Source organism: Curcuma longa, chromosome 17, assembly GCF_044706935.1.
Source record: "Curcuma longa cultivar G26 ecotype Majalengka, Jawa Barat chromosome 17, ITB_CL_G26_1.1, whole genome shotgun sequence".
Classification (NCBI taxonomy): Eukaryota; Viridiplantae; Streptophyta; class Magnoliopsida; order Zingiberales; family Zingiberaceae; genus Curcuma; species Curcuma longa.
Window position 1 is genome coordinate 2,120,231 of NC_133877.1, and position 60,948 is coordinate 2,181,178.

The following is a 60,948-nucleotide window of genomic DNA, read 5'->3' on the forward strand; positions in this document are numbered from 1 at the left end:
TGTATTTGATTATTAAATTTGATAATACAAATTTATTTATTTATTTTATTTTTTTTTTATTTATTTAATACGTTGATAAATAAACTAAACTCATATTATTTATAAATGTAATTTACAAGTATTAATGAACTAAACTCACGTGCATTCAAACTTATTCATTTTATTTAACAAGTTATGCATTTAATTGATATTGTATGTATTGAACGAATATAAATAAATTTTTATTAACTTAAACATCAAATTTATTCACGAACATTCGATTCAATCCTAATAATAAATAATTTATAAAGCAAGGGACTCAAAGGTGAAAAAAATAAAAGTACGAGCATTTTCATGGCAATTATCCAAAATATTAAGAGGCATTTTTATAGCATTTTCTGTTAACTATAATTCTTATTTGGTTCAAATTATGATGAATTTTCAAGTAATATAGTATTATCGTCACATTAGCAAATAGATTATAACTGGGGAATGTAATTACATTGGTAGTTTAAGATTTTTTATAATTCCAGAGGTTAATTAAAAATTTGTATATGATTATCCTTCGATTTTAAAATTGAATTAATTGAAATGTAGTAAGAAAGTTAATTGAAATCGAGTTAATTAATTTAATAAATTTTAATTTAAATATTTAAAAGAAATAATTTAATTTGTTTAAAAAATTAATAAATTATATTTAATAATTTAATAAATTAGTTTATTAAAATAATTATTTAATGAAGTATTTTATTATAATATATAAAAATTCATTTTAAAATTTAAAAAATAAAATTAATGAATTATATTTATTAATTTAATAAATTATTTTTATTAAAATAATTTTAATGAATTATTTTATTAAAATATATATGAATTTATTTTAAATTTTTAAAAATAAAATTAATTAATTATATTTATTAATTTAATGGATTATATTATTAAATAATTATTTTAATAAATTATTTTATTAATATATATATATATTAAATTTAAAAAAATAAAATCAATGAATTATATGTTGGATATATTTTATATGGACTAGCATAATTAACATATTGTTATTGGGCTTAGCTATAATGGGTAGGCTTGACCCATTAAATCATAGCAGAGGCCCCTTCTCCTAACCTTAAAATGTGGTTGTCGCCCCATTGAGACAGACACGAACATTATGGAATTGGGCGATAAACATTATGGAATTGGGCGATAGGAGAAGTTTCTCTGCGTTTTACTCTATTGCTGTTTTGGGTTTTTTTTCTTACAGGAAAACAAGATTAACTCCTCGACATCTTCCGTTTTAACATCTAATTCTTTTATAGATTATTCATCGTATCTTGAATTAGATGTATAGTTTTTCCTTCAAATGGTATCAGAGCCAAGTTTCTGAGCCTCGATTTTGATTCTTGGTCGAATCCTTTGATTTTGTATTTTTCCTTGCCATCAACGCTGTTGAAGCCCTAAAATCCCTTAAAATCCCGATCAGGTTTACTGTTCCGCTTCCGTTCGATTTTTCCCTGATCACTTCTCCTATAATTTGGAATTTTTCCGTTCGATTTTTTGCCGAAATGCCGGTGGCAGATCCAACAGAGTAGTAGATTAGGGTTCGCTGATCGTTGAACCCTTCTCCTGCAACTCCACCCCATTCCTTCCTCGCACAAAGAAGGGTGTTTCAGGGTGCCGGACTTCCTGCCTACCATCTCCGGCAGCGGCAAACCCTTAGTGCTGCTCCTCTTTCCCCGTGTAAACGGTAGTCCCCGTCGCCCTCCTTGCTTGCTCGAGAAGCAGCGCTGTAGCTCGAGTTCACGAGGTTCGACGACTGCGACGTGAGCAATTTTGGGATTTTCTTGTGAGTCACCAGTGTAAGGAACGTTGCTGCTTCTGGTGATCTTGTGTTTCCTACAGACTGGCGTCGTCGTGGGCGTCGTGGGCAGATTGAAGAAAAAAAAAAATCGGCGTCGTGCGGTTTGGAAACCGCGTGAAGAAAAAATATATATATATATATGGGAGTCCGCGTAAGCCCTACGGAGGCCACGTCAATCTCCTCTTCGTCTGCGTCTTTGTTCACTTTGTCGATCATGGCAGTGGCGGCGGCGTCCGAAGCTCTACACAGATCTCGCTTATAGGTTCCTGGATCGCGTCTTCTCTAGTCCTCGCGTCTCATCTATCCCTTCCTCTTCTGGTTGCGTGATTCGCTCCCGAATCCCCTTTCTGTTATCCCTACCTTTGCCCCTGTTGAAGACTTCGGGAATCCAGTTCTATGATGCCAGCTCCTCCCTTCTCTGCGCATTTCTAACTCACCAGGTATGACCATCATTTCTCTTCGAGCTCATGTTTCTACTATGTCGAACCTGAAAGTTGTTGGAGCCCACACGAACAGAGAGGAACCATTTTCTTTGTGCTACCAAGAAATGAATGCTGAAGGAGGAAATTACAAAGTTGGAACTTGTGGACGTATAGAATAATAGATGACTTCGATGCCTTGTTCAAACTGTTTTGGAAGTAGAGTCTGTGTGCATTCGAAAATTGATTCAAATGATTAATTTTTTCCCACGGACAAATAGGATATTAATGGTTTTGGAACGTTCAATTCTGCTTAGGGAATCCCTTCTTCCTACTTTTCTTATTTAGAGCAACTTAGCGGTTTTCTATCAAGAAGCTCAATTTGTTATAACTCTTCATTTGATGAATGTGCTTCTGCGACCTAGGAAGTGTCTGTAGTACATTTTCTTGAAGGTGCAATGGAATGCTATGCTATTTCTTGATGTTTAGATTCATTTTTGTTTAATATATATATATACTTCATATATATAACATTTCCGAAAGGATCGACCATGAGCTCCACTGTGCTATTGATAACCCCATTAAAAATCATATCAGCCTGAGGCTTCCTTCATCAAGCATCTGCTGCAAGTACCGGCAGCCATGCTGGTCTTTTGCAAGTAGTATAGGTGCTCTTTGACACCCATCAAATTTTCATATTTGAGAAAATTTTCAAATTTTCATATTTTATAAAGACCACAGTGCTAACTAAGAGCTGAAGCTTTAGGATGCACTTGCCATCTTTCTTGATGCTTAATTCATGGGGTTTCACACTTGCAAGTAATTCATACAATCACTTATTACTTGAAGTCTTCTGTTTTTGGATATTGTCCTTTTGGAAAAGTCAGACCGTCATTACATTAAAATAGTAATTAATGTGAAATAGTAATTAATGTGGCCTCTTAATGTTAAATATTAATTAATGTGCCCATGGGAATGTGGGAATGTAAACCACATCCTGTTAACCCACTTGTAGGGCCAAGTGAATTACTGTAAGGGTACGGTCATGATTAATTCCATAATCTGATCCAAGGGCTCCATGTGTGTCTCTGCCCCTCTCACAAATGGGATAACCAATCAAATTTAATGGATAGTAATTACGCGTCTGCATCTCTACGGCAGTCGACCCGGGGATTTATTGTTGATATTTTTTCATAGTTGTGAGCTCGCCTTCGCGAGACGGATTATGATAAAATATTATTGTTGGAAAATTATGATTAATGTGACATTAGGAATTATTTTAATAATGCACTTACCCTATCGGTTTGTCTTTATTAATATAGTTCCTAATGATTGGTAATTATATTTTAAAGTTTTCAGTATCCTTTCGATATTAGCTTTAAAATATAATTATTTTATGTGATGTGAGAATTAATTTATGCATTGTAATTCGGGACCCTTCGGCGGGATTGCATTTGCATGAGATAACTTTATTGTGGTCATAAGCTCTATTTCTTTTGTTGGATATGCTCGATAATAATCTCCCATTAATGTTTATATTCCAGCTTTACCTATGAGTATGAACTCTTTACCAAAGCTGAATGGCAAATATGCCATTTCTAATGTTGAGCCCTTATTGAGAATGAGTCTAATTCCCATAACTGAATCTTCTGCTGCTGTTATAACAAAACATGGCAGCAGCGTTATGTATGCTCAAGTTTGTACACGTTCTGATATTGTTTTTGTTGTGGGTGTACTTGGGAGATACTTGAGTAAACCTGGTGTGGCACATTGGTAGGCTGTAAAATGTGTTTTGAGGTTTTTGAAAGGTACCAAACACTATATGATCACATATAGGAGATCAAATCATCTTGAGGTAACAGGTTATTTTATTCTGATTCTGATTATGATGGAAAAGTGTTAAACAAACTCTTACAGCTACATCAACCATGGAAGTAGAGTACATAGCTTGTTATGAGGCCACATGTCAAGGATATATTTTATTGCTGAATTTGTTTTGTGGAGAGTATCTCTAGGCTCTCTAGGCCTCTCACTATATATATATTGTGATAACTCTGTCGTGGTGAGTTTTTCTCTCAAAATTAAAAGCTCAAAGTGGACCAAACACTTTGACACAAAATTCATGTTTGTGAGAGAGAAGGTTCAAGAGTTTAAAACTCGTGTCGAGCATATCCCTATAGAGCTTAATATTGCTGATCCCCTAATCAAAGGCATAACTGTTAAAGCTTTTGTTGATCATGTAACCCGTATGGGTGTAATATAAGGCCTTTTGATATTTTGGGTTAGTGGGAGTTTATGCTTATGTTTTGTTATGACCTCACATTTATAATATTTGAGACATTGAACAATATTGAGATATTGCTCAAATAATAACTACTGTTGTATATATATTATATGACATCTTGGGCAATATTGTATATTATGGAGACATTTCGGACCCAGTCTCAATTTTGTTGTTATTATATGACATCTTGGGCAATATTGTATATTGTGGAGACATTTCGGACCCAGTCTCAATTTTGTTGTTATTACATGACATCTTAGGCAGATGTTTGGGTCATTTTACTGGGAAATAACATTTTGTTCAAATTTTGGCATGTCATTTTGTTGGGTTTTCCCATTTATCCATATTCCATTTTGTTGTTGGGTCACAGGATATAAGTATCTTATAATGCATGATATCATTATTCTTTCGAATGTGATTTTCTGTATTATTAAGATGCTTATAGTTCCATTTTGGACCTTTTTCGTGTTATGTGTTGACTTATTTTGACATCTTATTATGGTCACACATTGTTGATTAATCTGATGTATTAATTATGCTGTCCAAGTGGGAGAATGTTGGATATATTTTATATGGACTAGCATAATTAACATATTGTTATTGGGCTTAGCTATAATGGGTAGGCTTGACCCATTAAATCATAGCAGAGGCCCCTTCTCCTAACCTTAAAATGTGGTTGTCGCCCCATTGAGACAGACACGAACATTATGGAATTGGGCGATAGGAGAAGTTTCTCTGCGTTTTACTCTATTGCTGTTTTGAGTTTTTTTTCTTACAGGAAAACAAGATTAACTCCTCGACATCTTCCGCTTCAGGTATCTTGAATTAGATGTATAGTTTTTCCTTCATTATATTTATTAATTTAATAAATTATTTTATTAAAATAATTGTAGTAACAAATTATTTTATTAAAAATATATACATTTATTTTAAATTTACATAATTATAAATAAATTATATTTATTTTTTATATATTATCAAATTTGTATCCTCATTAATATTTTTAATATTAATATTATTAATTTAATTTAAAAATAAAATAAATTAAAAATAATATAGTAAATATTAAATCGATTATATTTTAATTCTTCCTTTTCAAAAATAAGCTGGAAGATTGAGGAAACCACTCGATCCTTAGCCAAACTTACTTCACTGAACTAACAGCCGATCGGATTTCCAGCTCGATAAAGGCGACTGGATACGACACGTGGGACCCACTGGCCAGCGTGTCGAGCGGGTGGATCGGGAAAGTCCGCTGTCGCTGCCTCTTCCATGATTGCGGATCCCCTTCAAGTGTCATTGCAAGTGTCATTCGGCATTCGGGGGAACCGTAAGCGTAACATCCGTCAATCTGGACGGCAGTGATGCGGCGTTGTTCGTCTCGACTTGCAAAGAAGATTGGAGGGATCCTAGTGAGATTAAGAAACTAGTTCTTCGGACGAGTACAAGAACGGCGGCGAGAAGTGCTCCGGCGCGGAGGCGGTGGGAAGAAGAGTCAAGAGAGGAAGGATTAATAAGTCAGGGAGAGGAGTTCGATTTCTTCTCCCTGCTCTCTCTCTCTCCTTCCGTCTGCCAGGCGGCACAAAAAAGTTCCAATCATTGTTGGGTCGAACTGTTTTATCTCGATTATTGATAAAAAAATTGTGTTTTTCGCAATCGTTTGCGAACTTGTGATGGAATTCAGCGAGGGGGCAGCGGAGAAGAGATCAGGCGCCGGGGTGGGGTTCCGCTTCCTGACGAGGCGGAAGCAGGTAGACTCTAATCGGACTGGCGGAGGGCACCAGCTCGCCAAGGCGTTGTCGGTTCCGCAGCTTGTGGTCATAGGTAAGAACGTCCATTCTTTTTGTCCTTCCTGTGCTTCTTATTGTTTTGTGCTTGTAGTCTAAGGCCGTTTTTTGCAGCTGGATTTCTACGTTCCCCTCCATCGCGAGTAATATGTTACTCTGCTTCGTTTTTGCCCTAAAAATAATAGTTTTGATGTTTTTAGTCGTTTAGTTATTGATTTCGTTGGAAGGTTACAAAAATGGTCATATTTCCTGCAGTTGCTAAATTCGTCGACGGATGCAGTGCCCTCCTTATCTAGCATATACTTATCATGGTCGCGTTTCCTTTTTAGTGTAGTTGATGTCTGACACACAATTATAAATTCTGTTTGTTTTCTAGCGTGAATTTTGTTCTCCATGTTATGCAAGTAATAAGGGGTTTTGTATTGCTTTTTTTGCTCAACTTCTATTTAGTTTCACACCTTAGATTTTGAAGCTAATTTGACATATTACTGTTTTCCCCCTGTTATCAATATTCATCTTGTTGGTTCCCTGTTGACTAGAGTTTTGATCAACTTGGTATACTACCCATGCCATTATTTTGAAGTTCATAACAAAGATTCTTAGATTTTGATGCCATAATTGTTCTTCTTCCTATATATACAGGTGTTGGCACAACTATAGGTGCTGGAGTCTATGTTCTTGTTGGCACTGCTGCCAGAGAGCATTCAGGACCAGCTCTCACCATCTCCTTTCTGATAGCTGGGATAGCAGCTGCCCTTTCAGCTTTCTGCTATGCGGAGCTTTCAAGTCGTTGCCCTTCTGCAGGAAGCGCCTACCATTATTCATACATTTGTGTTGGAGAAGGGTAATTATTTAATTCTTTACAATAGCAAAATCAAATTTGTATTATTACTGAAGGAATTGCTGTGAGATATTTTAGTTAAACTTGTTCTGGTATTATTCGAGCTTCAAAATTGAGGGAATGTGCTAAGAAAATAAAGTATCACTAGATTATGATTGTAGAATGATGTTGATTAATTAATTTGTCAGACATAAGCTACTTGGTAATTCATGTTTGTTATCTTTCTTGTCAGGGTTGCTTGGATTGTTGGCTGGGCTTTAATTCTTGAGTATACAATTGGTGGAGCAGCTGTTGCACGTGGCATATCTCCAAACTTGGTTAGTGAGTTTCCATTACCTTGAGCTTTTTATCTAAGTTGATTGGTACTACTCATTTACAATGACAGATGTGCCATTTGTAAAATATAACAATGTCCCTCTCAAATCATACTTGAGTTCGTACTTGTCAATTCTTTTACTCTCATATCTTAGAACATTATGCTACACTTTATTACTCATCCATTTAGATGCAAAGATGTTTTGATGCTCTGATGACCAACAAGTGCTTACATAGCTAATATATATACTAATACTGTCCAGCAAATCCCGATGCTTGTTAAGATTTCACATTTTGTATTTGGAGGTGACTTCTTGACTTATTCTGTGCTTCCAATTCTGTAAGCCCAATTGTTTTGTTACTTAACTGTTACTTTTTTAAAAAATAAAATAAAATCGATTAGCCATCTTATAGCCAATATCTCATTTTTGAATCAGTAAAGAAAGCATGGTTCTTTGAACTCCAGTAAGTCTTGATGATGATGTATATTATTGCCACTATCATTAGACCATATTAGCCCAAATTCTTTGGGTCCAACCACATATATCTATCCAATTACTGCATCAAAACATACGTGGGATTATTTTATTATTAGTCTTCAATTTTCTTAAAGCATTTTAATTACATTAATTTAGTGTTTTACTTGATTTTCTTCTACTGCTTACCAATTCTGATTATGCGACTCTAACTCATGAAAGATTTTGGTCAATATTGAACATGGCATGCCATCTTAATCTATTTTCTCTCATGTTATTATTTTAGATATATTAATTATTCTTGGATAGCTATGGTATTGTTTTTATCTGTTCTAGTAATCTCACATAACTATTTTAACAATTTGATCGTTGCTATATCAACTTTTTATACATGCTATTCTGTATCTGCCCAACATTTCTATCCATAAAGTATGACCAATTAACAACAATCCATAATTTTTCTTTTAAATTAAGGAGCACATAGCGATCACACAAAACTATAATAGCTCCCTCCATTTCGACTAACTATCCTTTATCCTCTTAATGATATCTTCATCAGCATATCCTAATCTCTACATCTCCTTGTTGAACAATAGGTCCTAGATATCTAGAACTGAACACTAATTTTATTGTCATCCATCCTTACTACTCTCAATTCTTATTATTGAAAGAATCTTATATAATGAGGTTTAATTTACTTAAAAACTGTAGTTTCTAAAGGTTTTCTCTATAACTCAAGCATCCGTGATTAACTTTGAGTTTCAATCTATTTAGCCCTCTCAACGTTCATTGATACCATGGAAGTTGATCTTGAATGTGGTTGGTAGAATCATCTATGCTAATGTAAAACAACTAGAATTTGATGAGAAGTTAATATTATTGGGAATTCTTTTGTTACATTCCAAGTAACTCTATCACTTGCGACTTATATCCACATTATGACATTGTCCTTCGTCATACTGATATTTTTTCAACATCATATGCAAATTGTTTGTCTCGTCTCTATATTCTTTTGTTAGTTGTCTTACTCGGTAAATAACATGTAAAGTTCAACAAATAACATTTAAAGTTCAGCTTTTGTTTATGAAGCCAAATTGATTCTTGGAATCACTAGGTCATCATCATTATGGAAAATTATTAGCAGGACTTTCTGTGTATTTTTTCTCAACTTTGCTGAATGCATTCTTTTAACAAATATAAACAATGCATTAATATATTTAACGGCTGAAATTCTTGGAGAAATGATGATAATGTCAAAAATATATCTTGACTGTCAGTTCTCCTTACAATATTGATTTCAGGCATTAGTTTTTGGAGGAAAAGATAGTCTGCCTTCATTTTTGGCACGTGTTCAGATACCAGGCACTGATATTGTGGTTGACCCCTTTGCCGCTTCTCTAGTGCTGATTGTGACTATATTACTATGCATGGGAATAAAGGAGGTATGCCCCTAACAGCAAGGCTTTTGATGCTAATCTTATGCAGTTTGCTAGCTAGGTTCTTAACTTTTGATGCTTTATCATGCAGAGCACATTTGTACAAGGAATCGTCACTACTCTAAATGCCTGTGTCCTGTTATTTGTCATCATTGCTGGTGGGTATGTCGGCTTCCAGACTGGATGGGTTGGATATACTGTAACTGGCGGGTAATTTATGACTAAAGATTCCATTCAAAGATTTTAATTAATTCTTGTTCTCATTGTGTATTGTAAAGTTTCAGATATTTCCCTTTTGGTGTAAATGGAGTGTTTGCTGGTTCAGCGACTGTCTTCTTTGCATTCATAGGATTTGATTCTGTTGTGAGCACTGCTGAGGAGGTTAGATTTATTTATTTTACTTTTTGTGATCCTGATGCACATGATGCTTAATTGTTCATCGTGTTTATGAGGATATTGTAAATGAGTATAATTTTTGTTTTCTTCTGTTGTTGTGCAGGTTAAGAATCCTCAAAGAGACTTGCCTTTAGGTATAGCAACTGCTTTGACCATATGTTGTTCCTTGTACATGATGGTCTCCATGGTTGTAGTTGGCTTGGTTCCATATTTTGCTTTGGACCCTGACACTCCAATATCATCTGCATTTGCGAGGAATGATGTTCACTGGGCAGTGTAAGTTGCTTGCCCATGCATCTCCCTTATAGGCATTCTGTAATATTCTTCCCCTTCCTTCATGATTTCTTTTTTTTTTACTTCTTGATAACCAGGTACATAATCACATCGGGTGCTTGTCTTGCGCTTTGCTCAGCTTTGATGGGTTCAATGCTCCCGCAGGTGAGAATTGATGAGAATGGAAACAAAAATGATCAAACAACATCGTATAAATATATACTTTAATTTTCTAGCAAGATAAGTAGGTTCCTTTTACGACAGGTGAAGAATTGGCTTTGAGTGGGTTATGCAATTGCATTTTCTTAGCTTCCAATACTTGGAAACCTTATTGTCACTTGTAGCATATAATAATGGTGATCCACATTGTCGCCAACTTTTAGATGAGGTCTTGGAATAGACTGCACTAAACCGGACTAGTTTAGTTTCATTGGTACTTCAGCGATCGTCAACACTGTTTGTCATACCAAATATATTTGTTTGAACTCTGTAACTAGTCATGGTTTTTGATGTACTAATATTCTGAATTCTGTATGTGTTTTTTTGCCAGCCTAGAGTACTAATGGCAATGGCTAGAGATGGATTGTTGCCATCATTTTTCTCTGATGTTAATGAGCACACAAAAGTTCCAGTGAAGAGCACGATCGTAACGGGCGTCTTCGCAGCATCCCTAACATTCTTTATGGACGTTTCGCAATTAGCTGGAATGGTAAATAACTTTAGGCTCTCCTATGTTCTTTACATAGTTGTGCAAACTTTTTTACCCTCCTTTAACCACCCTGCATTTTGTATACTCTGTAATGCATAGGTCAGTGTCGGCACACTTCTTGCATTCACCATAGTTGCAATTTCAATCTTGATACTGAGATATGCCCCTCCAAGTGAGGTTCCTCTGCCATCAACTCTCCAGGAATCAATCGATTCAGTTTCATTTCGCCATAATTCTCAAAATAATGGGGAAAAGGCAGGTTCTTCTGAAATTATCTGCAGTAAACATGACCAAGATGATGACATATCTGAAACCATTTCTAAGGAATCATTGGATTATCCTCTGATCGTGAAGGAAACTAGTAAAGGTAATTATGACTCAAAATCTATAAAATCTCTGAACTATATATATTTATACCCTCATGATTATGCAACTTATGTTTAGTAAACAGCATTTGCATTTCTTGTCATTGCTTCCTTGTCATCAATATATAAGTTAATAGTTAGGTGAGTGTTTGTTCCTCATCGACGATCTAGCAAGTCGTTACATGGGAGTACTATGTATAGGTATAATGATTTATATCTTTCATCTCAGTTGATATTTTGCAGAGAATTTGAACGAACAAGCTCGGCGGCAGAAAGCAGCTTGGAGCATAGCATTTGTCTGTGCTGGAGTGCTTATCCTCACTATATCAGCTTCCTACTCATTCTTGCCTGAGTAAGTGATTCAGATACTAGTGAAGTAGTCTTGGTGAAAATCATGTGTGACCCGTGAGTTCTTTCGCTTTGGGATGAACTATTTACGACTATTAACGACCACGAAATGACCGAATTTGAAACCTGCCAATATGAACTATACAATGCATATACATAAGCTTATATTGCTCAGTTATATTCTTTCTCTAGCAGCTGCTAACGACCTTCCAATTATGTATCTTAGTAGTTTTCTACGCTACACCGCATGCTCAGCCGGCGGCTTGTTTCTTCTTGCTGGTCTGTTTGTGCTTTACTGGATTGGCCAAGACGATGCTCGGCACAGCTTTGGGCACGCCGGAGGTACACTACCTATGACAATGTCCTCTGCATTCCGATAAGTTACACAATTTTGGTGGTCTCTGCAGGTTTCATTTGCCCCTTTGTGCCATTTCTTCCCGTTTGTTGCATCCTCGTTAACGCGTATCTGCTGGTGAATCTCAGGTGAGGCTATACTTGCCTACTCTCTTCATATATTTGATTCAAGGTGGCTCATCACCGACGACATTGATTGTGTGTTTGATGCTAGTGCTGGCACATGGCTTCGTGTTTCGCTGTGGCTGCTGCTGGGGATCATCGTGTACTTGTTCTACGGGCGAACCCGGAGCTCTCTGACCGGCGTAGTGTATGTGCCGGGGGTTCATGTGGATGAAATATACAAAGCTTGCAGAAGAAAAGAGGAGCTGTAACATACATAGCTGCTGCTACCTCCTAAACCAGTGCAAATGGTTTGTTAAAAAACAGAGAAGGAAGATAATTTTTATATACATTTTTAAATTGACTTTATCTATTTTTTTGATATTTAATCAAAACTTCAGCCTAGTTGTATGGATCAAGCTGTGAGCTACAGTCACCTTTGCCGTTGACCTTCCCAGAATCTAATGAACAGAGCCTCATGTTACTTGGGATCTTTGCCAAAATGCCTTTTGACTTGCACTCACATTAAATATTCAGATATCCTATTCCCTCTGCCTAATTTTAGGGTCCCCTCAGCTCATGTCTGCAAGTCCCCCAACCAGATCTGCTATCTTCATCTTCGTACCTTTTCCAGTTCCCAGTTACCAAGAAAAAGCTCAAGAAAACTATCCACCAAATCATCAACTGCTAATTCTTTATGACAGTGGCAATGAAACTGCTCAGAACTGACCACCTTTCTTCAGCCTATTCAACAGAAAGAACCTCTGCCTACAATGAATTGTCTACATATTCCTGCACTCTTTCTCAAACATCAATGCTTAAACTATACTGACACACCCACTTGGCGGTTCTTGGGAAAGGCACCAGTGGTTGCTTTTATTGGGGCATCTTCCTTGATCGACTCAATGGAACTGCCAAGTGACCTGCCTGTGAGCATCCTTGCCTTTTGCAAAAAGAAACAAGTCTGGTTACTTTGTGCTGTCGATGGCCAGCAAAATTCTGTAGTGGAAGTCTGGAACTGGCCTCTTGTATCTTTCCTGGCAGTCAGCAAGCAGAAATGAGCTCGGTTGTGGATACTGCTTTAATTTGCCAGTTTTATGGAACAAGATCAAGTGGAGAGGACAGAGCCTTTACCCACATTGTAGTTGGTAAGAAATGGTTTGAATCCCTTGCTGCTTTCATGAAAAAGGAGCAACATTCAGTTGAGCAATTTGAAGAAAAACATGCCAACAAATTTGACAAACAGATAATAAGCACCTGCTTTCTTTGTTTGAGTTTGGGTCCACAATGATTTTAGAAGCTCTTTGTCGAGGCCGATAAGTTTAGCGCGGTAAAGTGATCATTATACCGAGTGGTTCTTGTATGATTTGTGCATAAGGGATGTTTTTGGGACCTTGATTTGTAGCTTGTGCCAAAGAATTAGTAGTAAGTTTCTGCAAAACCATGAGAGAATGGCAATAGTTCTTCCACCTCAACCCGAGAGCTAGAGCTCGTGCTTTTGATTCTAGTACAGTTGACTATTTCAACCTCGGCGGTGAAAATGCTATGTACCAGTCTATGGTCGGAAAATCTTGACTCGCCATGTGAATAAGCTAGCTGAGTAAGACCTCGTCCATGCCATAAAATCCGATCACACCTATATTCGCAACAGAATAGGAAAAAGATTTTGATTAGCTAAGAGACTAGACCAACTTGAGGATAGCACATTGTGGCAAAGTTATGCCAAAGAAGAATTATAACTCTACCATGCTGGTGTTCGCCTTTTCTCTTTACGGTGTATGTCTTCACCGGCATATCGGTCGGAGTTGTTTGAATATTTGTACGTCGGAGGAAAGGATATCCTTCCTTCTTTCCATCCTTGGAAAACACGGCCGCATCGTTGCTCTATTCGAAGCTGTTTTTATACGAAAAAGGATTGAGTTTCGGAACACATAAAGCATAGAAGATTCACGGCTTTTAACTAGTCCACAAGGAGTCATTTTGCCCTCTTGGGGAGAATCTACAAAAGCATTGCATTTGTAATACCGAAAAAGCTATTTCCATACTTTCGAAAGATTGAATTTGTTCAAAGCAACACTAAGAAAGTAAAGCAAAGCTACAAACTTAAACAACACTTATGAAAGGATTGGCCAACTACCTGATCCCTTTCCAACAATGCTCTCCAATTGTGCATCTCAACTAGAGCTTTCGCTGACTGATACGAAAGAGCAATACGGTAGTTCAAGTCGCCGAGCCATATGATGCGACTGAAATAAGAAATATAACAAGAGCAAACTATCACCAATTCATTCCTTTCTGGTCACAAGTGAATAATAGCAGAGTGTGAAGATTAGTCCTACTCATGATCAAGAATTGTTTCAGGAGACTTGTCATCGAACACTTTGTGCACTCGAGGAAACTTTGTTTTCCTTAATATCTCAATCACATCTGAGTTCCTCCGCAACTCATCCCCTTCTTTCTCGCCGGAAGTTAGATGACTACAAACGAAACAAAAGCTTGTTTGATGCAAACACATGCTGATTGCTATCGAACCCTACACACGAAAATGAACAATTTGCTTCACAATAAGACTATGGACAATTGCAAACAAACTAGTCAGTGTAATGCAAGAAGCAAGATGCTAACCTTGTTTCCGAGATAACCCATTAGTCCCCTTCCGACACAAGAGACCTTCAAGTTCGTTATCTCACTTCGAATTTCACTTCGAACCCAAATTGTCAAGAATATGCCAACCATCTGCTTGCTTGCAACTAAGCAGTATCTAGAACTGTAACATAGGAATTAAGAACTTTTATGAGAGAAAGATTTCTACCACTGAAGAAGCAAATCAATGGAAGGAACTATCGAAACAAACACCTAGAGTGAACCGATGAGGATGTATCGGTTTCTTCCAAATACTGTGGAGCTCCATAAGCATATGGCATTGGTGAGAAAAGACCAGCATAAGGTGATTCTCCCCTGCCAATCTCATCATAGGGTGAGCCTCCATAACTGCAATTGGGATCAAAGTTGCTCGGCCTGCTCTCGATGCTTATCCGGTCACAAACACTATACCTTCGATCCAACCATGGCTGCATTACCGCGACATCGTCACCCATTCTCAAACTATGACTCGTGTAGAGGAACGACGGTCGATGGAAGAATGATGATGAATTCATGTTCCTTGTGGAGGATCCCTCAAAATCAGCATCTAGCTCAACCAGTGGATTGGGGATCGGAGACGGTAAACGGTAGCTGCCACAATTACCTGCTCCTGGAAGAGTGTTCAATGTCTTTCTAATGAGTGCCAGCCATTTCTTGGCCGGAATGTTGTCTTCTGAACCAAGAACGTTGCCGGCATTGAGAGGAACAATCTCTTGAAATCTGAAAAGAAGAAGAAGAAGAAGAAAGGAACTAAGCAAAATGGTACTTCAACATCACAAAATTTAGCTGAGTGAAGTGCAGAACCAACCCCAGAACATAAATGTCTGCAGGAGGCGATGTATGAATCCATTCCTCAAGATTCAGTGTCTTTGTTGGGGACTTGCCACCAACGTTCCATGTCGATACAAAAATTCTATGAACCAAAAATCACATAACTAAGATATTAGAATCACTTGACATGCTAAAAACCAGAAAGCAAAATTTTGCAAGGAGCAAAAGAATCGATTACTTGTAATCCTGAACATCTGCAACTTGAGCTGTGTCAGCATCTGAGTTGCTCTTGAACTGTCTCTCTGAGAAATCGACAAGGAAATGACAATCTTGTTTGTGGTCAAAAGTTGAGAACAAGAGAGATCTCAACATTGAATTTACCTCTTCTGCTTTTCTTCACTGTGCTTGTCTCCATGTCTGCTGAATTGGCCCTCCATTTCCAATCACCTTCTGATGAAAACTCAGAATCGTTAATGGAGGAAAGAACAGAATAGCAACAGAAAAGGATACGATTCTGATGAGTTTTTTTCTTCTTCGATTTTCGTTTCTTGGCTCAAGAAACACTGAAGGAAAGAAAGGCCTACCTCTTCCAAACGAATCATCATCGGCATGGAAGTGCTGAGGTTTGTTCTTGGAGCTGAACCATTTTCGTACCGTCTTGGACCAAGATGACTTCTCCGATCAAAACAAGATTATATATATCAGAAAACGAGATCAGAACTCTCGAAGACCAAACACATGGGAGCGATATGAAGAACCAAACATTTCCGCAATAGAAAACCTTGTCTTTCCTCGAGCTGTCATCTCTCATTGTTCCAGAAGTCCTTCATGCACACCGCTGCTGATGCCGATGTCGAAGAAGCGCAAAAGGCCGACTTTTTCGACGAAGAAGGTGGAGTTTTCCCCTCAAATAAAGAGGGATCCGAAGCCTACGGATCCAAAGAAAGGGGAAAGCTGTGATTGTGGACGCAGATTTAGGGAAGAACAGCGAATGGGAGAGCTAGCGCACACTGCCTTCCTCCCCCCAATGCCTTGTTTTCGGACTCCGCTACAGCAAAGCGTCCAATTTGAAGAGAAGAAAAAGCGGAAGCACGGAGCTTTATTCTCCCTCGTAAACCTGCCTTCCTCTCTCCTCTCTCCTCCGCCCACTTCTTCCTCCGAGGCACTTTGCTTCCCCCAAAACCAGAGCAAAGCTGCTAAGAGCCAGAGAGAGAGAGAGAGAGAGTACGAGTAGACAACTACCCATCTGCTGCCCGCACTTCGTCAGTCCCTGTCTCCAGGCTGACTCTGCTTCTGCATCCTCAAAATCCTGCCCGCGGTCAGTTTCTGTTCTTTTCTCACTGTTCCTCTAGAGGAAAAAAAAGTAACAAACACAGCAAGAACTAATCAAATCAGTGAAGAACACAAATGCCAAAGACTCGTCTGATCCTCGAGAGATGATTATCAGCTAGATATACAGCATTGTTTGTTTTTCTGTGAACAACCAAAAAATCGAATTTTTCTACTTGCAACGGTTGATCGTCTGTAGCAACCATATGCAACATATTGATCACAAACAAGTCTCTCTACTCGTAAAAATGTGATTTTGGTTTGTCTTTTGCATTAAATGGCGAGGGGAATATCTGTCTAGAACGCCTTCGCCACTTTTCTGCACGCAGTCAAGTGTTTCTTCCTAGAACGTTGGGCTGTCTGTTCTTGTCTACTGCTGCACCAACTGCCACAACATCTCCGCCTCGAGGTTCCTCGTCGCTGTAGGGCTCCTCTGCTGCTCGAATGCTGTATTTAAGGGGCATAGGTCCTTGCGAATGTGGGAAATGAACAGGTCATGAGTCCTTCGAATTCAGGCTCCTGCCTGGCCTGCACTGAGCAGATAGGAGACACTGTGTTTGATTTAGCTCCTCAAGGCCATAAATTAAGGTGAGTTGCACTGCCACTCATGATCTCGCTCGAACCATCTTGGGAACTGTCCGAGGAGAAGGTGCCTCAGAATTGCCAAAGAATTTCTAGGCACATAGCCCTTCACATCAACCTGTCCGATCGATCAGTAGGCCATAAATGCCCTGCCTTCTAATCTTCCATCAACCTCGTTCCCCTCATATTTAGTTTAAACAGTTTGATGTTTGATTTATAATCTTCACATGCATAACCATGCATCAAAACTTCATATTCAATCAATTCTTCAGCAATATGAATGATGGCTTTAATATTAAGCTTTCCTTTTCTTTTTGCTCTGCATCATAAGAAGCTCATGAAGAATGTATAGACATAAATAAATATATAAACATATAGAGAAGGAGAGAAAGAAGAGTCAAAGGAGTAAAGTTTCTTCTCCAAACACTTTTCTTTTTCAGCTTTAAGACCTTCTCATTTAGCTTTATAGACAGTAGTCTCACATAACGATTTGATAGAGATTGGCCTTTCCTTCAAGTCATTTTCTTGGAGTTCTTCACATCAAAAGGAGCAAATAATTGAGGAAAAAAGGGGGCAAAACTAAAGCAGCTTTAGCTAGATCTACACAGTAAATTAGATTCTTCATCTTAAGGGGTTGCGATAATGTAGGAGGATCCTATCAACTAGATCAAATCTACCATTTTTGATAAAAACAACTTTTAAAAAGGTATTGTTAGAATTAGAAGAAAGAATATTTGGATGAAATCTTCAAAGCAAATCATTTACTTTCAAGTAATTTAATGCAGCTGCATGATCTCAATTGAAGTTGAAGATTGAATTTGGATATTTCATATATGATCTTCTTTTTGTTCTTCAGAATAAAAAGTCATCGTATGATGTCATATGGATCTTTTCATATCAAAATTAACAACCAAATTTAGGAGATTTTTTTAAAACTTAATTAGAACTATTTTATCGGGCAGAGTTTTATTGGGCTAAAATCTGGGCTTGAAATAACACGGCCCAAGAACGATTTTATGGGCTCTTTAGTAGTCTAATATTATTGTAGAAATTTGATTTCATAAATTGACTTTTTTTTCTTAAAAAATATTATTATTTTAAATGAAATGATGATGCATGTAAAATCATCTTGAATTGTTAAATTCATTTATTTAGTTAAAGTCCAAATTTGAGGATTTATTTAGAAAAGTGTGTTATATTATTCTTCAAAATAATACATGACAATTAAATCAATAAAACTAGATTAATAATATTATTATATATACTTTATAAAATGAAATCCCACTTATATGGCTTAAGCTGATAATTTAACTTAAAAAATCAACAATAAGCTTTACATAAATATCAAAAGCATAAAAAAATCTAACTTAAACCATAATAACTGTATATTAAAATAATAGGATTTAGTTTAATCATAAGATAAAAGTCATTTTAGTGCACTGTTCTAATAGACAAAGAAATTAAGTAAAGACAAGGAGACCCTCTCAAGGATCACTATGAAATATATTGTCTTTGTTCAAGCCATTGAAACCCAAATGCAACCAAATAAAGCATGGATGGCTTCATTTCTCATCAATAATTTTAACTTTTTCATAGCACAAATATGCAACAAGACAATCACTCTCTTTTTTCTCAAACAAAACAAAAAGAAAAAAAGAAAAAAAAGAAAGAAAAACTCACAACACACATTTTTTTTGTGGTTGTGGTCAGAGAGAGTGATATGCTTGTCAAGTGACAAAGAAACATTTCATGTGTCAGTGTACTATTTCATATGTTGTAGGGCAGCAACTTTAATTTCTGAAAATTAAAAATAATAATAATTAATTTTATGATATGTGTAAGATCTGCATATGGAGAATAATTCCAAGTTTCATCACAAAAGGTCAGTTAAGATGCAACAGTTTCTGATCTTCTTTGTTCTTGTACTTCCTCAATATATATATATATATATATATATATATATATATATATATATATATATATATATATATATATATATATTTCATTTTGTTTATTTTTAGAATAACAATTTATCTATTTTTTATTTTGTTAAAACTACAAGGTTAAAATGAAGAAGAAGAAGGTGAGAATATTTTTCAAGTTAATAAATGAGTGCATGAATCAATCAGTGGTATAAAGGCTATCCAATAATTTAGAAGCCTAAAGTTTCTTTAGAATCTTGCTTCAAACTAAAATAATAATAATAATAATAATTTTTTGGACCCCAATCAATTGAGAATATTATCATTGCCAAAGAGAAAAAAAAATGTAGATCACTAACCAAAAGTGGAAGGTGCACCTCATGGAGTTCAATCCACCACTTCTTGTTCTTGGTACCTTCAAATAATTGAATAGATTATTCACCCCCAAAGATAAAATTATTATTATTATAGTAAAAAAGGGGGAAATATGTGGTAGAATGTCACAGTAAGAGTTGGTGAATCAGGGGAAATACCTTAATGGAAGAAATAAAGTAAAATAAATAGTTGTTTATTAATGAAGAGTACTGTTTTGGACTAATTTAAGTTCTTACAAGCTTAATATCAGGTTGATAATTCAATAATAAATTATGCTAAACATCACAAATTTAAATATACTCTATTCTTTCCATTGAAGTTTAAGTAAATGATCTCAACTACTTCGATTGCATATTTATTCCTATCTAATCTACCTCTGATGCTAACAACAGCATTTGAAGTAATTATGCCTTTAAGTTTGGTAGTTCATAATAGAGTTTCCATCCCCTGAAATCAAAATAAAAACAACTTATCTGACAAATTATATATAGCTACCGACAACAACAATTGCTTGACCAACTTCTTTAATTTCATCCAAATACTAGTTTAAAAAATTAAGCAAGGAAGTTCTTTTTTCCCCATGATGATCATAGAAACATGAACAGCAAGCTCTTTTCTTTTTCTCTGAAAAAAAAATAGAGAAAGGAAAGGACTTTGGTGTATTTAATTGGACAGTGGTCTAAGAGCCAACACATGCTTTATTTTCTGAGAGCAAACAAGGACAAGTGACAGCGAGGGCACAGCATTTCTCTCTCTTTTCTTCCTATTTTTTTTGTATTTCCACTATTTTAATCCATGCATCTTCTAATGCCAAGACTGCAGTGTGCGAGTGCGAAGTGTGGAGGTGGTGGTTAACAGTTAATAAATAGCATTTTATTTGAAAGAAAAGAAAAGATTGCATCTTTTCCAAGCTGTAGTGACAATTGCCACAATGAATGCCACCATCTCCTCACTCTTGTTCTTTTTCTTCACTAGGTATGCAGCTTTCAGTCATAAACAAATGGTCTATTCTAAGTGCCTCCATGGATTGGTTCTGTTGATGATTTCTTTGGTTTGTTTTCCTACCTGTGAAGAAGAAGTTGTCATTTTGATTGCTTGGCTTCCATCTACTGCAGTTTAGAGAGATCTCCAACAGCAGTTACTTCAAAGCGAGTCAAATTATTTGACAATGGCTTCCATGAAGAGCCTTGCTAGCTAGTGCACTGTCTATTGGAACACCATTTCATGGAGATCAGATGTGAAATATCTATCAGTTTGGATTCAATTCTAAGGTTTTGGTTGCTGTCTCACCAACTCAATGTGGGAGAGAAGTCCTTTTCATCCTTGTCTGTTATCTTTCTTTTTGATTCCTGGCCTTAATTGTGAATTCGTGTTGTTTTCGGATGTGATTTGCCATCGAGTGATCACTTTGTAGCTCTATTCCAGTTATGTGATCTCCTTGTGCAACTGACTGCATCAGATTTGGCTTCTTTCTTCTTCCTCGAAACTGAAGTGTAGCTAAGTCTTGGCCTTCGATCATGGCGACAGTTTCGCACTCGGGGTCGAGGCGCTTGTACTCATGGTGGTGGAACAGCCATATCAGTCCTAAGAATTCTAAGTGGCTTCAGGAGAACCTCGCAGGTGAAGAATTTCGATCCAACTTTGTTCTTGTTTGTAGTTAGCAAGTAACTTGATGCTAAGTATTGGATATCTTTTGCTAAATATGAACAGATATGGATAGCAAGATAAAAGTGATGATCAAGATCATAGAAGAGGATGCTGATTCCTTTGCAAAACGAGCAGAAATGTACTACAAGAAAAGACCTGAGCTTATGAAACTAGTGGAGGAATTCTACCGCGCTTACCGTGCTTTAGCAGAGAGATACGACAATGCCACAGGAGTTCTTCGCCAGGCTCACCGGACGATGGCTGTTGTTTTTCCAAACCAGATCCCACTTGAAGTTTCTGATGAGCTGCCGACTGGATTTCCTGCAGCCTCAGAGGTGGAGCCGATGGATTCTGAAATGTTTGAACTTTTTGACGGCGATGATATTTATGAAGCCATGAAGATCGGTGGAGCTTTTCCTGAGGAGATCGATCTGAAGAACTTGCCTGAGATGTTTACAGAAGATCGAGACTTTACAGAAATGAAGTTGCTTCAAGAAGAGATTTCCCGGTTGTCGAAGGAAAACCTGGATTTCAAGAACCAGATCGCTTCCCAGTTTGATCGTGTCGACAAGGAGAAAGCTCAGAAAGAAGATGCTCTTTTTCGGTATGGCGAATCCATGGCAAGAATAGCTTACTTAGAAACTGAGATCTCTCGCATCCAAGAAGATCTTAAGAAGGAAGCTACAAGTTCAACTCGTTCCAAGGAGCAAATCCTTCTTCTGCAGAAGGCAAATCAAGCTTTACAGTTAGAATTGGACACTTCAAAGAAGCTAAATGAAGAGGAGCAATATGTCAGTCCCAGGAAGAGATGACCAAATTGAGATTGGAGGAAGAACTTCAGAAGGTTAGGGAGGAAAACAACAGAGCCAATGAGCAAAAGCTTTTATCTACTCTCAAGATCATCGATCTGCAGGATGAGATAATTTCCCTGAGAGGACTCAAAGGAAAGCTTCAAGATGAAAAGGAGCTGCAGTACCAGGAGCTCTGTGAAATCAAACAAGACCGAAACAATTCAGAGAAGGTGCAGCAGCTGCTGAAGAAGCAAATTCAAGATGCCAGTGCTGAAACGGAGTCTCTTCGAAAGATCATCGAGAACCAGAATGAAAGAAACTGAAGAAGCTGGAGGAGGAAAACAACAGACTGAATGAACAAAGTCTTTCGTCTGCAGTAGAAATGCTGAATCTGCAGGATGAGATCATTTTCCTGAAGGATTCGATAGCAAAACTGAATGATGAACTTGAAATTTGCAGAGAGGACAGGAGAGTTCTTCATCTAGAGCTATGCAAATATAAAGAGGAATCTCTACAGGAGCATGAAGAAGTTCTCTGCATGCAGAAGTTGGAACAGTCGCGTGAGAAATTGCAAGAGATGGAACTGATCAAGTTGAGCTTAGAGGAAGAAATAATCAATCTACAGGATGAGATCGTGTTCCTCAAGAGTATACAGGAGAAACTGGGAGAAGAACTCGAACGATGCAGAGGAGAGAAGGAAGTCCTTAAGATCGAGCTATGCCAACTGAAAGACGACAGGAAAAATTCAGCACAAAGGCACAGGATCTTGCAAGAGCAAATACGAGCAGTCACGGTGGAGATGGAGGATCTTCAGGCGATGATAAAAGATTTGAAAGACGGAAACAATGACTTGAAGGAGACCATCAAGAACCATAGAAAGATTCAATCAATGTCGGAGCAGAATGCCATACTGGAAGCTTCACTTTCAGATGCGAATGAAGAACTGGAAGCATTACGAGAGAAGATTAAAATTTTAGAAAAGAGATACGAAAATCTCAGCAGAAGGATTTTTCTGGATCGAGATGAGAAGGATGTGCTCCTCTCTCATATGGATGTGGCTGCTCAGAACATCGAGAAACTCCTGGGCAGAAATACATTCTTGGAGAATTCCCTCTCTGATGTGAATGCTGAACTAAATATTCTGAAAGGAAATTTCAAAATCATAGATGAATGTTGTCGATCTCTTCATGGTCAGAAATACTCGCTTCTTCCTGAAAAGGATACTCTTCAGACAAAGGTATGTTCAGTTCTGTTTTCTTGTACAATCTTGTGCATTGCTTTAGAATACTGAAAAAATAGTCATTGGTTCAGGTCGAAAGAATCAGCTGGAGTTTGAGGAACTTGGTGAATGGCTACACTGAATTAGAAGGTAAATGCTCAAATCTGGAGATCGAAAAAGCTTCGGCACTTCAATATGTTGCTGAATTGCAAGAATTTCTGAGGCTCGAAAAGGAAAAGCATCGATCTCTCATTCATTCGAGTAAAGATCAGCTGAGTGCATTAGAAAACCAGCTCCACCTTGGGGAGCAGCAGTGTTGGAAGATGGAGGAAGAACTGGAAGTGGAACAGCAAATGGTCATCAATGGTCAGATTGAAATATTCATCTTGCAAAGATGTTTACATGAGCTCAAGCAAAAATGCATCACTAAAGAGAAGGAAAAGAAAAGTGAGAAATTAAGGGGGTGGATCCTTCAAATAACAAGCATGCTTGAGATTGATCTGAAATGTGGTTCATTGGATGATGCCAAAGAAGAATTTCTTTTACAACTTATTTTACATGAAGTCAGACGCTTGATCAATTCTATTTCAGAGGCACATGAAGAGAAGCAAATTCTGATTCTTGAAAAATCAGTGGTTGTTACTCTTCTTCAGCAGTTTGGATTGTATGTCGCGGATCTTAGAGGAGAAGTTTTGGCTTGTAATAGAGAAACTCAATCAAGGGAAAGGGACCTTACAGTGCTAATAGAAAAGAACAAACAATTGGAGGAAGAGTTGCAGAGTAGCAACCAGAGGGAGGAGCTATTGAAGGATGAAGCAGACATTCTATTTAGGCAGTTGTCACAGTTACAAGAGGCTCACCGCAAGTCGCAGAGGCAAACCACTAGAATGGTTGAAGAAAACCAGCTTCTCGCGAAGAAACTAAATGCAGTGACAATAAAGAAGGACAACTTGGAGGAGGAGACCAACTTCTTGCTTGCAGAGATCATGACCTTAGATTACCTTTGTGTGTCCCTCAAGAGTTACCTTGCTGAGACAGGATTGGAGATGAAGCTGGTGAGTGATGAAAGGGACTATCTTTGCAAGGCACAAGATGAACTGATCCAGGAGATAATGCAGGTCCACAGAAAAGTTAACATGCTTGAACTTGAGAACAAACAGCTCGAATTATCATTCACCAACTTGAACGAATGCAGAAGATGTTTGTCGAGACTTCACAATGACATGAACATGGCCAGAAATGTAATAAATGCCTGTGAAAATCTAAATCTACAGACTCGTACTGAAAATAACCTGTTACTAGATAAAGACATGGAGTTGCAGCAAGAAAAGCAGATTGTACAACAGCTGCAAGTCGCAAGGAACATAGAAGAACCTAAGATCAAGGCTGTTGAAGCTAAGGTAGTTAAACAAGAAATGGAGAAAAATGATAATTGTGGAATCGAAAAAGACTATCAGGCAGAAATTTCGTCACTGCTGAACAGCATACAGAGTGCCACAGTTAGTGTAACATTCTTTAGAGATAAAGTAATTGAACAGATACTGCAATGTGAAAGCATACAGAGAAATGCAATGCTACACAGGAAAGCTTTACATGATGAAATCATGATCAGAGATGAAACAGTCAACCAACTGAAGGAGAAAGTGAATAGCCTTGAGGTCGACAACAGAAGATTGAACAAAGAAGTCAATACGTATATGTCAATTCTAGAGACATTCTTGGATGATATCAATATCTTGGAAGAACAGACTCAATCTTTAGGGAAATACCATCCATCACCAAGCAACCAGGGAAAACAGGTTCTTTAGTTTAGCCTTGCATATATTTTGGTTTTGTGTTGAATAAAAATAAAATAATGCTAATGAACTCTTGCACTGATCATCCTAATCATCATTGAACCTAAGTATCTACACTTATGAAACTAGTTTTATCCAAACAAGCAAATGAACCAAATTGTTGTGTCAAGTAGCTACTCATCTACATTTTTCACTATAACAAATAAGTCCAGTGTTCTTTTTTTCAGGGCAACCAAGTCAGCCATATGTACAAGAAGCAAGAGATAAGCCAAGCTTATTGTGCCCGATCGCAGCTAGGAATTCTGGAATTGTGCAACTTAAAAGCGAAGATCAGGGCACTTCAGAAGATAGTGAAGGATACCAGGAGCCTCTTGGAGCTGGAAAGGTTAGACTCAAATGCTAGCTTAGAGGCTGCATGGCACGAAATAGAAGCACTGAGATCAAAAGACAACTCTGACAATGATTGCCGCAAGAAAAAATATGGAAAGATTATGAGAGATATAGAGCTTGACATTGTGTTGAATGCTTCATCACTTCCAGCACAATTGAAGGACATCCATTCTCATGAAGGAAGAAAGAGAGAAAATGTCAAGGAAACCTTTTATCAAAGGCTTGAACTGTGGGGAACAACTGAAAATGATAGCAGTAAACAAAAGCAGAAATCACCCATCTTAATTGAGGAAGTGGAGAGAATCCATGCTTCAAATGAGCTGGTATCTGAGAAAGAGTTGGGCATCGACAAATTAGAGGAACCTAAAAAATCTGAGATAGAATCCGACCATGAACGGAACCAAATGGCCATGGAGAGACTTTGTTCTAATGCTCAGAGGCTCTTGGCACTTCAAGCAAGCATACAAGAACTGCACAAGAAAATGGAAGCACTAGAAAAGATCAACAACACCACACTTGAATTCGATGCTGTCAAAATCCAACTGCAGGAGGCTGAGGCAACCATCTCTAAGCTGGTCGACCTCAACAGCAAGTTAACAAATAAAGCTGGAGACTTGTCTGAATCCAACAACGAAGTCAGGGAGATTAAGAAAGATGCAGGAAGCAGAATCAGAAGGCAAATCTCAGATCGAGCTGAGAAAGTGTCTGAAAAAATCGGAAAGCTGGAGCTGGAGCTGCAGAAAGTGCAGTTACAAGTGCTGAAAATTGAAGAAGAAAACAGCATCAGAAAGACTAAAATTGTGGAGAAATCTGGAATACTGCTGAAAGAATACATATATGGAAAGAGAGAAGTTCGTAAGAAGAAGAGAGGCTCCTGTCGATGCATGAGGCCAAAGACAAAGGGTGACTGAATCTGCATGATAATTTCTCTTTTCATATGTTGACAGTGCATTGTTCTTATTGTTGTCCCTGGAAAGTTGTTCATGTCTAGAATTGATGGCAAATTAACAACTAATCAGTTACCTCTATTGGGGAGTGCTTGTGTTGGGAATGGATTGCTGTGGTGTTCTGTATGGAATTTGGAAATAGCATTGTACCTACCACAAACTGTACAATTCAAATTCATTTAGATTTTATTTTAGCAAAATAATCATTCCAGATCAAGTGCACACTTTCATGAATTTCTCATCAAGCCAAATAGGATAAAAGGTTGGACGTATCAAAATCCAACACAACTTTAATTAACTTATTTCACATATCGCATCCTCAAGAATGCCAAAATCCTAAGGGAGGAAGAAAAGCAAAAGAGGACCTCAGTAAAATCTCTCATGCATTTCCTATCTAAAACGACGCTTCTGTCCCAAGTTTTTTTTATTGCATGTTCTGTACAGAATCCATGGGAAACCTCACTCATCTGGCCAATTTCTCAGAATAAATATTAAATGCTCTTTGATCGGATACTCGTTGATGGTTGCTAGTAGAATAGTTGGGCAGTTAAAAGAAATCCACCACTCCACTTACTGTGATCGGTGGTTTGATGTCAATTCTTGTCGCTTTACCCTGCGCAACCAAATGAGACAGGGTATTTGCCTCTTTGGGTGGTGTACCAGGTGCGGTCCAAAGAGTTGCATGAGGCCATTCATTTTTAGAGTCTATCTTTTCGCTGTCAATTGATCCCAGTTGCACTTCTAAAGCAGCCAGCTTGTCGGAGAATAGCAATGCAGTTAAATCAACAGGGACATTCTGCTTCAGGAAGACACCATAGCTAGCAACAGAAGTGACACCGTGACTTCTTTTATGGGCTAGCGTTACATGAGCTTTCATCAGGCTGTTTGACAAGTTTTTGCCTTCAATGAAAGCCTTGGCTTTTGAATCTGTGCTGGCCACCTGTTCAGACACAAGTTGATAGGTTACTGTCTGGATGCAACGGTTCCAGAGAGAGAGAGAGAGAGAGAGAGAGAGAGAGAGAGAGAGAATGAATTCAAAGAGGTACCTTGTCCAGGACGCTCTTAATTTCTTCCACGGGCAATGTGACGGCAGCAAAGACAATGTTTCCAAATTTTCTCTTCTCACTCTCAGGGGTCTTGAAGCCCCCCTTTGCCACATCTTTCAATTGCTCTAGGACTCTTTTTACAGCAAAGTCAAACGGAACCTGGAATCACAAGTTTCAATTTATATTAGTACAAATATAATGATAAGGGAGTGACGTAGCTAGAAAATTATTTGAGTGATATAAAATTTAACAAGTATAATTGAGACAATATTAAGATAAAATATAAAAATGGCATATAAAATGTAAAAATGTTTGTTGTCCATGACATGTTTTCATATTTTAAAATAGTTGCAAAATATATCTCCATCAAAAAAACTTAGGCTGATGTAAGTTTTCTTTTATACCATTCTAGTTAACTAGACAGTTTGATTTCATTTCTCTATATAGTATGAAAGATGATATTAATATTATTAATTAGAAAAACTTGTCATCTCATGCCCACCGCAGGCCATACTTATCTACCTAAGATTTGCACTTACTTTATCACCACACTTCCTACTCTAATCACCTGTTTTTGCATTCCTCACACGACTGACTTCATGATTTATTCGGCAAACTTGTGTTGACCAAGATGGTCACTAAATACCCTCTCAAAGTTGTCGAGAGCTAGGAGTAGCATTCATAAGCATGTAGTCTAGTGGATCAGCAAGGGCATCACGGACAACATTGTCCCCACTGACAATGATTCTATAGGCTTGAGGAGACAGGCTAGTAGGACAGAAGACAAGGACGGACGGGTAACTGGAGAGGTAGATTTAGTGTTGCAATTTACAAAACACAACCTACGATGAATTGAAGAGGTAAAGATTCTAATTAATAAGATCTATGTCATTACTCATGCCTTATAAACAAATGAAATTAAAATGTCAGATTAAAAATGTGTCTTGAAGGAACTGCAAATAACAATGATTGCAACAATAGATTGTTGAGCTCTTTTTTTATCAATGGATCACTCACAAGATTGTAAAAAGGTCTGTCAGAGAAAACAATAATTCCCTTGTTTCTAGAGTGAGTAGATATTGGAGAGAATGGGATATGGAAGTTAAAAATAGGAAAATGTTTTCTTAGCTATTGTAATTTGTGAAATCTGATGTATTACACAAGAGGGCTATTTAAACTAAAAACATGCTAAGGAATGAGCCCAGTTAAACATAGCCAATAGTTTGTTCAGTGAACTGAGTCAAAAACAAGAAGTTACTTACCTGAATTGCATTCAGATGATCAGCATTTCCAAATAAAATCTCTCTCAGCCTTTTTTCCCATCGCGACCACTCCTTTGCATATGAACCTTTGGCAGGTTCCAGTCTAGATTACAATATCATGCCAATCAACATTTAATAGACACACAATACAATGATACAACTAAGAAAGATTTTTGAGAAGCCAATATATAACAATTTGCAGTTGAATTGATATATTAAAGAAATCCACAAACACATGAAAATATAAGAGATAGATAAAAACAAGTGTCCCTAATACAAAAGAAAATAAAAGAGAACGGTTTAGATATTAAAAAAAGAGTGCAAAAAGGTGGATTTGATTAAAAAAGTTGTAAATTTACACGTTAGCATATTTTACATAACTTTGAATCTTCTAGTTTCCTATTTATCACTAAGTTCTAGATTATACCTCATCACCTTTTGTTTAATTTGTTTGCACGATTTAATATGACATTAGTTATCATTTGTCATCTCCAAGATCTTCTGAGCGAAATGACCGACAAGTTACTAATCATTTCTTCCTTCTCAAAAATAGGTACTTCGAACTTGAATTTTATCTGCAACATCTTTACTTCCGTTGATTGTAACTTTGAAAAGATATAATTAGTATTAGTTTCTCTTCCCGTTAAGATTTGAAATGTCATTTTTAGCAAGGATTTTGGTCCCAAACCAGACTGAGATATACCGAATGTGTTGGGTGTTGGTTTTGATGGTTGTCTCGAGCACTAACCCTAAGTCAGAGAGGAGATGTCACATACCTTGCTAAAGTATCATCAGATTGTCTTGAGAAGCTTTGTTGGAGCCTCCCAAAGACGCATCATGTTTGGACCATCTCAAGAAGCCTTGTGGAAACTTTGTTGTCGTCGAAACTACCTCATCGATGCCTAATCGCTTTAGGGCTGTCTCAAGAAGCCTCGTCGAAGCTACGTGTTCAGACTATCTTGGGAAGACTCGTGAAGCCTCGCAGAAGATTCATCATAATGAGGACTCTTGTGAATTTTCATAGAGCCCCACAAAAGTCTTGCCTTCATCCGTAGGTGGCAATGCCATAGTGTCATCATCTCAGGGTTGTTCACATGCCAATGTTAAGCAATGTAAAATGTTTTGTCTGTGCTGCTCAACATGGAACAATTCTTTAAATCATGCTTCCAATATCCACTTTTTATTAGTATCCTGCCAAAGATCATCATCTCTCCAAGTAAATATCAAATTTTACTCAGTTTCTCTTCCAATATTAATCCCTCATCTCTTCATCTCTACCATCATCAAATTTTTTTGCCTTTTTGTGAGATATTTTCTAGCTTATGTGACAAGTTGTTATGTGTCAAAGAAGTTTAGTTCCACATTGGCATTTAGTTATAGTGTTATAACTAACCATATAATAACTAAATATAGAATACAACTAATCCTATAATAACTAAAATAGTATCTATCCCTCTCAATCAAAATGAATAGAATAATAGTTTTAAGCAAGGAGAAGATGCTTTGGTACCCCTCACTTCTGCATGTTAAAGTCCAGGAATGAAAGGGATGAAACAATTACAATGTAACATATCTACCTTATATTACAAAAGGTAAGCCCAAGACTAACATACAATTATCTTTCACATTTATTCTTTTCTTCAAATTACTGTTATCTATGCTAGAAAACTTGAATGGAGAAATATTCACAAAAATTGTCATGATATATAAAATATTATTTACATGCTTCAGAAAGAATACATATGGCCTCTATGCATATAGTTTGTAAGATAAAAAGCAGATCCTCGAACAGGTGTTGGATTTTCTTTTGTGTGCAGTGCATAATAGATGAAGTTAAGTGCTGAGATAACATGGATCAGGATGTGAATTGCAAAGTTCAATGTGTGACTTGAAACTAAATTATTGATTTGCGTGTATGTTTATAAAGATTTGATAATATCAAACTAGAGCTGATGATTTAAGAAAACATCTTGTATTTGATTTTCCATTTTTTCTGACACAATGCATGTTATTAATAACTCAATTATTAAACACATCAATTATTTTAAGCTTTTGTACCAAAATTGTTGCATCAACACAATCAGAGTAATGAATTATTCAGCACAAAATATCACATTTCTAATTTCTATGTTCTAATGTACCTTCCATGTCTGTTGGTATGAAGTCTGTAAAGGTTTATGCCTTCATTCAATATATCCTTCACTGAGTCTGGTAAGGGTTTCCTGCAAAAAACAAAGTTCGTATCCAGATTGTTAGGGTATACCATACAAAGTAATCATGCAATTTGAGAAAAAATAAACAGCGCATAAGAGTGAAGAAGTGATAATTCACAAATTCCCAATTACAGAAGTATATGTTTATTGTTTGTTTCCTTTGATTTCAGGTCCTAGTTTTATGAATTTCCACTTTACAAATGTGCATCTTTACCAGATGAAATGCTTAGGAACTTCAAATTTTGCAATTTGACCACAGTAAGCAAAGCATAACAATCTATTTACCTATCTGGTTTAAGCAAAGGCATCTTCACCACTGAGCCAAATCGCTCATACAGTTCACTTTCAAATTCCCTGCGATCCTGAAGAACATGCCCACCCATTTATCAAGATAGAATGAATTGTAAAATAGTTCAACTAATTCAACATACAGTGTCAGATTAACATGCCTTGCCATCATAGAGATGATAAAACATTAACAACACATAACCTGCATTTGGAGATGCCTTGTCCAAATTTCCCTTTAAAGTAAAGCCAAAAGCAAAGCCAACAACTGTAAGTAGGCAATCATTGTTGTACCTCTTAAAAGTATAGGAAAATAAGAATTACCGGATGGTTTACTCGTTGTAGTACACGAAATATGAAGACAGCCAAAGCATCAAGAGAAAATGGATTAGAATCAGTCCCTGCAAATTAATAAAACAATTTAAATAGTGTCTTAAGGAAGAAATATTAACCGTTTCTGATGAACTAGTTTCTATAAAGAACTCATTTCTATATAGAAAATATAAGGTTGGGGAAAATACCCAAATGTACGTCTATTGGGGACAACAAAAGCATTCTTAACCAGATACAAGGATAGGATGAAGGAAAAAAATATATAAATCCTCTCTTATTTTACTTACACAGAATTATATGGAATGAAAATTGTATAGTTTGGTGATCTCAATATATATATGACAACCTAGGAACTAACAACGAGGGTATTTACCAAATTGCTACAGTGGATAAAAGCAAAGGAGTGATTTGGCACTATTAGATGTGTAAATGATGGAGATCAAAAGATTCTTGAAGGTAAAACAATTATGAAAGTATAAAAAAAATTACAAACTATTTAGCAAGCACACAGAAAAACTTCTTTGGAGAATAAACCTTCTGATTCAGGAATGACAGGAATAGCTGAGGCCTTTGTTGTTCGGCACATATCTTCAATCTGGGAATTAAATAAACAGGTTAACCAAACTTGATAAAATAAAGATGCATATGAATTACTTGGAGAAATTTTAGTTGGTAGATCATTGCCTGCCTCCACACGTCTTCATTTGGGGCATTTTTGTCTGCGAGAGTTATGGCATAGGGTCTCTTTTTTCGCTCATCAGCCACTTTTTGCCAATATCTTCCTGCGATGATAAATTATATGTAGTGAACATGGTTCTTATTTTTAAAAGGATCTGAGTTCATACTAAAATGTTATTTTGAAAGTAATTGCATAAATAACTTTTGAGAATTGAGACAATTGTCAACTGAGGAACACATTTAAAGATTACATAAACCTGATATGAACCTATTACTGGGATAGCATATCAACAAATTTTGATTGTTGAATGAACAACAGGAAAATAGCACATATCATTCCCTGTGTGGGATAGAATACAGAGCAAGCAATTGCAGTCCTAAATCACTCCTTAAATCAAATGGCACAAGAGCAGATACAAGCACAGATAGTGGGGAAGAGTCCAACATTTCCCCAAATTTTCCTAAAATGGAGATTATTATTGAATGGTGCTGACTGATTACTGAGTGGGTTGAACTGTGGTTGGATTTAGTTTGGAAAAGTGGGAGAGAACACAGAGCAAGCAATTGCAGCCCTATATCACTCCTTAAATCTAATGGCACAACGAGCAGATACAAGCACAGATAGCGGGGAAGAGTTCAACATTTCCCCAAATTTCCTCAAATGGAGATTATTATTGAATGGTGCTGACTGATTACTGAGCGGGTCGAACTGTGGTTGGATTTAGTTTGGAAAAGTGGGCCAAGATTACTAGAGTATGTTGGGCTAGGCTGGATGAAGTCTGCTGAACATTGTTGAGGCTCTACTGTATGTTGTCGTGACTAGGCTCTACTAAAGATGGATCAGCGACAGCAGAGACGGGTATGCCTGCAGCAGACAGCGATGGGCGTTGCAGGAGTGGAGGCGCTAATATTGCTCTTGCAGGGAAGAAACAAGAGGAAGTAGAGCTTCAGGGATTAACTAGGGCAGAGCAGTGCATTGAAACCGATCACCCAGGAAACGAGCGACTGGACAGGGTCGGCAACAATTATGCTGTGCTTACCTTTTGGGGAGGGAAAAGGAAAAGAAAGGAAATAGGGCAATGGAATTAAGAATTTTGAGTTTTTTAGTAATTTTTCAACGTGTAAACATATGATTAGTTATGAACAAACATTAGAATCTGTGATAAGCATTGGGATTTATATTTTTCCACTGATTTTAATTTCTTCCATCAATGTAAACACGACATTAAAGAAGGGAATGCTGGAAACAACCTCTAGTGAGTCGATGTTCACATGGACCAGAAGATGTGGGTTCTTGAAGGAAGACACGAACACCTGGGGTTCTAAGACAAGACAGGGACTTAGAAGGGTCATAAGCATGTGCATAAGAGACATCGCATGGAGGTTCAATGACGGAGATATGGCCAATTACATAATGATGAAAGAAAAGGATGACTCTAATACAATGTTAGGGTGAAATTATTTCTTTTGGAATATTTTAGGTAGTCCTCCACTACCTATATATGTGTGTGTGTGTGTGTGTGTGTGTGTGTGTGTGTGTGTGTTATTAATAAGTATGAAATATTACAAATATACCCACATAATTTACATAATTATATATAGGTTTAGAATAGCAGAGAATGAGATTGAACTTGCTACTCTTTTCAATTTAATATCTAATTTGTCAAATGTTATCAAGGTTTCATGCAAAAAACCTGCTTTGAGATGGACCAATCACCAAAGTTAGAGAAGCATTTGCAAAAGGAAGAATTCATAGTGATCAAGGATTAAATCAAGAATTTGTATTAAGCAACCTAGTAATGGTAGGAATTCACAATAGGGACATTTTTAATTTACTTATTATGTTTTCTTCTACTATTCATGTACTTGAGATTATCAAGGAGGATATGGTTGAATCCATAGCAGAGGGCTGAGGGGAAAGAATTTCTAGAATCAGTTCAAACATTTGGCTTTTATTTACACTGTATCTGATGAAAAATGTGTTGGGATAAACAAATAAATTATCACACACTTTACAAATAAAAGATAAAGAAATAATAAAGGACAGTGTACTGCTGATTATTGGTAGTGTACTAGTCTAACAGCTTATGAGAACTGTCAGAAAGAAAATTAAATATTTGCAGAAGATATTGGGAAACCCCAACTTTTACACTATCCTTTCCTAACGAACAAGAATTGTTAGATTAGGGACCAATTTCTCTGAGCATAAATACTTGGCAAATATGTGAATAGCTAGGACATGTTTGTTAAAAACAATTCAAATGTTAAAGGTACTAAGAGCCCGACCAAATAATTGGGACAAGCAGCTTTTTACTATAGAAAGTTTGTGTGCAACTGCATCCTTAAATTTAAAGCTCAGAAAGGTAGCATACCTTTGATAAGATCACCCATCAAGCTGTGCACAGGGCGTTGATCACCAAGACCATCAGGATTATTCAGTATTTCTTTGCAAAGAGCAGATTTAGCACAGCCTGGTATGCCTGAGTAGCAACAAAGTCAAGTGAATACCTCTAGATGAGACTAAGCTAAAAGTTTGCCAAAATAAACTCTGAAATAAGCAAGATAGTTATTAATGTAGGAAGCAAAAAAAGAGCACATGTATTAGCAATGCACAAGACACTTGTGAATAAGGATCATGCCCTAATTACTTCAATGACCTTGCTTGCTCTTGGGGAAACCATAAAACCATAAACTTGAGTAGGGTTCTAACCATTTAGCCTCTAACCAAGGTAATCATGTCCACCACTTCCATTTCCTTTAACATGACATTCATTTAATCAACTTATAAGATCAATCAAACAAATATTTTTCAGGCTATCTATCCACAAATATAACATGGCTAAGCGTGAAATTATGATACAACAAAATGCATATGAAATTCAAAATTATCCAGTAAAATTGGTCGAAATCTTCATAATAAGGTTGTGTCTCATCACATATTCTGATAATTCAAGCCCATTAATGTCAAATTAGCCACTGGAAGTATAAGCGACACATTTACCTGGAAAGAACACAATTAAGCCTTCATCTTTAGGAACTGAGTCCATAACTGAAGCAGTCGGTCTTGAAGGTGTTTCATCCACTTCTTGATGGAGATCACCTTCTTCATCTCTACCTGCCTCTATTATTGCCAGTAAATTCTCAGTGTTAATCAAATTTCCAGCTGCTCCAACCAATACCTGGTTTTGTGGGCTACGCCTAGCATATTGTTCCAAGAAAGGTTCTGCTTCACTGAGATAAATTGAAGAAGACAGCTGTTTGTTGCCATACTTCCTCCGAATAAAAACAGCCCTGAATATTAACATGTTTAGTTCTTGCACAAAATAATATACTATCAAGGACCTAAAGAGTTCAGAAGATGTTAGGAGAAAATACCATTCATCCAACATTTTGCTCAGCTCCCGTTGCTTACCTGCTGATGTTCCCCAAATTTTCATCTGCCTATCAAATTGAACAGAAGAAATCAAGATTACTATGATCTATTATTGTGTTTGATCAAGGTTAAGAGATTTAGCTCACAAAGAAACAGTTGACCCATATCTTTGCTAGTCAAAGTTTTTGGAAGTTCTATGCATGCTTCCTTAACCACAGTTACTAAACAAACAGTATAGTTTTTATCAAGTCGTAGCTTGTTGAAGTTTTTTTCCGACTTCCACATATCACAAGAGTTATGGCAAATTAGCTAGATGCCAAAACTTCAAAATTTGGCAAGTCCAGGTAATCTCATGTGGGCACTATTAACTGGAACAGATGACTAAATTTGGGTGGTTCTATATTACAAACATAAGGAATTGGAATTAATGAGACAAACATATCCAAAAAGACACATAATCTAAGAATAATGAGGTAAATAAAATAACCAAATGAATAAGCATTTCCATGAAAGGATAAAATAAAATAGCAAGATATCAGATCAAAGCTCATGTAGCACACACACCAAACTCGTATAGATTTTTCTCTTTTCTCAAAGTCCTAAAAATTACATAACTATAATGGCAGTTAATGTCATGGTTTAAAATCTCAATCCGTGCTGAGGTTTCGGTCCTGAACCGAAACGATACAGTTTTAGTACCGTATCGTGTCGTGCAAATATAGTTTCGATATTTTTTAAATATAAAATATATTAACTAAAAATAAAATTTTTAATATAAATATTTAAAAAATAATAACATATATATTATATTAATGGAATAATTTTATTAGGCTTTAATTAAGTCTATCTAGATTATCCCAATTATAACTAGGAGTTGATTAAAATTATTAACATAAGTCATTTAATTAAACCTAAATTAAAATCTTCTGCCCCTAGCCCCCACTTGTTCCGCGCCGCCAGTGACCGCGAGCCCATATGACGCAGATGACCCATGCAAAGCGGCTACGGTGGCCTCCGAGCCAGCGCGACATGTCGACAGGGCCTCGGGGAGCGTCGGCACCGAAGACATGCATGTGTCATTCTATGGGCAGAATGAAATATTTCGCCTATATTGGGCAAAACGGCACGAGATTTTAAACACTAGTTAATATACTACACAAATATATGGCAAACACACTAAGCTCATATAAATTTGCCTTTTCTGAAAATCTTGAAAATTAGATAATTATGAGCAGCAGTTGGCATATTAGATAATTGTTTTACAACAAAGGGAGGAAATATTCACCTTAAATAGTAAGTTTTGTAGGCAGAAGGACCATCCTTGAAAAGTATCGACAATCCATTTCGGATCAAGAATGTCCGAATCTGCACAAAATAGAGAATGCTAATACAATAAGACAAGTATAGACAAGAGAAAGCCAAACCAAAGTATTGAAGCCTACAAATCTGACTTTGCAGAAGAAACCTTTGTAAAGAATTAACAAGTAGCTTTAATTTGATAATCAACAGCAAAGCCAAAAATGTTAAATTCATTTTCTAGACAACATATAGTTACAACAAGTTGGAAACCCCACATCAGAAATATTAATGTGAGACTAAACCCAGTGCACTACTAACCAAATTGACATAAGAATACCTCTACCACTCCCTCAAGCTGGAAAGCTAGAGCATACATCCGATCTATGTTCAGCTTGTTATGTGAACCAGAAAGTGTAGGCTAAGATATGACCATAATGAAAAGAAAACATAATACTCATAGCAAGTGAAATAATGAATAAGGAGTTAAATGGAACAAGCAACCAATAATCTCTTTGAGCTATGCTGAGGGTGCAACCAACAATGTCTTTGACTTTAAATCAGCACATTGACAAAGAGTGACGATAAAGAGAGAAAGGATGATATGAAATAAGAACGATCTCAAGAAATATCCTCGAGTGGGCTTATCCTTGAAGTGACACATACAACAAGAAATAATAGACTAAGGGAAGAGAAAAGCGCTTGAGTGAATTCATGGTATACAATATCGTGCCACCTGCTGACTGGCACGGCATAGATTTGCGGCTCGCAATGGCCTCACGACAACCTCACTATCATGGAGACAGTCGCGACCCTTCGCGACCTCCGCGTGGTCGCAAAAACAATCATGACCCTTTGCGACCTCGTGGTAACCTCGCAAGATCACAGAAGCAACCACGACCTCGCAGGACACCACAAAGTCCATAGAGTTTTTTTTTTTAGTTAATTTTTTTTAACGGTAATTTTTTTCCTATCCTATTCGTTTACATTTCTTAATTTTTCCCCCTTCTGTTAATTGTTTTCCTCCTACATCGTTATTTTTTCCCTCTACATCGTTAATTTTTCCCCTCCTTCATCCATCCATGAGGATAAATAGAGAGAAAAAACCTCTTTACCTCTTCATGAGGTAAATAAAGAAAAAATCCCAAGGGAATAGATTCTTAGGAAAAATAAAAAATAAATATAATATAATTTTTAACCTTATAAAATAATACTACTATGAATAAAATTATTATATATATATATATTTGATTTAATTTTAAAAATCCAAATTAAATCCAATTTAAACCTTCCATGTCTATAATAATCAAATATTAATAAAATACTTTTTAATTAATATATTTATATTTTAAAAAGTACTAAAACCATATCGACGTGGCACAAAAGATAGCTCGAAATTTTAAACATGGCTCGAAATTTTAAACCTTAGAGTGAACTAAAGTAAAGATGAATAGTGCACCTGTCTCTTAGTTGGACATAGCAAAATATGAATTCAAAATATTCACTATTCAGGTCTTCATTGGAGGCGGATAAGAGAGCTTGACCTTTGTTGGATGCACAAAAGTGAATTCACAAGATGTTCTTCTCTATATAGGCAGATCTTTATTGGCTTTTAGGTTGCACATATGTAGCTCACAAATAAAATAGAGTTGACAAGAATTCAAAAGGAGAAGAAGATTAACACTTACAAACCGGGATGGTAGGGAGAGGAAATTAAAGGCCCAACGAAGGAACAAGGTGAGGTTAGTAATTGAAGACGAAGACAAAGCATATCCAGATCATGGGGGAAGAAACAAGAGCATTAACAAAACAAGAAATCACAGCAACAAATCAAAAATAAGGAAACAAGAACATGAATACCATAATATGGAGGCAAGCGAACCAAATGTCCATGTTCACAATGGTTTTCAAGTCACAACAAAGAGGAAGAGCATATTGGATTTTGCCAAGAAGTAGAAGTGCCTTGGAAAAGATGCCGAGATAAAGTAGAAACATAAAATCTCAGAAGAATAGATCTAGTGTCTTATGAAGAGGTCTTTCTTCATTGTGGATGGTCACTGGCATTAGGATATGGATTGGGGTTGTAGAGTTTGGAACAACATGAGAGGAGCAGGAAAGCAGTGATTCAAGACGGTGATTGCGATTGAAGAAGACTATCACCAACTTTCAAGAGACAAGTTGTACTAAAAGCATCGAAATCGACTGAGAGGTGTGGTTGATGTGGTTGGGTGGTAAGATGTTAAGACAAGAGTCGAAAGGGACACTGCACATGCCGATATCCTTTCTACCAGAACTCCATGCCATGTATGCGAGTAAAGCAGGAAAGAGTATAGAGTCAGCATAGGTGAGAGATTTAGGCATAGAATTCTCCATCCCCATGAGAATCAATCACCCAAGCTTACAGTAACACCTCCATTCGCCAGTTTTGGCTCCAAAAAACTGACAAGTTATAATGAATTTTAGAGGAAATCCTCAGGAGAGGGTTGCAGTTGAGGCTGCTACTGCCGACTAGGAGGCAAGCAGAAAAGATGTCAAGATAACAAGAATATGGAGAGGTGTTTGTGATAAAGGATGAGCATCGGCAGAAGAATTGACACTGAAGGAGTGTTCCTGGGAAGTTGTACCAAATTAGAGCCTGCTAGGAGGAGCTTGAGATGGTGTCAAAGAGGACTAATTGGATCATAAATCACATGCATTGGATGGTCCATAGTGGCTCGAAGGAAGCAACTTGCAGATGAGAACTTGCCATAGGAGGTAAAGCTTGTGGTGGCCATCCCTGGCTGTGTGAAGCAGCGCAACTGAAGCAGTGAGAAGGAAGACTCACTTGGCTTGCATGGTGCTACATTGCAGGTTTGATTGGATGGAAACTTGTGAAGTCATCCTTGAGTGGTAGCAGTGACATGGGATGGAATGACCCAAGAAATAAGAGAGAATAGAGAAAGAAAAAATGATAGCTTGAATGAGGAGAGGATGCTGGTGACAATGGTAGAAGTGGCAACCTCTCCCCAAGAGGATCACTTTTGTAAACCCTAACTCTAGAAAAGTGGCTCTGTTACCATGCTATATTTGTGGTGAAATTGATCTACTGTATTGACCATAAAAGAATAATCAGAAATAAATAGGAGGCAAAATAGAAACTCTAGACCTAAATATCAATATGGGATCAACCCCACTAGATTGATAACCATATTAATCTAATACCTTTAACATATATCAAAAACAAATCATTCATACCTTGTATGTCAGAAATTTTAACTTTATCATTAGATTTTCATCCTCATCAGCAAGACTTTCATTCATTAAAGAACTGGAGTTGGCATTGCCATTAACACTCTTAAGGAAAGAATCACCCTCTTTGGAGAGTTCAGCAGCTCTCTCCTTGGTAACCTTGAATAAGTTAACATCAACAAAGAAACCTAGAAAGAAACAAAGAAATTCAAAAGAAACATAATAATGGAAAACTGGTCAGGAGCGACTTCTAATTTCCAAGAAAACAACCAAAGAACAAATAAAAACAAGGAGAAGAATCAGGTAGCATACCCCTGTACAGTGGCCACAAGCCTCTGTTTCGCCTGGAAGGTTAAAAAAAAAAGTATTTATGACTTAAAATACATACACAAGTGCTGGCAGGCAATAACTAAGCTGCTAGTTAATTCATAATTAACAAATCAGGCAATAATATGGACCTCATTTCTTGTTGATATCTGCGGAAGACAGAATCACTGTGGATATGGATTACCATCTTATAATGTATGTTGTCACTTGCTGAGGAATCAATTTTGTGGAAGTTGCAGTAGCACTTAAAAGCAGCAGGAAAATGCCTTTGTTTGATTAAACGGATCATCTCCTGTCTCAGTTTAAAATTAATTATGAACAAAGACATAACATAAGAAGCTGTTAGGAAGAAGGCAAACAATAAACATATCCAGTGTAAGCAGACAAAAACTGAGCTGTTTCTAAAGTGAGCCAAAAATCTCCAGCAAAACTAAACAAAAATACAACAATGTGTCAAGAAAGACTAAATAGGATAAAGGAAAAAAAAATGATTTGGCCTTCTAGATGATACATCCATGATCATTGCAGTGAAACTGACATAGTTATGAAACCATGAGTTATTTATACAAGTTCTGTCACCCTCAATCATGCAACTGGCAACATTGACGGGTTTGAAGTGTTAGATATAGCAAACTCAGGTGAACATCAGTAATCGTATTAATGTTAGGAAGAACATGAGTTACCACTCTCAACAATAGCTTTAAGAGTGGAAGGGATAAACACACAGTTTCAGTCAAATGCTTTTGACTGATGCATAGCATATAGTGTTGCACCATGATATACAGATTAGTTTAGCTATACAGTTTGTTGTTTGTGTTTGCCAACTCAAAAATAGTATTAATTTTAATGTGGGTGGACATGTACAAGCAGTAATCTGATATCAGTGCATTTTCTCTCATGATTTGCAATTAGCATGCCCGTTGCAATTAGCATGCCCGTTCTCATATTGCAATGTAATATTCAATTTCTAAATTGAATGCCATCTTTTGCCTACTGGGCCATGAGAGTAGAATGCCTTGAGTCTGTCAGATTTGAGGTCTAAACAATATGCTAGAACCTGCTGTAAGGACGCAACATATATTTTGAGAATTCACACACTTGAGTTTATGTTGTTTCTATCTTACATTATGCATGATTTTAATTGGACTTTGTTATCGACATTATCACATTATTTAAGAACATTATTAATATCTATAAATGTTTGAACATTACTAGTAATCACTAGTCATGCATAAAACCCAATGAAGGGATAGACTTCATGTTGATCCCAAATAGTTGTCACAAAAACATTATCTATAAATTCACAGTTTAGTTTTCAGAATACAATACACATTTATGTATCTTTGTTTGTTTTCACATGTTGTAGATATAAATAGTATTAGTTAAAGTTTATGTGGATTTCCATATTTCTTATGTACGTTTCTAGTGGTATGTAAGAAAATTGTGTAGACAGCCAACCGGGCATTACCTAGCTCATCTGAGGTGCACTAGCAGTTGCTGACTAAACTGTCATGCGGCCGTCAGGGACATTCCAAGGTAGTAGACATGGAGACACACTTGAAGCTAGATAAATAAGCTTGAGAACCTTGAACCAGAATAATTATATAGAGTTTGAATATCTTTGGTGTCTTAGGAGACCTTGTTTGATTGTTAAAAGTGGGATTGTAGAGTTAACATGAAACAATGAGTTTCGATTATATGCAAGTGGATTGTGGAGTGATCAGGGAGATTACTAGAAACATTCTCCCACAAACCACAGTTGAACATTATGGTTGACTGATTTCGTGTTTCCAGTCTGCTAATGGTAGTAAACAGACCATACTTCACTAATCAATTTGGGGGGTTACCAGAAATACTACTCAGCTTTGACCAGTAATTAATCAACTGTCTGGCTTAGGCAAACAGCAAAAATGTAAATGGATGTCAATCTTACTCATGAGGTTTGTCCAAAACCTTAGTGCCAATCTTAGCCAAAAAAAAAAGTCAATCTGATGACATTTAAGATCAATACAGTGTCAAATAACAACCTTCAGAGAATATAACAAACTTCCAGAAATATGTAGTCTAACACACAGAAATCATTTGAAGATTCATACAGTCATGACAATTTAAAAATCTAATAGACATGTGTAGATGTATGATGTATCATCTAGCACATTATTGATAATAAAATTGAATGGTAAACAAGAGGGTCAAAAAAATCAGTATGAACTACCTGCAACTTCATTGTTGCATAGTCAGTTGGATGAGCTTGCAAAAACTTTGAAACAACAGATCGATCAGCTTGACGAGAATGGACACCAGAATCCCCAATCCCAAACCAATCAGCATAGTCAGGGCACATAGAAGTGCCAGCACTTTGAAGAAGCGCTCTAACTTGCTACACATGAAGAAGTCAAAGTAATAATTGGTTTAACTTGCTACAGGCTACAAAGGAAAAGTGATGCTAATGTATCAAAGTTGAAGTAAATCTAAGAGTAAAGAAGGTGCCATAAGATAGGGTCTGGGGCATTACCTGTTTTTCATCTGACCTATTTGCAGCACACACTTCACGCAAAGTTGGTCCCATATCAAGTCCAACTGCAGTTCAAGACAACATAGAATTTGATACATATATTCATTTATCTCCAGTATATAGAGTATTCACAAAGGAAAATTGATGAGTAATCTAGCAAATTTAAGCAGTCACTGTTTTTCTTTAAAAACCTTTCTAATAAATGATAAACAAGCTTATCAGGTACCACCAAACATTTTTCAGAAAGATCAATGAGGCCATCTATGAAATGAGGAACAAATTTAGTAAACGAAATTGATGTCCAAATTTCTAGCTGGCACACTTGCCACACCAATCAGTTACTTTTTCAAGCAGATTACACAAATGGATCCTGCCAATTTAATTTTCTGAAGCCTCCCCTCCAAAAGCTGATTAGCCTAGAAAAACTTTGAATTATTTACAAAGAAAGCTTATCTTCTGTCCAAATCTTTCCAATTGTCACCAAATATAGCAACCAGACCTAACCATCTCCCTGACACTTATTGCACATAACTGTTTTGTATTCTTTCTATAAATTCTTGGTGGAAAATGCTTCCTGTTACGCCCGAGAAGACCTATCACCAAACTCTTCAAAGTGTAATGAGTAATTATTGAGTATACATGTAAATTGTTTTTTCAGGTTTTCAAATATCCACAGCTACCCTACCCCATTCAATTGAGATCCATATGAAATCACTAAAGTATTGAAATAAGTGGTTTAAAATATATACAGATTTCTCCTCCTAAAGCTCAAGGTAGGCTGAAACCTGACCTTTTATCCAAGAAATGTTAATGTGTAAAATGAAAGTTTTCATCGTCTCATAGCCATTTCAACTCTACTATCACACCAGCAGTGCAACCTAGCATTGGACTATCCTTAATCAATAGCTAACACCTACTATTGCAACTTAATATCCTCATTAAAAGAATTTATACTAGAAAATAGAAGAATCTAAGTTTTTGTTCATAGTATTGTACTACAATCTTTTGAGTTACATCTAGAGATAATAATTTACTGGAATACAAAACCTTGATGGAATAAGATAAATGACTATAGAATTAATGAATAACAACAATCCTAATAATCCAATTAGTAGGATTCTAGCCATACATGTCACCTTAGATAAGAAAATTAACATATTCACTTGTAAGGCCCAACCACTGGCTCAAAATGTCAAAGCTCAAGTTAAGTAGTAGCTTACTCATCTAAGCTTATCTGTAGACCCACAATACACAAGTGAAAAATTAGGATGCCACAATCTTCCTCGTTTAAAGATCGGCATCCCATCAAGATCCAAAGTTCAACTCATAACACAAAGTCAGCTTTAATTAACAGTACGTGAGACTCAACAGTGGCTACACTATCACATAGCAGCCATTTCAAACTCCTCAACATGCTTAGGACTAGATCACTCTAATATCAATTGTCACAAATTAAATAAGAGAATTAAAATGTTAATTTATTAGGTCCAACTAGCCCCAAGTATTTAAATCTAAATTAATAGTTGGTCACTCATCTATGCTTATAAAGCATCTTTATTAATCAACATTGCAGCATGTGAGACTAAATAATGTCACAATGCACGATGCTAAGCACGTTGCTTATGTTGACTTAAAGGAAGAGCACCCCATTATTCAAAGTCATGATTCACATCACTAACCAAAATGCATATGGTTAGCACAGTGGCCTATGGTATTGGAGTTATTTTGTTCCAAAGAAATTATGAGAGGTTTCGTTACTCATATATGTCAAGATCGCCAAATAAAAAATAAAGCACTATCATTTTATTAACTTTAAATTTGTTTAAACAAAAATCCATAAATGATCAACAGAACAAGGAGGCATGATGTAGCAAAGAAAAAACATGCATAAAATAAGCTTGTTAAATATAACAATCAACAGAACGAGGCCTGGATACAACCAAGTTTTACCAAAAAGGATAAAACAAAAATGATAACCAAATGTAATAAATCAAAAGCATAAGTTAATAAATTGATACTAAAAAATGAAAACAAACTATTCCAAACTCCTACAAGTTTTGGCTCCTTAGATAGGGAATATAGATTCAGTGTCACATATCCAATCTTTCTGTCGAACCTCTTTTTTCTCCACTTTAATCATTCACACAGAACAAAAACCAAAAATATGACTGTTCAAAATTGGAACCAAGGTTACCTCCATCTAATGACGAGGGAGGGAAATCCTTCAAAACATTCTCCATGTGTTTCAAGCTATCACAGTTGACCATACGTGCAACCAATCCTTCGAGAATTTCACCTTGAACCTTTATATGATCTTTAGACCCTATTAAAACACCAATAGTTCATGTCTAGCAACAGATGACAACACAAGATAATAGGAAAAAGTGAGCCCTCATGGTGTTGGGAGGAATTAGGCACCATAAGAAAGAGATAACATAAGGTGTGATATATGAAGGACTAAACTGACATAGAAAAGAAACCGCTCTACTACAGCATGACACTCACCATGTTAGAGCTTATTGAATAACCAAGCAATATTATCCTAAATTACCTGGAACAGAAATGTCTGCCACTTCATCAAGAGCCTTGCACACAGGTGTTGCAGTCCCTTCTTCACACAAGGCATCATATGCAGCAAAAAAGGATGTGGCTGACTTCCTTTTAAATAAAAGTCCACAAAAGATCAATTGCTCATGAATTAGAATATAGAACGTTACATGAGTTTGAAAATTCACAACTTGAGATGTGCGAATTTTGAAGAGAAAATATTGTCTCATTTCAAAAGAAACAAGAAACCATATAAATGGAAGTCAACTAATTACAAAATATAAAATATGGACAAAAATACTTGGAAACTGCACAATCTTGTGTTAGCAAAAGCCTGCTCTACAAGCCATTAGGAACTAGTTGAAACGAGCCAATTATACAACATATCAAAGAATTATCAACAATAAAACCATCAATTCTATGGTGTTTCCTACACGTCCAAACCATCATCTATAACACAATTTCCTTAAATTAAACATAAAAAGGCAATTTAGGATTTTATTGATTTCCTATCCAATATAGTATCTGAACCTGGGCAGGAGATACCATTCAAAATTCAGATATCAATTAACTCTTGAAGTTGTAGCAAATATCAATCAGATTATGGATCCCAAAACTTTTTTCCTTCCAGTTACATAATTTAAAATTTTATTCTCTGCCAATCTATGTTACTTGGACTTGGATACAAGAACCAACATGGTGTATGTTTATCCAAGTGTTGGACACCCAATTTTTCCAAGATGAGGATACGGGGATTTATTGAAAAGGGTTTGAATTCAGAATGTCTTCTTCCTCTCCACTTCTATCAGCACAATCACAAGATTCCACCTCCCTACATGATGTTGCCAAACTCCATTCCCTTCTTGTGCACAACGTCCTCAGACTCCTATCCTTCCTCACGTGCAATGCCATCAAAATTCCCTTCTTTGCCACATGACATATGTCACCTACAAAGAAGACAAGTCCAGAAGTTTTCGCATGTAACCTACCTCTGCCTCTCTCTCGCTCTCGCAGCTGAGTGTGGCAAATGAGACTCATTTGTCATACCTATACCTATGTCATGTCAACACGCATGCAAGAACATTACCCAACGAATCTGAGTAACATAAGTGAGAGTTGGGACAGGCAAAACAATTCATTCCTCATGTCGACAGGCACACAGAACTCTCTGAGATGATGAAGCTAGTTGGGAGACTTTCTTCATAACAACAACACAACTGAAGGTTTCCTTGAGGCCCACAAGGCTTCCATAATGATGGTGACAAAAGCTTCTGCCAAGCACACACTGCTTCTGTTGACTACCCCACAGGATATCACTACAAAGGCTAGGGTTCAGTCACTACAAAGGCAACAATTGAAGAATAGTATTGTGAAGGAAGCTTCAGCATGAAAGGTCATCAGTTGTGATGAATGGGGAAGAGTAACTTCTCTAGGGAAACAACAGATGATTTGAATATAAACAACGATCACAATGGAAGGGAAAAGGCAAATGCCTTCCTCCACTTCTCTCCTTTTCTTCCTCTTCCTCTTCTTCTTCTTCTTTCTCCACTTCCTTTCCCTCCTAAACCATACCAACTAGTATCAACACAGGTATGCCTTCCAAAAGAAATTAACATTACTTATATACTTGAAGTCACATATTATTCATAATTTACAGAATATTTCTGTCATAAACTTGATTTGTGAAGATTTTTTAGATTTATCTTTTCCTATGATTTCTTCTAGCAATAATTTTCCTGAGATCATGAACTAAATGAGGCTTAACAGGTGTAGAAAAGTACTATGTTAATATGCTATTGAGTTCACACATAGTTAACATAACTCAGAAGACTTGGTCTCATTTTGAGCCCATAAAAGCCCCAATCAAACAAATAGACAATCTCACTTTATCAGGTCACAAAAGGTACCTAGTGGGAAAGTCGATAAAATTGCACTAAATGAATAGAAGCAGAAAAAAAGTTTATTTTTATCAACAGTAGCAGGCAGCACTATAGATATATGCAATGCTACCTTGTTGAGAACAACCAAACTTGATTTGTAGGTAGACGCCATTTCCGACAGAATGCAATTAAATCAGGAGTTGAGTAAAACTTAGGTTTACCATGGCCCAGTTCTGTAACAGCAGTCACCACAACTGCCAAAGACATGATAATCTATGAGGAGAACAGAACTAACATATGTTAAGAAACACCATATAGAATATTACCACAGCATATTGAAGTATTAAATTGAAGGAGCAAGGAGCAAAAGATAGAAGGATAATTAAATGTTATTTAGACTTGCAGGGATTTTCAAGTGGGCAACTAACAAATTACATGATTAAAATCAAAAGACAAAATTAACATCTGCTGAGACAGGCAATTCTCCAGTGACAACTAAATTCCAGAAATTTTTTTTAAAAAAAAGACTAATATAACCACCAAATACATCTCAACAAATTGAATTATGTGATTATTCCAAGAGAAGAACAACCCTTAAACATGCAAAAAAGAGTGTGGAATGTGACAGATAAAAACATAGAATTTTTGGTCAGACTGCTTATCTGCGGAAAGTTTCTTCAATACATGATATGCATACCACAACCATATCCCCTGAGAATAATGCCTTAGACAAGTCACAAACTTGAGTTGGTACTATCCTTGCCCTGAGTTATTCTCCCAGAGAGTTGCAACAATGATTGCTGCACATTGATAAGAACAATAGCCATTCTTTTAAGACGATTCAAGCAGCCACATCAGCATATTCTAGAGTTCATCATATCATAGATTGTGCAGTCATTATGCGATTTGACCAATAACTGGACTCCATGTATTGCTTTTTTTTCTTTTTGATATATGTTAGCTCACCGAGTCAATGCCAATCTATTAGGTTTGAAACAACTAATATTTATAGAACCCACAATTGGAAGTTAAGTCCACCTTCAAAAGCAATTGGCAGGTAGAAGGCTTCCATGCATTCCTTATTTCCTCAACTCTTATAGAAAAAAGATATACTTGAAAACTAAGATTATTGTGTCACAAAATTTTCTTGTAAAGAACAACAATTTTGCACATTAAGACAAGGTTTTTTAGAAAATCATTATGTTTTCTGTCAATCAAGGATTAAATATATTATTATACAAGGATTAAATATTTGATGATGAAGGGAAAATTTTATATTTCCAGAAACAGAAGTTTTGATTTCCAAACATTTACTGATCATGTTCAGAAACAGAAAAGAGAATAGCACCTGTCTTATTCAATAATTTCTGAACATTTACCTGAAAATTGATAGCTATGGACTTTCAGGATACTGATTGATACTGGGTTCTGGTTTCTGGATACTTAACAAAACTTTAGATGTGTGGGATTTTAGTTTTTCATGTGATGGACCGAGTATGATTGTTAATGTAAGTACTCGGTATCGATATTGGACATCCGGAAAACTTACAGTGGCATCAGATTGGTAGGATCGTATTCAGTAAAAAAAATCAAAAAGAAAAGAAAAGGCATAACAAAAAAAGGAAAAATAAATAAATTTGTGTGACCTATGATATTCTATATCACCCATGGCATTTTCATTAGAAAATAAATAATGAGATAGTAAATATATTTGATCATCAACATCATGTACTATTTTGTGGTGATGCATAAAATGTCAGCTTATGTCCAGAATAATATAAAAGATGTTGATGGTGCCAGTCATTACTACTCTGATTATTATATAATTATAATCTTAATTAATTATCTGATAATTAAGAGTAACTAATCTGATAAATTAATTAAAAATTTAAATGGAATAGATTAAAGGCCAATTTATTGAATTAAATTGGAGAGCTTGATTACAAAAATAAGAGTAATTTATACAACTGAAATTTCAGGGGGAATTAAAGTTAATTAAAAAATAATAAAAGTTCAAATTAAAATTTTGAAAAGACCAAATTAATTTTACAAGAGTTATAGAAATTAATTTGGTGAAGAAATAATTTTGGAAATTGTTTTACAAGAGTTGTATAATTTTAAAAGATTTAGACTCTTTTGAAATTAATCAATTTTCAAATTAAAAATTAAGAATTTGTTCCTAATTTAACTAATTATTATCCGCCTCTCTCTTTCTCAGGTATTATCATTGCTGCCACCAACCAGGCCTACCTATGTCACCATTGTTGCTTGTCGTCCTCTTTTCTCTCATTGGACACTAGCACTTCTATGGTACAACCAGATCTCAGGCACGGGCAAATACAGTTGGACGAATTTTTCTGCAGCTTCCACAAAGGTACGAATGAAAATCGTTTTCATTTGTTTTAGATTTTTTTATCTCACATCATAGGGAAAAGCTAGTCAGGCCAGTAGAATTCTTTTCGTTGGACGTATTCATTAAGTCAGATCTGATTTTCTATATTCTTATTTCCTTTGGATCCTACCTTTTTCCTAGCAGACATTTTGCTAAGTCAGTATTATCTTAAGATCACAGCAAAGAGTGCCATGTCATAAGTTTGATTTTTAAGATGTTGGAACTAGAGAAGAGGTAGATATATAACTTGATTTTATCATAACAATCTTTAATTGCAAACAAATTTGTTTTCACTCTTATTATGAGATTTAAAAGATTAATTTTCACATTGAACAACCTCATACACAAGATTTAAGATAATCATTGTGTAATTATATGGAACTAAATATGTTTTTCCTCTTTACTGCACAAAATTTGAGAGATCAATTACGTGTTGAACAACTCCTATAAGGCGAGTTTAATCTCAACAGGCATAAGCCTGAAATGTGGTCATCACTTCCTAGTCTGTTACACTGTTCACTTAATGACTGAACCTTAGAACCCATATAAGATAATGGAATTCAAATACATGATTGTTGAGATAACTTATGGTATTGCATTAACTTGGTTCTTTTTTAATACAAAATCAAGTTGCACTAGGCTAAAGTAATCACTGGTCAGAACAAAAATCTGTAAAAGGATCTGGAAAAGGGAATTTTGATACAGAAATGTAGTTAAATATTAAAGGTCAGCCCGGTGTACGAAGTTCCCGCCAATGCAGGATCCTAGGGAAGTGTCGAATCACATTGAATCTACTATCAGAAATGTACTTAAATATTAAAGCATCATAATATAATGCTCTAAATTTCAAAATAACAATAATAATAAGAGCTATGAAATTTATTGGTATGAAAAATAAAATGCATCAAAAGCACACTAACATAACACATACAGTATATCCTTGATCTGGATTCCAAAAAAACAAAATCTGATAATAAAAACAGATAAGGCAAAGGAAACTTCTGTACCATAGTCATCAATAGGCCGCTGTCCATGATCTCCTAAAACAGCAGTTACCAATTCCATTGATATACAGATCCGATTTTCCTTGAGTAAAAAAGGGTGAGGATCAATTTGATAAGCACCACAAGAAATGCTATAAGAGGAGCGTGTTATGCATGATTACTAAAATATTACAGACAATATCCTTGAAGGAGTGGAAATTTCTTTATTCATAAAGCCCAGCAAGATATTCATGGTAAAAAAATTTAAGAAAAGCAAATTCACTACATACACACACAAACAGCACATACTTCATAATGAAATTCAGTAAAGGACAGACAAAATGACACAGCATATTTGAAATATTTTACTGAAGATGGTTTTGTTCCAATGCACAAATGGCTACAAGTCTTTATTTAACTTTTTTTTTTTTTTTGCAACATGGATGCATGCTACCTTTTGGCACATTGGTGCACCCATATGCCATGAGACACATGGTGGCAACTTAGATTCTGTGCCAAATGCACAGGCCATCATAGTCAATAGTACAATATTTTTATCCTGATATCTTCCCACCAGGATCGCCAACTAGCAATTGTAGATAACAAATTTTGTCTAGGTAAACGATGATAAATTATAGCATACATTGTTTAAAATATCTTCAGTAAAAAAACTCTAAATTATGTAAGTTAAATCCACGCACAAAATTTTAAATTATACCTCCAGGAATTTATTAAACTGTGCTTGCATTTTTCCTGCTTCCTTACCCCATGCCTCAACAAACATCCGGCTTAGGACAAAAACACCAACTGCAGTGTATCTATATGGAGGAATATGCTTTCAGCATCATATATTTGATATCAAAATTGCAGCTACAAGTAATTAAATTTATAGTGCAGCATACTGCGTACATGTTTCCAAAACTGTTTTTTGCATAAGCTCCACCTTCATGGCCAGCGTACATAAAAAGAGATCCGGAGTGTTTGAGAGAGGCCTGCACATATATAGATCATGCATGAATAAGACAAGCATGGAATCATATAAAGAAAAGCAATAGATAAATAATTTTGCACCTCTAAGATAGCTTGCCCATGAGAGACCATCTCTATCATTCTCATTCTTATCTGCAAACAGAACAAAGAGGACACTGAATAAGAAGTGTGCAATTTACTTTGGTGAAGTATCCGATTTACTACAAGATGACAATTTTCAACAGGAAAAGGCAACAGGTACATAATGAGAGTCAGGAGTAAAGGTCATAATTATTAAATCTGGAACAATTGAAAGTGCGACTGGAAAAAAAACCAGAACCAAGTCACTCGTTCAGTCAGTTATGTTCACATTTTGGAGTTGTGAAAAAACTAACAAAAAGGCAGTTCAACTGCCAGTTCTTGCAAATGGGAAAAATCAGTTATACCATTCACCTAAAAATCATAAAAATGTCTGTTGATATATATGTCATTAAACCAGTGAACCAGAGATTATCTAGTTTGATTACTGATTTGATTTTTATAACTATGCTAAAAATGGTTTGGATTGCAAACCATGCTAAGAATGCACTAGATATTTCTAACTTAGCCTTGATAATCACTTGGATACTGACTATCATCATCAAGAGAAAGTCCTCCAATGTATTAACAACGTGCTAAACAAGTGGAACCCATACTGAGGCATATTTCATGAGACCCATTGAAGTTGCAGAAATAAATAATGTTAATTGTTTAACCTCATATTCTTAAGAACATGTTTCTAACTGGCAGCTATCTTAGTGCCAACCTTAAATCCTTAAAAAAGAAGACATTCCTAAATTATCTTGCAGAAGCTCTCAATTTGATGAATTAGACATCTGGGCCACTACTTAAAAGTAAAAAAAAAAAAAACATAAATATCGTTTATGTTGCTTGTTATTATGGCCCAATTGCAGTGCAATTAACCTGAAACAAGAGGACAACCACTTACAAACATCTAGCATTTAATCTCCCATAATTTTCAAATACAAAAGATAAATGAAAAACTCAAAGCGGGAAATACCTCTTGATCCGTTTTCTCATTCTCGAATTTTGGATAAAAAGTAGCTCTAACTTGGGCCAGAGAGAAGGAGTTATTGTCCACATTAAAATCCGCTCCCAGCGGGCCCTTGAACAACTTCGCCAAGGTGTTTCCGCTACTGGCCGTTCCCTTACATGACGCGGCCACTGAGCTCGTGACATCAACCTCATCTGGCGCAGCCAACGGAGCGCTCGCGGTCACATATGATTTTGGCTTCCACATCACCTGCGGATGGCTGCTCGCAGGTCCACGGTTCGGCATTTGCGATACGTCCAACGCCCTGGGAGGAGAACGAGCTTCAAAATTATCAGCGAGGCTCAACCCGCCAATTCCACAGGTAATCGATGACGAAGCATCTTCTGATGTGGGAGAAGCCGGCCCCGTGGCGTCCGTGACAGCTGCAACAGGCCGCTGCTTCTCCCTCCATCTTGCGGTCTGCTTTCCCTACCACAAGAAAACAATGAAACTGCATTAAATGAAGATATCTCGACCAAGAAAGAGACGCAGATCAACGAATCAAGAATTAATGGAAGGCGAATGCACGGGGGCCTTCGCATTGGTTTTCGATCAGTTGAAGATCTACTATTAGACGGATTAAGGCAACAGGAACAATTAGAGGTTACCCGGCGAGGCATCTGAGATGGCGAAGATGAGGAGGCAGCAAAGGAACGGCGGAGGGGGAAGGCGAGGATCGGAGCCGAAGGCGAGGGAAGGCGGCTACGGAGGAGGAGGGGAACGAGGAACGAGGCAGATGGGGAGCTGAGGTTGTGAGCCAGAAGTCGGAGGAGGCGACCCTGTGAAGAGGCCGACATTCAACCCTCGCCGTCGCCTTCGCCTCGCCTCACTGCGTCTGTGCCACAGCGCCACCGAGGAACCGATTTTTATAGGAAGCATACACGGACTGGACTGGACTGTGGTTACTGGGCCGCTGCACCTCAGGCCCGGCCCAAAAATACGAGGAAAACGAAAGATTTCTTTAAGAAAAACCTCGAAATTCCTATAATTCTAATAAATTACTGAACTTAATAAAAAAAGAATATCTTATTTATTATTATCTCAATCATGTAAACAAATATTATTTTATGTACACAATAATTATAATAACACATTAAACGCAAAGCTTCGATATCGTTGAATGATTTTGGGCAAACATTTCGTTGAAAACATATTTGAAAATATAGCTCAACTTTACGGCAAATCGCAGAACAACACGAACTTCATGCAAAATCCTCTTTAACATCTTTTAAATTAATTCCAAATTCTGAATCATAAACACGCAAACAAAGTAGACTCGAGGAAATGTAAACATGTGCGAATGAGGTGTTCTTAATGACAAACAAATTGGTTGCGAAACTAATATGAAGCAAAATCTTCGCTTCTCGAGCTAAAAGAGCAAATGAGGAGACTCCGCGCTTACTGTGACACGCCCAGCCACTTGGAGAAGTTATCGAATTGTGCGTAATCGCTATCCGAGATCATTGTTTTATACCATGCCCGACCAGCAGCCTTGATTGCAGCAGCTTCTTCCTGCGAGAGAAAATAAAATAAAATCACAAAAGAGTTTATCAACATCTTAGATTACAGTTGCTAACAGTTTGTTTTTACAAGAATCCAAGTTTTATGGCTATTCTGAGATAAACAAACATCACACGCCACTATGGGTCAAGAAAATAACAAAGATGTGATCAATGAAGTATAGTCAAATGCTTGGCTGCCAGAACCTTGAAATAGAACATTATTAAAATGTACGTCTTAAGAAGTATTGTAGCTAAACATTTGAAATTTCAATGTAAGTAGTGAGATAATGTTTAGATGACTCTAACCCTTTGTTTCGTTTGGATAGGGTGAGAAGAAGATTCATTAAAGGAAGAGGAAGAGAAGGGAAGGAAGGGGAAAGGAGGAAAAGCAAAGCATCTATGTTCCTCTCGTTTGGGAGGAATGAAAAGTTTTCCATGAAACATCACAAATATTATATTGTTGCAACATGTGATAGTAGATTTGAAGCGACGAATATATTCGCAATAGGAGAATAATTAACCTACAGATTTACTGAACAAAGAAAAAAAATTATAATTACCTAACAACGAACAGAGATTTCAGTGAAAAAGAAAAGAGCGAAAATATCATGCTCAACGAGAGAAATTTAAAAATTTTAAATAAATTAAATAAATTATTTAGGAATTAATATTTTAAAATAGAGATAAAATTAAAACAAACAATATTTAAAGTTGTCTTCCCATTCCTTACACCCCAAATTGGAGTGTAATAAAATCTCTCTTTTCATGAGGTAAGGAAGGTTCAAATTTACCCTTTCCTACCTCTTCCCTCACTCCTTTCCAAACATGGTTCAAAGTTTATTTACCCTTCCTTCCCTTTCCCTCACCCCCTCCCAAACAAAGCGTAAGCACCCAATGTCTTTTACAAGGTTATTTGTATTAATGATGTTCAAAGTAGTTAGTAGTATAATTACTCATTAAAAGAAGGGTTTTTTTCTATACTTGTATATCAAATGTGTGCATTTCAAATAGATCATTATACAAATACAAATAATTTAAACTCAACAGCATAGAGGATTAGAAATAATACAAGAGAAAAGGCATAAAAGTAAATTTATGTTCTGAAACTTCAATATGATCACTGAATCATTTTCTAAAAAAAAAATTGAATGACATCTAAATAAACTTCTAATTCCATCTAACCAACCAACATTAAGCATGATTGCATGTGATTTTTTATCAAATCTAAGATGGCGTGAATTGACTGTTTTTCTTCAATTGTATCAAATGTTAAACTAACATCAATACAAAAGGTTGTTTTTTAAGCTACATAAGAGAATAACAACAAAGAAAGTTAAGCAGAGTACCTTGGAAAGATTGGTCCTCTTCTTGTCAAGCTTTTCCTTCTTTGATTTCACTCGTTGAGCTTCCGCGAGCAAGGACATCCTCCTGGCAGTCTTCGCGTAAGGGTTCAACTTCAAAAGCGTGTAGAGATTCTTCAGAGGATTCTTCTTGATACGACGTCTCTTTACGTCCTTTTTGATCGGACGGACCACGGACTGCACCTCATCCGAGTTAATGATCCTTGAGAGATCAGGGTTTAGCATCTTCGCCCGTGGCAAGAGAAATCCTTTCTTGAACTCAGATGCCTTCTCAAAGGTTCCAAACACATGATCCAGCTTCTCAAAGGCAGATTTTGTCCAGATGATGAACCTGCCGATATGGCCTCCCGGTGCCAGCTTCAGAAGGTTGAGGCGCTCCACATTAGCAATGTCGATACCAGGGATGTTCCGGAAAGCTTTGACGATCTTAGATCCCTCTGTGCCGTAGACGATCAATGGACCCTTGCGCGTAACGTAGCGGCGGTTTCGCATCTTACCCTTTCCTGGGCGGATTTTCTGGCTGTCCTTAGACTTCTCGACATCCGGAAAAGCGCCGATCTGCTTGAGTACCTTGATGGCAGCTGCAGTCTTCTCTACGCCTTCAGCAGAGTCAGACACCACGAGGGGGATCTCGGGAACGGACTCGATGCGGTGTCCCCGGGCCAAGACGAGGGACGGGACTGCGGTGGCAGCAAGGGCGGAAGACACGGCGTAGCGGCGCATGCTGATGTTAACGCGACGGTGCCACCGACGCCAGATCTTGGTGGGGGCGAACATACGACCGCCACGGCACATGTTCCCGAAAGCACCCTGGCCAGCACGGTGGGTGCCTCCGCCAGGAACGCGAGGAATACGCGAAACGGCACGGCCGGTTCCCCAGGACTCGGCGGAGGTCTGGTGGCCGGCGCGCTTAGAGACGGCGTAGGGCTGACGGCTGTTCTTCGACAAATTGGCGTGGACGAACCGGACGACGTCGGGGCGGATCGGAGCCTTGAGGACGTCGGGGAGCGGGACAGCGGTAGCCGCATCGGTGGCCATATCGCCCTCGAGGGGCTGCACCGTGACCAGGGGGCGAACGGCGGCGGCGGCCATGACGGAAGAGAGAGCGATACGGCGGCTGTTAGGGTAAAAGCGAGCCCTAGAAGGGAAAATGGACGGAAGACACTGAGTTTATAAAGGGAGTGAGATGAGGAGTAGGGTTTTCATCCAACCGTTCGTTGGATTTTTAACGGTCAAATGATGGAAGCTTGAATTCTATAGTAGGCCCACTAATATAACTAGGCCGCCAAGGCCCAAGCCACAAATCATATATTGCTCCCTGTACATTTCTACCCTCTATCAAACAGTGTTTTGTCCTACAAACCAAATATAATTGTAAACATACACAAATTGCCTCCGGGATCTAATTGAGTTAGTTAGGATAAAAATTTTATTAATTTATTTTAAAGTAGATTCAAATAAGTCGATCCGCTTAGACTCGCAATCAGCATAGGTCAGCTCGTGACTCACATGGCTTGACCCGCATATTAAGAAATTTTATTTTATTTTCTTCAAAATTTAAAATTAAAAGAGGAAATTTAATGAATTAGTGAACTTGATTCGCAATATGTCTTAAATTGGGTTAGTTGAAAATTTTTGAAATCGAGATAATGCTAGCATCCTTCCTTTGTCATAGCCAATTACATAGTCGTGGGGTCATTAGAACGACAGATTTCATTTTTTGTTGAAGTAAACATGCCCAGATCAAATCAAGTTTTATAATATTTAAATTTGTTTAATAAAATAATCTAGTCAAATCTAAAATAAAATAGGTTGTTAAAATGATTATTGAAATTTCTTTTTTATAATTTGAGCTTAGTTCATTTAGGTGTTATCAAATTCGTAATTCAAACTTATTTGATTATTTAAAATTTTTACATTTTAATCCTCTTATTTAGTTGATTATTTAATAATGTAAATTTATTTATTTATTTAAAAATATATAAATAATATGTTAATAAAAATTTTATTGATAAATATAATTTACAAACGTTATTCAATGATAAATCTCAGTTAGCCCCATTGACTATATATATATGACCAGTTCGGCCCTAAATTTCCCACGGGTCATTTAATAAATTATGCAAGTTTATTTATTTAATTAATCCTACCGCAACATGTTCAAGTTTATTAATTTAATTTAACGAGTTAGTTAAGTTTGTTAATTTAATTAATTTTATATGTATACATGATCATATATAAATGATCAAGAGCGTTCAATTCATTTATAACCTTGTCCAAATGCACCAACCGATGCTTGTGGTTGATATTTTTCTCCTCCTCCATTTCACAACGAACAGTACTGTGCGTTTCCAGCATCCTTCTTCATCTCACACTTCATTAGCAGACCAACAATTAAAACTACGCCCACATTCATTCAGATTTTCAACGTCTGTGTCGCTGTGCATCTGAATAGGCCAAGCACCAATGAACTGTCGTCTGCTAGCGTGCATTTTAGGTTGATTGTCACAACAACAGCTAGCTTTTCTTTTCTTTTGCCTGGCGAATCATGGAGTTCTCAGCCAAGAAACACAAAAGTCTGAAGCTAATTTGAGGGTCGTCATCATCCCATGTGGAGATGATGGAGCTGCTGTGTGTGCACAATGAGTTATGATATCTACTGCTACCTTCCACGATGTATCCTGAAATAATGATTCACAAATGATCTGTTGTGGGATTTTCACTCTCCCTTCTTCACTTTCACAGTGATCACATGTGTTGTCGGAGCATTATCACATGTCTCCTTAAGCCTTGTGAAGAAAAGATTTAAGAAATTTCCTTTCTTTTTTTGTTGATACATTGATTGATTGGCCAAGAAAGTTCTTCGAAACTAAGCTCACCATGACTAAGAACAATATAATATGTTGTTAGATATTTAGGACTTTGATTCACTTTACAACTCCAACAATGTTAGTTAATTCCATCAACAAACTATTAATTAAGTTCCTAATTAAGAAAAGTGTTTCTATAAGTCTTTTCTTTTCTTTCCTGCATATCTTTTCTATCAAGGAATCAGACCCTTAAAGGCACAATTAAGGAACAAGAGAGATATCCCCAAAATTTGATCTTTTCTTTTCTTATACAAAATAGCAGGAAGATACAAATCTTTAGCCACAAAATTCAACTTTGACATGTTATAGTATCAAACAAACAGGCAGACAACTTCTGTACAATTGCATGGAAGGCAAGTCCTGAAGAACACTATATATAAATCTCTGACATTGATGCAAGCTTGGAAACATCTTTGTAGCATCTTGTCTTGCTACTCTTTTTTTTTTTTTCTTTGATATCTTCATTTAGCATCTTTGGTTTTCAGAAGATGCATGCTCTTTCAAGCTTTCTTTTCAGCAGAACTTGAGCAAATCCAAGCAAAATTATCTCTTTTTAATAAAGAAATACTCGGTTCCTTATTGTCTAGAGAAGTAGCTGATCTTTTATTGTCTGAATTCTAAACCTCTGGCTTCAGATTCTTTCATTATCCTTAATCTTTTGCAAGAAGATGTAAACATACTGCAAACATGAAATCAAAGAAATCCCAGTCAGCTAAGCGCCCATGAATTAGTGCCAAATCAAGCTGATTATAAGGAAATTATGATACTTACTCCCAAGGAACATCTCCAACTAGCATTAGATCCCCATCTTTATCTTCGTAAGAAATAACATATTCAGATCCATTGCATCCTTCCTTCCTTGATAATTCTCCTGTACAATAAAAAAACATAAAATACATATTAAATTGTCGCGCGACACAAAAAGATCATGATAATAATTGTTAAATCAAGCTTCCTCACCTTGGGAAAAGCACTTGAACATACTGTCCAACGCCTCTTTGAGTTCCATGTATCCTTTGTAAACTTTAAGATCGATCTTTCTCAAATAAGGAGCACCATCCATGCTAACCTTCACGTACAACCCAGAAGCCTCCGGCTCCACCGTCGTCGTCTCCGTTTTCATCGCCTGGAAGCTGTTCTTCCTGTACGTCCGGATCGGCGGCCACCCAACCACTTGCGCCCTGCATCTCAACGAACACAAACCGATCAACAAACGAAAACCACCAACAGACTCATAAAGTTCGCATCTTTGATCCCGACGACAAGACTTACTTCGCCGCCGAGGCAGATCCGCCATTCCTGCAGCAGGATTCGTCCCCCGCTTCGTCATCCTGATCCGGCAGCGATCGCTTGCTGCCCCTCGCCGCCGGCGCATCGGATCCCGGCAAGCCGAGGCGTAGCTCGGTATCCTCGACGTAGCTCGCCATGTCGCTTGGTTTCGTCTGGCCAGATGCAGCTACGAGACCTCGAGATCCGATTGTCGAAGGCGACGATGAGTCGGTTGCCGACGAGACGATCTTGTTATCGATTTATAGCGCGATGGAAAAGGGGAAGAGGCGGAGCCGTAGACGACAAGCTCTGCGTCAATGCGTGGAAACGTCTTAGGGATTTAAAATCGACAACGAGGCCGGTCGGGCCGGAGGCCAACAACGAACTGGACCATGCCGGTCCATTGCCGGGCATATGGCGGCAACCCATCATGTCGCCCGGTCGGGATCCTGCGGTCCAGATACGTCGAGCGGCGGTCCGTGGAGATCTCCGCCGTCCGATCCAGAGGCGGTTCATTGGTGATCACGTGGAGGGACACAGCCATGGTCCCACCGCGTGGAATTGTCTTCGCCGTCGTTGGCAGCCTAATTAAATTTTATTTTGCACCGTACTTTATCCATTATTTCAATTTTACCCTTGTATTATATAAAAATAAAATATTTTGGCCTGTGCCCAATTTTCTATAAAAGAAGGAAATACTTAGAAAACTATTATTGTTATTTAGTTAAAATACAAAAGAGAATGCTAATAAAAAAATAGATTAGAACAAATAATTTTAGATTTTTGAGGTTAAAGTTTAACTCCTTTTGATTGCATTGAAAAGTGAATTTTCCACTATAAACTAAAAGCAAATATCTATCTCTTCTAACGAATTAATCTTAAAAATAATCGATTTAATTCTACTATTTTTTTTAGAAAAGTAAATCAAAAGTATTAACGATAAATCACTTCGCAACTAACATCTTAGAGTTTTTATTTTCATTAAAGTAAATTAATTTACAATATATCGTAATTAAAAATAGATCCTACCTTGTGAGGGAATAAATCTGAGTGGATTCGAATCTTACTCTTACAAGGATAATTCTGCTGCTCGATCGAGTACCAATTCTTCTGTAAAAAAGTGAAATTCGTCATCTTAACGGCCTCACACGATCGGTCTTACGACCATCTGT

The 60,948-nt window shown here is 36.8% G+C and overlaps 6 protein-coding genes across 9 annotated transcripts; 2 read left to right on the top strand and 4 right to left on the bottom strand.

Moving 5' to 3' along the window:
• Window positions 1-6,003: 6,003 nt before the first annotated feature.
• LOC141811518 (cationic amino acid transporter 2, vacuolar-like) lies at window positions 6,004-12,361 on the top strand. Of its 2 annotated transcripts, none has more exons than XM_074699540.1 (14): window positions 6,004-6,364; window positions 6,970-7,171; window positions 7,401-7,485; window positions 9,261-9,401; window positions 9,487-9,605; window positions 9,680-9,776; window positions 9,895-10,067; window positions 10,163-10,229; window positions 10,615-10,773; window positions 10,873-11,140; window positions 11,382-11,490; window positions 11,713-11,828; window positions 11,894-11,969; window positions 12,055-12,361. In XM_074699540.1, exons 1-14 carry the CDS (start codon window positions 6,214-6,216, stop codon window positions 12,212-12,214), a joined length of 1,923 nt encoding a protein of 640 aa, XP_074555641.1. In that variant the 5' UTR covers window positions 6,004-6,213; the 3' UTR covers window positions 12,215-12,361. The 2 variants fall into 2 exon arrangements, with proteins under 2 accessions (XP_074555641.1, XP_074555642.1); XM_074699541.1 differs by having other exon boundaries at window positions 11,716-11,828.
• Window positions 12,362-13,361: 1,000 nt separating this feature from the next.
• Window positions 13,362-16,167, bottom strand: LOC141848451 (type I inositol polyphosphate 5-phosphatase 4-like). The gene is made up of 11 exons (XM_074736482.1): window positions 16,138-16,167; window positions 15,941-16,031; window positions 15,738-15,806; window positions 15,595-15,658; window positions 15,394-15,498; window positions 14,799-15,305; window positions 14,568-14,709; window positions 14,282-14,475; window positions 14,080-14,188; window positions 13,688-13,836; window positions 13,362-13,578 (listed from the first exon to the last, which is right to left on the bottom strand). The coding sequence occupies exons 1-11, from the start codon at window positions 16,165-16,167 to the stop codon at window positions 13,362-13,364; spliced, it is 1,677 nt and encodes a 558-aa protein (XP_074592583.1).
• A 4,885-nt stretch (window positions 16,168-21,052) lies between these two features.
• On the top strand, window positions 21,053-26,379 carry LOC141811936 (protein NETWORKED 1A-like). Its single transcript, XM_074700020.1, has 7 exons — window positions 21,053-21,184; window positions 21,275-21,695; window positions 22,034-22,232; window positions 22,319-22,474; window positions 22,508-23,239; window positions 23,302-25,020; window positions 25,245-26,379. Exons 1-7 carry the CDS (start codon window positions 21,082-21,084, stop codon window positions 26,316-26,318), a joined length of 4,404 nt encoding a protein of 1,467 aa, XP_074556121.1. The 5' UTR covers window positions 21,053-21,081; the 3' UTR covers window positions 26,319-26,379.
• A 195-nt stretch (window positions 26,380-26,574) lies between these two features.
• LOC141848394 (tRNA ligase 1) lies at window positions 26,575-53,589 on the bottom strand. Of its 3 annotated transcripts, none has more exons than XM_074736417.1 (27): window positions 53,383-53,589; window positions 52,742-53,194; window positions 51,784-51,834; window positions 51,622-51,704; window positions 51,431-51,530; window positions 50,737-50,815; window positions 47,468-47,591; window positions 45,462-45,568; window positions 45,105-45,233; window positions 42,911-42,975; window positions 42,611-42,775; window positions 40,527-40,687; window positions 40,381-40,412; window positions 40,075-40,301; window positions 36,830-36,909; window positions 35,547-35,612; window positions 35,173-35,462; window positions 34,544-34,651; window positions 32,178-32,275; window positions 32,028-32,088; window positions 31,485-31,561; window positions 31,325-31,396; window positions 31,161-31,237; window positions 30,804-30,884; window positions 28,663-28,765; window positions 27,401-27,559; window positions 26,575-27,294 (listed from the first exon to the last, which is right to left on the bottom strand). In XM_074736417.1, exons 1-27 carry the CDS (start codon window positions 53,569-53,571, stop codon window positions 26,902-26,904), a joined length of 3,630 nt encoding a protein of 1,209 aa, XP_074592518.1. In that variant the 5' UTR covers window positions 53,572-53,589; the 3' UTR covers window positions 26,575-26,901. The 3 variants fall into 3 exon arrangements, with proteins under 3 accessions (XP_074592518.1, XP_074592519.1, XP_074592517.1); XM_074736418.1 differs by having other exon boundaries at window positions 40,075-40,256; window positions 52,742-53,203; XM_074736416.1 differs by having other exon boundaries at window positions 52,742-53,203.
• A 386-nt stretch (window positions 53,590-53,975) lies between these two features.
• LOC141811798 (large ribosomal subunit protein uL4-like) lies at window positions 53,976-56,765 on the bottom strand. The gene is made up of 2 exons (XM_074699852.1): window positions 55,623-56,765; window positions 53,976-54,286 (listed from the first exon to the last, which is right to left on the bottom strand). Exons 1-2 carry the CDS (start codon window positions 56,727-56,729, stop codon window positions 54,173-54,175), a joined length of 1,221 nt encoding a protein of 406 aa, XP_074555953.1. The 5' UTR covers window positions 56,730-56,765; the 3' UTR covers window positions 53,976-54,172.
• A 1,960-nt stretch (window positions 56,766-58,725) lies between these two features.
• Window positions 58,726-60,036, bottom strand: LOC141848395 (auxin-induced protein 22D-like). Its single transcript, XM_074736420.1, has 4 exons — window positions 59,780-60,036; window positions 59,468-59,688; window positions 59,279-59,378; window positions 58,726-59,186 (listed from the first exon to the last, which is right to left on the bottom strand). The coding sequence occupies exons 1-4, from the start codon at window positions 59,932-59,934 to the stop codon at window positions 59,111-59,113; spliced, it is 552 nt and encodes a 183-aa protein (XP_074592521.1). The 5' UTR covers window positions 59,935-60,036; the 3' UTR covers window positions 58,726-59,110.
• Between the last annotated feature and the right edge of the window lie 912 nt (window positions 60,037-60,948).

What these genes read in the sequence shown, in the direction of transcription:
- LOC141811518 (XM_074699540.1), top strand. Translation starts at nt 6,214, where the DNA reads ATGGAATTCAGCGAGGGGGCAGCGGAGAAGAGATCAGGCGCCGGGGTG. An exon ending in GTGGCATATCTCCAAACTTG is followed by an intron (nt 7,486 to 9,260) that starts GTTAGTGAGTTT and finishes TATTGATTTCAG; the next exon opens with GCATTAGTTTTTGGAGGAAA. An exon ending in AATGATGTTCACTGGGCAGT is followed by an intron (nt 10,068 to 10,162) that starts GTAAGTTGCTTG and finishes CTTGATAACCAG; the next exon opens with GTACATAATCACATCGGGTG.
- LOC141848451 (XM_074736482.1), bottom strand. Translation starts at nt 16,167, where the DNA reads ATGAGAGATGACAGCTCGAGGAAAGACAAG. An exon ending in AGTGAAGAAAAGCAGAAGAG is followed by an intron (nt 15,659 to 15,737) that starts GTAAATTCAATG and finishes TCGATTTCTCAG; the next exon opens with AGAGACAGTTCAAGAGCAAC. An exon ending in GCAGATGTTCAGGATTACAA is followed by an intron (nt 15,499 to 15,594) that starts GTAATCGATTCT and finishes TTTGGTTCATAG; the next exon opens with AATTTTTGTATCGACATGGA.
- LOC141811936 (XM_074700020.1), top strand. Translation starts at nt 21,082, where the DNA reads ATGGCGACAGTTTCGCACTCGGGGTCGAGGCGCTTGTACTCATGGTGG. An exon ending in ACCGAAACAATTCAGAGAAG is followed by an intron (nt 22,233 to 22,318) that starts GTGCAGCAGCTG and finishes CCAGAATGAAAG; the next exon opens with AAACTGAAGAAGCTGGAGGA. An exon ending in TTTGCAGAGAGGACAGGAGA is followed by an intron (nt 22,475 to 22,507) that starts GTTCTTCATCTA and finishes AAATATAAAGAG; the next exon opens with GAATCTCTACAGGAGCATGA.
- LOC141848394 (XM_074736416.1), bottom strand. Translation starts at nt 53,571, where the DNA reads ATGTCGGCCTCTTCACAGGGTCGCCTCCTCCGACTTCTGGCTCACAAC. An exon ending in TACAAAACTTACTATTTAAG is followed by an intron (nt 35,613 to 36,829) that starts GTGAATATTTCC and finishes TCAATTTGATAG; the next exon opens with GCAGATGAAAATTTGGGGAA. An exon ending in TACAACGAGTAAACCATCCG is followed by an intron (nt 31,397 to 31,484) that starts GTAATTCTTATT and finishes TTTACTTTAAAG; the next exon opens with GGAAATTTGGACAAGGCATC.
- LOC141811798 (XM_074699852.1), bottom strand. Translation starts at nt 56,729, where the DNA reads ATGGCCGCCGCCGCCGTTCGCCCCCTGGTCACGGTGCAGCCCCTCGAG. An exon ending in AGAGGACCAATCTTTCCAAG is followed by an intron (nt 54,287 to 55,622) that starts GTACTCTGCTTA and finishes TTTCTCTCGCAG; the next exon opens with GAAGAAGCTGCTGCAATCAA.
- LOC141848395 (XM_074736420.1), bottom strand. Translation starts at nt 59,934, where the DNA reads ATGGCGAGCTACGTCGAGGATACCGAGCTACGCCTCGGCTTGCCGGGA. An exon ending in GTTCAAGTGCTTTTCCCAAG is followed by an intron (nt 59,379 to 59,467) that starts GTGAGGAAGCTT and finishes TTTATTGTACAG; the next exon opens with GAGAATTATCAAGGAAGGAA. An exon ending in GTTGGAGATGTTCCTTGGGA is followed by an intron (nt 59,187 to 59,278) that starts GTAAGTATCATA and finishes TCATGTTTGCAG; the next exon opens with TATGTTTACATCTTCTTGCA.